The sequence below is a fragment of the Dipteris shenzhenensis genome, chromosome 8 (genome assembly GCF_047967505.1).
Source record: "Dipteris shenzhenensis isolate YYH24624 ecotype China chromosome 8, Dip_SZ_1.0, whole genome shotgun sequence".
Lineage (NCBI taxonomy): Eukaryota > Viridiplantae > Streptophyta > Polypodiopsida > Gleicheniales > Dipteridaceae > Dipteris > Dipteris shenzhenensis.
The window spans coordinates 4,652,397-4,724,485 of NC_141603.1; the positions used below are offsets into that span (position 1 = coordinate 4,652,397).

Below are 72,089 nucleotides of genomic sequence, written 5' to 3' on the forward strand. Positions count from 1 at the left end.
TCCCTATTATAAAGACTTTTTCTAACTATGCAAAGCTTCTAAAAGACATTGCACTCGGTGTGCCACACCTCTACTTGCTATTAGTTGAACCATCCGCAACCTCCTACACCTTGAACTATGAATGGTGCTTGGTTCAGAATGTTCTACTACTTCCATTGCTTCCAAGTGAGACTGCACTCGATAATCACACTCATGTCAGTCTTAACCTTGTGCTCATGTTGGCCTTATGAGGGCCACCTGGACTATTTATTTAGTTGATAGATAGTATCTTAAAAACTACAAAACCACACCTTTTTTTGAGAGAGTCAATGAACTCGACTCTTAGAGTGGTCCAATCTAGCTCCTGTGCCTTGTGAACACAAGGACCAAGTGTTGTGGTAAAGGCCAATGGCCCAGTCTATACCCCTTTATACCATACATACATAATAAGAGCTTACCTTGATTTGGGTGAGTTAGCACCCACAATTTTGGTATTCTTCCTTTCTTTGTTGCTCTCTGCTAAGACCTCCTCTCCATCAACTGGTACCAGAGCTTGGTTGAGCGAAGCTAACAAAGAGACTGTAGTAGTGCGGTGTTGTTGTGCCAAGAGCCCGAACTTGTTGCGTGGAGTCTCCTACTGCTCGTGGGCTGCCCCTGGGAGCTGTATTTTGACATATACTAACTCGTTTTTATTGTTTCAGCCTTATATATCAGGTTGCCTCGACTGTTCCAGCAATCTATTGCCTTATTTGAGCAGGGGAGAAGGAATATGATCCATCTACGGTCAAAAACGACTTGTTGCTCTGCAATTTCAGCCACTAGAAAAAAAAATTTTAGGGCCCAAAAGCAAAAACGTCTTTTGCTTGTGGCGGACTCTAGTTTATCAAAGGCGGCTGGTACACTCAGATTTCAGTTGGGTTTATGCCTTCAAGTTGATGCATATCAAGACAAAGGTTGGCTGAAAGTGATTCCTTACAATTGATGCATTTTGAGCCGTTTTTTAGCTGAGAAAGTGAGCATAAGTGAGCAATGTTTTTCTGAAGCTGTCTTGTATCCCAAGAAGGGGTTATTTTTGTGAGTGCAATACTCTTCTCACTAATGGAATTTTTCGGACAACAATTTCTAGAATTGTTGGGCTATTTCATTGGAGTTTATGCCTCAAATACTTCAAGAAAAGTTGGTGATTCGCAGTTTGCAGTCTTGTGACAGGTAGAAAAAGTGAGCAGGTGGCTGTTTTCAAAAGTGAATATCAGAGAATCCATGAGGAATTGTCTTCTAAGTTGAACTAAGAAGTTTTAGTTTTCTGGACAATCTACAATCTTGTTTTTGAAAGCATTTCAATTCCAGATTTAGAGAAAAAGTTATGAAGCTCGGTATGGCCATGATTTACAGTTTTGACAGTTTATGACTGCAGCTAGAAAAAGTGAGCATGGGGCTACCTTCAGCAGTAAATATCAAAAAATCCATAATGAATTTGGACCTACAATAAACTACAAGTTTGTAGCTTATTGGTTTTCTACAACTTTGATGTTTACAGCAAAGGCAACCGAGTTACGGTTGGGAAGATATTGATAGTTCAAAATAGGCCAAAACTATTGTAGACTGTTATTACAGCAGTGAAAGTTTGTAGGTGGTGGTTTCCAACAGCAGATATAAGGAAATCTGTAAGAATTTTGGACTTGCTATAAACTAAGAAGCTATAGATTTTTCTACAAGCTACATTTCTTCTGTTTATAACTTTTGCATCGGAGCTACTGTGCAAAAGCTATTGGCTAGTTTTGGGATGCCATGAGGTCACTTACAGCAGAACATGTATTTGTGACAGTGACAGTGTGGCTGTTGTCATTGCAGTTGATATTTTTGGGCTTGAGTTTGGTACATTGGTGTAGTGTATCTTGGTTGTTCTGTCATCCATTGTGATGGCTTCGGCATCAGAGAATGCATTGTTTAACATTGAGAAGTTGGATGGCACAAACTTCTTCTATTGGAAGGAGCAAATCTACAATGTTCTGGTGCAGGAGAAGCAAGTAAAGCCTATAAAACGCAAAGACATAAAGCCAGAGGATTGGGAAGATGATGAAGAGTGGAAGGAATTGGATAAACTTGCACGCTCCACAATCATGCTTACACTTTCAAAATCGGTGTATTTCAATGTGAAAGATACTGCAAGTGGTGCCTATGGTGCGTGGACAAAGTTGCATGATCTTTATGAGAAGCAGAGTGCCGCTTGTCAAGTGTATCGACTGAAGAAACTCATAGATCTTTGCATGGAAGAAGGGACTTCAATGTCTAGCCATTTAAATGAGTTTAACACAATTTTCAGTCAACTTTCAGCTCAGAAAATTGCCTTTGATGACTCAGTTAAGGCAATGTTCTTATTGGTCACCCTTCTTGAAAGTTGGGACACTTTTAGGACTGCTAAAAGCAATTCAGCCCATGCAGAAGGCCTGACAAGCAGTGATGTTAAGAGTAGCCTTCTCACTGAGGAGGTAAATAGAAAGAACAATGCTGGAACTAAAAGTTCAAGTGCTCTCAATGTGAGAGGAAGGTCATATTCTAGGGGGAAATACCACGACAGAAATACAAGCAAGTCTAGAAGCAAATCTAGAGGAAAATCCCATGCCAAAAAGGATTTGAAATGCTTCTATTGTGGGAAAAAAGGCCATTTCAAAAAGGATTGCTACAAATGGAAGAACGATAAAGGCAAAGGCAAAGCTAATGTGCAGCCCAAGAAGGAAGAGAAATCCACAGTCAATATAGAGGAAGTGAATGCCATAAGTAACAATAGTGATGAGGGTAACATTCTTTATGCCTCTATGTTTGAGCATGCTTTTCTTGTGACTAGTAATGATGCATTATCACAGAATTGGATACTAGACTCAGGAGCATCTTTCCATGTCACTCCACATAGGGAGTGGTTTACCATTTATGATGCAAGAAGGAAAGGAACCGTGAGACTTGGAAATGATTATCCATGTGATATTGTTGGAGTGGGAGATATCCACTTGTCTCTTCCTAATGGTTCTACATTTGTACTCAAGAATGTTAGGCATGTTGCAAATCTGAAAAAGAGCTTGATAAGTACGGGACAGCTTGATGATGATGGCTATCATGTGTTTTTTGGCAACAATACATGAAAAATTAGCAAAGGGTCACTTGTGATTGCTAGAGATTCCAAGCATGGAACGTAACGGTACTCAATGCATGTATCAGGCATAAGAGATAATGTAATCAATGTGACCGAGCAGCCATCCGTCTCTTTATGGCATCGTCGGTTGTGACACATGAGCATGATAGAAATGAAGATACTTTCTGGTTTGTAGTATGTTCTCGTGTTTAATTTTTCATATTTTAGCATGTGTGAGCATTGCATGTATGGGAAGCAAACACGATCTTCACATAAAAAATCTTTGGGCAAGAAGAGGCTTGAACAATTGGAGTTGGTTCACAATGATGTGTGTTGCAACACCTATGCTTACTGTCTCATTGGGTGGTGCTTCTTACTTTGCTACTTTCATTGATGCTGCTATACAGAAAGTACAATGTACGAGAAATGCCCTTGTTCTTTCAATGGAGTGGTCTTGCACTTTTTACATGGCAATATTATATTCAAGCTATTTCAATATAATGATGTTGTTTAGCAAGGCAATTTTTCTATTATATTGTAATGTTATTATAATTAATACAATGTCCTTGGAATGCACATAGCATGACAAGCTATCATCTTCTAATGCTATGTAGTAGCACTACTAGCAGCACCAACCACTAGCAATAGCACTAACTATTAGTAGCATCCCTAACCACTAGTAGTAGCACTGAGCAGCAACACCAACCATTAGCAGTAGCACTAACAACAACACTAAAAGCAACCACTAGTAGTAGCACTAACAAAAGCACCAACCACTAGCAGTAGCACTAACAACAGCACTAAAATCAGCACCAACCACTAGCAGCTGCACTAAAAACAACACTAGAAGTAGCACCAACCACTAGCAGCTGCATTCGCAGTAGCACTATAGCAGTTGCACCAACCACTAGCAGCACTATAGTAGCACTAACCACTAGCAACTGCACTAGCAGCAATAGCACTATAGCAGTCACACCAACCACTACCAATAGCACTATCTACTAGTAGCAACAACACTAACCACATGTTGAGCTGGAACTACATGATTTTTTCCAAAGACTTAGCTCTAAGGACAAAAAGTAGGATGGACCCGTGGATTTTATAAGACCAAAAAGGTTTTATAAAAGATAGACATTTGGTGGAAGTTATTGTCAACATTTGAGAGGGATGTGAAAATGCAAAAGGCACAAGACAAGATATTTTCTTTCTCAAATTTGACTTTGATTAAGTTGGATGGGGTTTTTTTAATACAATCTCTCTAGCACATGGGTCTAGGACATACATATATTTCTTATGTCAAGCTCTTACTGACGAATGCCTCAAGGTGTGTGTTGATAGTGAGATGACAGCGATTAGAGTCTCTAATCAAGAGAAAACTCTAGTTATGGGAAGGATTGAACTCTAGTTTAGGAACAATTAGTTCTAAGGGGTATTCTCCCTTATACATAGAAAAGGGTTTAGTTGGGTAGGGGCTGCCCACTTCTTTCCTATCCCCACTCTTTCGAACTGACATAAGGAGGTCATCAAAGTGTTGAACACTAGATGGAAAATGGCAGATAATAAATGCTATTAGATGACCAGATTTGCCAACATAATAAACCTCACTAGAAGAGTAGATTTGCCAAGATAATAAACCTCACTAAAAGAGTAGAATTGCCAAGATATGGGTTGTATTAATTCCATAGAAAATGAAGGAAATCTCACTAGAAATAGCAATACACACCATGCCCATTAGAAATCAAAGATATATGGACTCTAAAGAACAAGTCCAAAGCCTGGTACCATGGTATATAAAGAACTAGAGAAACTTATGGATGTCAATTCCATCTACGAAATTGAGAACACAAACTGGGAATTTCCCAATATTCATTGTGCCCAAGAAAAATAAGAAATAAAAATTATGTGTAAACCTTTAAAATGTGAATTTTGTGTAGTCAAGGAATTTTGTATAGTCAAGGATCCCTATCCATTCCTACTAACTAAAAATATTTAAGAGGGTTGCTATATTAAAAATCCATAATTTCTTAGATGGATTCAGTGGACATAACCAAATACAAATTACACTAGAGGAGTAATCAAGGCTAGCATTGCAACCAAAATGGGAACTTTTTCATACAAAGTATTACTATTTGGATCATACTATGCTCCAGAGTAATGTACATAGAATGCAAGTCATTGCTCAACAAAGTTTATAAGTGCTCTTTGGATGACTTGTCTATAAAAGAGAGTACTTGAAATTCCTTTATGGAATCTTGAAAAACACAAAGAAATGGCAATTTCCTAAATCTAATGAATCTTGGTTCGTGATCACATGTGAGGTTTCCCTGTGAGTCTCTCGACATGGAACTATAACTGGCATGGATAAGACAAATATAATCATAGCATTAGTATCACCCCTTAATGCCAAATATGTGCACTAAATATAGTTTTGATATCAACACTCTAGGAAAGGATAGAAACAACTAGCAAAGGATAGAACACTCTAGCAAAGGAAGAAATATTATAGACTCTAAAATTGCATTACAAACTAAAATCAATTATCATTTTTGCTAAAAAGCACTTAGACATAGATGCAATGAGTTGAGGATAAGTTTCACAAATTAAAAGCCACAATGTCATCATTCTTTGACTGTTATAAGTCATCCAATCATCAATCATGCCCATCACAAATTGTAGTGCTAAAATCCAGACCCTAGCAAACTATAAGAACTGCTAAAATAAGATTAGAAAGACTCAAATTAGAATAATTTTTCTAGAATATATTTTTTTCCAATACAATTTGTTACAAATAATTAAACATTTTTTTAAAAAGCTACTATAATCCATCCAATATCAATCATGTTCAACATTATCCATAAGCAAAAAAATGTAGTTTTTGGACCATAGTCGAAAAGATAGTATATAGTTTTGAGATAAATATATATAAACTATCATGCCAATGTATAACCAAATACTGGGAACTTATTTAGCCTTTTCACCACCACAATACATTTGTTTGTACAAACTTCAACATTCTTTGGTTACTCAAATGACATCATAATATGATCTACCTACTTGTAAGACAAGGCATTGATATTAAAAATCTATATGCTCACAAAAACTATTAAAGAAAATCCTAGCCAATTGATAGAAGGAAAAGAATTTGTTTAATGTTGCATTGAATATGTGCCAAGGCTTTGGGAGACGTCAATAGCCTAGCTTACCAATAGACACACTTACAAGGAATGGGAACCATTGATAATTCAAATAGTTACATGTGTGGATAATAAGGGCAAGTGTAACTTGAACAAAACCCTTAGTTTATGAAGTGAAGACTAGACCCTTCGATTTGGGAAAACCAAACCTTATGCACCTAGTTCAACTAGATTGGAAATGTGTTCTCCTAGTTCAGTTGGATGGAAACTAAGTCCATCTAGTTTGGTCACAATGAAACTAATTTCATCTAGTTTGGTTGGATGAGAATTAATTCCATCTAGTTTGGTCGAGTGGGAACTAATTTTGCCTAGTTTGGTTTGATGGAACTAAATCTATCTAGTTTGCTTACATCAAAACCAAATCTATCAAGTTTGCTTACATCAAAACTAAGTCCACCTATATTTGGTTACATGGAAAACCTTGGATTGCTAAATCTAAAGCACCTAGAACTTGGCTTTTACAGAAACCATGAACCCAAACCATGGCTCATCAAACCATGAGTTTCTCTTATCAAAACCATGGGAGATAGTGGTTTTGACCACCAAATTGTGGGCTACAACTTGTATGCTGACTAGATAAGATGAACCAGACAGTTAACCATATTTGCATACTCATCCAACTAAATAAGGCTAACTACTAGTTGGGATGTAATTATATAAGGCTAACTACCAATTACAATGTAATCAAGTCATTTTGGTTATCCCAAATCCATGGCTTTACAAAATCATGTTTCCAAATCCATGGTACCAAATCCATTTTGGTTAACACAAATCCACGGTTTTACAAAATCATGTTTCCCAACCATGGGCACCAAAACCATGTGCCACCAACTTGTGGTCTGCCAATTGGTGGACTAACTAAGGAACGAACTCAGTTTCTAGCTAAATTTCACCTATAAAAGAAGGCAACCCCCATGCCACTCACCCAGAGGTTGTTGGAATGCAAAAAAGGAACCTCTAATTTTGCTCAATTGTCTTTGAGGGCATTGCACCCAAATGTTCCTAGGAAGGAAACATCTAATTTTTTCCCTTGTATATGCTTGTAGGCACCCCTTCCTATCACGTTTTTGTGGGTTGCCACAAGGACATGTCTCCGTCACAAGCTCTTCTTCATGGACCACTTCTTTGACCATGTTCCAGCTCTTTTGGAGCTTGGTGGCTCTAGAAATGGAGCAAAGCTCCTTCCTCAAACTTTCCCATCTTCCTGGTGTATCTCTTTACCTTTTCCATGCCTCGAGCATGAGAAATTCGTGAGCATTACTCTTGGATGGCGTCTTCTTCAAGATACAAGGGTTTGCTGCAAAGCTTTTCTTGCATTTTTACTCTAACTTGAGAGAGTTGCAAGTTATGTTGTGATGAAGGTTTGATGAAGCAATGACTTCCTTGAAATTTCTTTAGGTTGGGATCTTTTTTTTTCTCTTTTTAGAGGTAGGAAGACTAAGACAAACTCTCATGTTATTTGCATGTCGACACATTCCCTTCTATGTTGCAATTCCATTCCATTTATGAAGCCTTTTCCTTATGAACATTGATTAATACACATATGCAACAAAATAATTACGCATTGCTCATAATATGGGAACCACATGGGCGACCCCACGCCGAGGGGATTTTATTCGCTTGCGAAGGAGACATCCAATTAGAGCTGTTGATCAACCATCAAGCCACCCTGAATCCTTATGATTTCTAGCAAGACACCCAACCATGAAATATTCATGCTTCTTACAACCCAAGGAAGAAGCACACCAAGGCAAAGATAAATATGTTTTGACTACTATGAACATGGGGGCATTGGCGTATGCATACGTACATCATGAAATCCTATCCGTTCATAAATGTGTGATTACAACCATGAACGCTTAGTTAGACAATGGGCTTATGAATAAATCAATTTGGCATATTCATGATAATGCATATACACTGCATGGTGCAAGTTAAATGACTATTGATGAGGGTTGAATTCATGTGCACATCTAACCCTAGTTGGTAAAACAACTATTTACATAGTTTTGATTAACTCAAGTGAACTCAAGGTCAATCAACCTAAAGTTCTATGCCATATCATTCTAAGTCCATTCACATTTAGACCCTAGTGAGGTCAAAATTTGGACCAAATCTCAATGATCATAAAATTTGATCTACAAGTCAAGATACAAAAACCTACCGAATATGTGACAATGATTCATTGTCTGCTACGGAGGTTATGGCAATATGAGAAACAGTAACTGGAAGGTAAAGACAGCAAGATTAAAAGTTGCACTGGTGTTCCATCATATTGGACCTCTCATGGTGAGACTTCTCTGTAGTGGCCAGTAAAAGCCCCATCTCTAGCATGTAACAAACATATCAGTCACCCCATCTTGAAATTCTCGAGGCCAGGCACCATTTTAATACTACGATCAAGTCTGGGCAAGTACTGCCTAGTGTTGTCAAAGATCAAATAGTGTGCTCGTGAAAGCAAGAGCAGAAATCAAAGGATGCACAAACTTGCTTGATCGAGTGACTATTGAATTCCAATAATCAGCAAATATCATATATTTTTGCGTCTCCTGGCAAGATGTCAAATTTACTAATATCATGCAATAGAAAAGAGAGTATATATCTAAGCGGACAAGCTCTAAGAAGCTTTGGAGACATCACCAGATGAGATATGACAAAGTAGCTGTACTAAAGATCGCCAAATTTTGTACATGTGACATTCATAATCAGCCTCCTATCAGGGAGGAAGATTTACACAACATTTTGCAATAGGGATAAATATTGGTAAGCTGACAGCCATCTGAAGCTCAGCCTTCAACAGCACAGAGGCTCAATGGGCATGTAGGCCTTTGACTTTCAGATTCAAATAAATCCATACTTGACGTTGTCCCACACAAATGGAGGACGCACAAAAGCAACATTAGGAGGACCCTTCATCAGTACACCTACACACACACACACTGCGGCAACAGCAAGCATTGACAAGACAAACGGACGGTATTTAGATCCTTTCTTGGCCCGAATTAAGAGAGGATGGTTTTGTGATAATAAAAGATCTCTACCCTTGCAAGTGCAATGGCCAATCATCTGGCTCAATTTCAGTCTGCCAGATGAGTATGGATCTGGCATTTTTCCTTTTCTCTCCTCACGCACTGACGATATGTCCAGGGCCAAGTGTTGGTGGGATGGAATGCCTCTATTGACATTTGTGTCATCTACTGACCTCTCTCTCAAAGCTTCCATTTTGCCAATCTTTTGCAGCTTGATCTGTACTGTTTTGACATAGGAATGATTGCCAGCAGCCAAAGCATACATCAAAGGAGTCTGGCCAACAGAATCCTTTGCACTTATCCATGTTGCCACCCATAACTGCACAAACAACAGACATGTAAGTGTTTCTTTAAAGCAAGCAAAGTTTCATTTCATACCCTTAAAATTAAAAGTATGTTCACCTGCTCTGGAACATTTGTCAAGGCATCAATGAGCTCGTCAGCAGCATGCATACTCGCAGCTACGTGGAGAGGGGTAAGCCCTGCAAGCCCTGGCATATCTGGCCTGAAGACATGACACTTCCCCGATCCATCAATAGTACTAGAGGGAGAATATGCTAGCAATGCCTCCACCATGGGCCTTGAATTAGTCCTCACAGCAATTAGCAGTAAATTGACTTCGGATAAAGTCTCCAAAGCCCTTAAATATTCTAACTCAGTAGGCTCGTCAACAAAGCTGAACAGCAGGTCCAAAACCTTTTTAGTCACAGCACACCAGCCATGTTCCACTGCAAAACGCAAGATCCATCTGAATCTGGCAGATGAAAAATCTTGGATCTCTACATCAGAGTGCCTCATCCTCCATTGTGTTCTTTGGAAAAGCCAGCCCAATTCATATAAGAAGTGAGTAGTTTCTGCTTCAACTTTGTTTAGCCTGTTTTGATCCAACAAGCCCTCATTCATAAGGCTGATCTCTAGCTCCTCCTCTAGTGAGCAAATTTCTTCACAGATAGACTTCTCTGCTACAATAATGGGGAAAGTATTGCCTTTGAACATTTGTCCCTCTACCTGTTTGTTTAAAAAGCAGTGGACCTTTGTAAGAATAGGTCGTTCCCTTGTACAATACTAACATTTCACTTGAAGCCGCCAAAAAAAGAAATCACTCGAGCAAAGAACATTGAAATGAAACTCGTTCCAAAACAATTCTGAACACAGAAAAAGAGGAAACTCGTAGAGAACCTAAACAAGGAACACTTGTAAGCAAAGAAAATGTTAATATCCCATCAGTCGCAATGCACAATCATCTCTCTGTGTAGGAGACATGTGGAAAAAGTAATGTCCAATGTTGCACAATTCAGTGTCTGGACTCGGAACCAACATTCAACACAGATACTGGCCACTGCAAAGGATTAGTGTTTCACAATCCTAGTGTTTGCACACTGTTCTTCTATTTGTAAACCTAAAACAATTTTTTGATGTGCACAAAAATTTGTTGCTGAAAATTTGTTTTGGGATTACAAATAGAAGAATGGCATGCAAACACTAGCATTGTGACACATTAATCCTTTGCAGTGGCCTTCCTCACTTTTTGTTTTCATGGCAAAGTTGCTTGCCTCAATGAAACCACGCCCGACAACATTGAAAGGTCCAACATGAAACGTCAGAGTTTGCTCTGGCTGAATACTGGGCAAAGTAGCAGCCACTTCTTGATTCTGTGTGTCACCATGTCTCTCCCTTTTTCTCTCTTGTGGACCCAACAAAATCCCCTCCTTGTCTACATACTTTCCTCCATATGCACAGATGACCCTACAAAACACACAAACAAAAAAATCATGAAAAATCTAGCACGACCACCTTTCAAAAGAAAGAACCCGCACACAAGAAGAATACGTTCTGCAGATGCTCAAAACAGCATAGAAAAGCTCCCTTACTTGGTGCCAGGGACCTTGAGGTTGTGACCTCTTACTAACAGTTCCACATTTTCGCCCATAACTACAGCAAAAGGCCGGACCAAGAGCAAATGTGGAGTACAATGTGGTTGCGGGTTCATGTTAGAATAAACCTTACCTGCATCGAATTAAAACGTTAGTTTAATACTTCCCGCAACAACAGCTTGCATTCAAAAAACTATAATAGAAACTGACCTTCAATAATGGAGGCACATGCCTTCCCTAATTGCACAAGAACTCGTCCCCTGCGCCAAAATTCACCATTTGTGCTTCGAACCAGTTTGGAAAGGCTCCCCTCAATATCTTTGCATAACTGCAAGATTGGTGTCAAATGGACATTGAATTGGTTTGGATATATAAGATAAATGAATCGGTAACTCTTTGTCTTGCAGAATTTTTGTGATGTTAAAACAGGATACTATCTATGTTGAAAGAACATTTATGCACTGCTGAAACAGGGGCGACTCACTTTCTCCCAAGCATGCACAGGTATGCATAGGAAGATTGTGAGTATGACACAACCAGGTCTAACGTAACTTTCCATATCAGTAGGCAGGTGGTCCAACCACTCAGAAATCTGCACCAAACAACCCGAGCTTATTGCTTCTAAGCTTTCCATTAGTAAACATCACATAAAAGAGTTGCCATAAGCAGATTATAATGTTTATCTGCACAGTATGTATCTCGAATTTAGAATGCTATTCGAACGACAGAAATTAAAGAGAATACAGCTTCGTTCATCATGCCTGTCTTCGCAGTGATGAAGGCAGTTCTCCAGGACCTCTGTCAAGGAGCTTGAACCATATTCGATACGTCCGTTCCTGTACTTGAACATAATCAAGACCCAGTTATCTATCATAAGCAAACAGTCTCCAATCGCAAATCAAACTCAGGTGATGTACAAATTCATGCTACAGATATGGCCAGATCATTATTACTACCTGGATCTCAAGACCGGTATCAGAAGATTGATCTGATCCCGAGGCTGGAATGTAAACACTTTCTTCTGGAGGGGAGTTTAGCAAATCAACACTTATATATTCAGGCTGTCTACCCAGAATCGCTCCAGTGTTTTGGAATGTTACAGAAGCTGGTACCAAATGTGTCTCAGCTGAAACCCTTCCAACAAAACCTTCTTTTTCCTTATGCACACCCATGTTATCCCTCGATTGCCTTTCATCCGAATGAGTAAGGCGATGATTCACCTCCACTGTTTGAGCATTATCAACAGGTGTCCTATCATCCAACAAATCTGCCGTGACCTGATTTGCTTTGTCAATAGACCTGGACAGCACAGTGGGCTCTCTAGCTCGCAAAGGATCGGGCAAGCTTAACAATGACAGAGAAACTGGTTCCTCGAAAGTAGGCTGTCTTGTGTAACCATCATGCTGGTCAGTAGTTTTTGCATCATTTCTATTGCTTACATTATTAGAAGACTCTAAATTTTTTGGAACCTCATGTTGTTCGGAATTTGCTACATGGGGTAACTGACCACTATTCTGCAGTAAGTGTGGCAGAGACATTAACAGTGCACTGGACAAAGCTGCAAGAGGTGATTCTACAGACGCTCCAAGCGATGAATTAGAAAGCAGCAAATTACTCAGAATTTGTGTTTTTGCAACTGCATCAATAAGACCATTAGAAGTGCCTGCCATTTCTGCAGACTGATTTTCCACATTCTCAGCTGTTGATTTTGATCTTAAAAGGGTCTGTAGAAGTGTATCTCCCCCATTTATTACCCTGAGCAACCTTTCAAGTTCATCTTTTCCTGCAAAGAATAGAAAAGACTTCAGCAATGATAAAAGAATTGTAGCAGACAGACTACAGCATTTATTATTATGCCAAACAGCAAACAGTGGTGAGAAAGTATATCAGCACCACCTAACAGGTCACAGCATGGCCTTAGCTACAAGTCAGTATGAAGTTTTATTAGTAAGTCACATACATGCCAGCCCAAGTTAAGAAGCCAGAACAAGATTGTCCCATGACTGTTGAAAGAATTATCAAGGGTCTCTATGCAAATGATGAAGATAAATGGATTATCAATTACAAAAATAATTAGTTCAGCCACTCAATGTGCTTAAAGGATAGCTGTCAATGGCAAGAGAAAAACCAGGCAGGACTTTTTTTTTTTTAAGTGTAGGTGTCAGCTGGTGACTCTTTCCCAAAGGAGAGACCCTTTGTTGGAATGTCCGCAATCATGAGTAATATGGCTCAACCCCCGAGAAAAAACGTGACGGGGACCAATAATTCACATCATTTAAAGCAGTTCTGTATAAGTAATTCTGAAATAGATCTTGCAAGGAACGATAAAATTACAATCAATAATAAGCGTTTAACTCCTGTAACCCTCCATCAGCCAGATTGAACTTGGATCTGAACAGAGACTGGAAGCTGCAACAAAACACGTATTTCTTTTCATAAAACCTTTGGAAATGTTCCAAAATTTCGGAAATTTCCAAACATCAAACTTTTTTTTCCAGAAAATGAAAAGGAAAAAATACAGAAACACAAAAAAAACTATGCCTGGCAGCAGCAATTGAAGAGAGGGATCACCAATGTATGAAGTTCAAGCTTGTTGGGAAAGGCAATATAAATTTCGAGAAATCCCTCAATGAAGGCCATAGTATAGATGGTGATGCTTAGGGGTTTAAAATCGACCCAAGAAGTCATACAAGAAAGAGAGATGCCATTACTAAGTTATACTAGGCCCGAGAACGAATGCAGGAAGAAAAACAGTTTAATAGAACTTCTGCAAAGCATCCCAATCAAACAACATTAGATAAAGCAAACATGTCAGAACACTTGTTTACAGCTGACTATTTAGCACGTTATGCATTTGAATGAGTGATCAGATTATGAGCAGCTAACTCATGTTGCACATACTCCATACGATGTCCACAAGCACTGCTGCATGTATTTGGTGATGAGGCAGCCGTGCATTTATTTTGGACATTTATCCCGTGATTTATTTGACAGCCATTGCATGCCTTACAGATGGTAACGAGCAGCCCACAACCAGTGATGAATCATGACGCCTTCAATGTCATTGATAAACATTAGCATGCCTTGCATAACCAGCTGGGATGTGTAGCTGTATATAGCAGATGAGAGTTGCCCACTCTCTAAGAGCACATACAATGATGCTCAATTGATAGATTTAGGTGCTAACAAGTATGAAATAGTGAAAAATTCGTTTCCAATCAAAAGTGAAGAATCAGCCTCATAAAGAAGGCCAAACTGCTGAACGTGCCTTTGAATTACCTGAAAACACGATTCACGGCATGCCGATGGGGTGTAGAGGGGCTGTGCATACCTGCTCAACTGTGAGACAGCATATTGAAGATCAGGTCTCGTATGGCATAAGTAAATCATGGGCATATGCCAAGCATCCAAAAGTCCTCAGGTCAGAAATCATGGGCTTATGACCAATCCAAGCCTTATATGGTGTGATGGTCTGCAAAGCCTTTGTGGGACATACCTTCCAATTGTAATTAGCACACATAACAACATCCAACCACAACTTGTTAGGCAAGTGCTTGCCTTTCAACATACACCAAGCCATCTCCATCACTGATCTATTCTTCCACTCAACCACGGGATTCTGTTGAGGAGTGTAAGGCACCGTGCACTAATGATGAATGCCACGTGATGCCAAAAAAACAGCAAACTCCTTTGGCATATACTCACCCCCCCTGTCTGTATTAAGGTGAGCAATTTTCAGCCCACTCTCATTCTCAGCCAAGGCAACAAAATGCCTGAAGCATGCAAAAACTTCAGATTTGGATTTCAATGCAAAAATCCAAGTATACCTAGTGAAGTCATCAATGAATGTGACAAAATAGTAGAATCCCCCAAAAGCTGCAACCCGCATGGGTCCACAAACATCACTATGAACCAAATAAAGCTTGAGTGCGGCACCAACTCTCCCATCCTTGGGAAATGCAGAACGGTGCATCTTACCAAGCAAACAAGGTTCACAAACGTGCTTTGAAGGCATATGCATTTTGGGAACATCAACAACCACCCTTATAAAACTTCACCAAAGCCCCAAAGTTGAGGTGTCCAAACCTCTCATGCCACAAATGGGTATCTGCCATGGTAGAGGAATCAACAACAAAGGCATCTACATCTACAAGTCCAGCATCATCCAAGCATCTGTCGTAGGCATTAAGTCTATACAAACCTCTAGTCAATGTCCCAGTCAAGACCATAGTAAAGGCATATGTGGCATCCTACACTGCACACCGAACACCATCGAAAAGACCCTGATAGCGACAAGTAGCTAGGGTTAAAATAGAGATGAGGTTCTTGCGAATGCCTAAAACATAAAGCGCATTCTCTAGAGTGACAAGACTACTAGAAACAGAGTAAGAGCAACTTGCCCAACACCTTTCATTGTAGATGATGCATTAATGACACATGTGACTATCCCCCCCCTTAGATGCATGCTCAAGTGAGCTGAATAACTTCATGCAGAAAGTAATGTGCTTGCTAGCACCACTATCAAAGAACCACGCATCAAAAACTGTCATGCAGGCATCATCAACATCATGATTCATGAACATCAAGATTATATTGACATATAACCAAGAAAGCCCAATGCTAGTCTTGTGCAAAATTAGCTGACTGATGTCGATCTTCTTGACTCGGAGAACCAGCTACTGCAAGACCATACTCTTTCTTCTTCTTTTCAGATGCAATTCTCTTCCTGCATTCAGCAATATCATGCCCAGGTTTCCTGCAATAGTTGCATCTCTTCTTCTTCTTGTTATCTCCTAAAGAAGAGGCACCATGGGAGTGACCAGCATGTGAATGACGGGGCTTACCAGCTGAAACTTTGCCTTTGCCTTTATTTTATATTGGGCAGCAAAGGCTTGATAACCAACCATAGAAGCATTGCGATTTGTACGGCTTTGTTCCTCTTGAAATAGAAGAGCGAGTAGTAGCAAAGCCCTGATAAGAGTTAGGCAACCCATCAAGGGTATTAGAAACAAGCTGAGAATCAGGCACCACCTCATCAATATTAGCCAATTGCTCTTTCAAATCCTTCACAGGTAAGATAGGCATCCATGTTACCACCCTCTAGCTTCAAGTCCTTCAACTGCTTGCAGAGATAGGCAACCCTCGCCTCATTCCGCAGCTGATATAAGGATGCAAGCTGATCCCACGCTTGCTTTGCTGTCTTGCAAGACCGGATATCTTTTAACTGAAAGAGCAATTAAGGCATGTGCTTTGGCATCTGCTCCTGTGAAGAAGGCAAAGTACCTGCAGTAGAAGAGGCCACTACTCCAGAAGTAGCATTAGACCCATCACTTGATGAGCCTAAAGCAGTACCTGTAGCACCAAAGGCGGTAGGTGTAGCACCAAAAGCTGCATTACGTGTAGGCCTGGCCTCAGAACCTGAAACAATGTGCCACAAATTCTTGGCAACCAATACCTACCCCATCATGTATCCTCACATGGGGTAATTTGTGCCATCAAGCTTGTCCTCCAAACCAAGTGTCCAAAAAGGTCATCATTGCTGCCAGCCATTGATGCAAAAAGAAAGCAAATACCACAACCGATAAAGCCAATACTAGTGACTGCACAAGCCACCGATAAAGCCAATACTAGTGACTGCACAAGCCTCAATGCTTTCAACTGCAAAAATATCTTGCTGTCCCAAAGATAGATGCTGAGTGGACAGCAAGTAATCAGCTCAAGGAAGGTGAAGACCTTGATGAGAAATGTCCAGAAGTAGTACAGCAGCCTTTTATCAGTTGGAGGAGGCTGTAAATAGGCTGTAACAGCTGGAACCGCCTTCGAGAAGGGTGGAGGAACAATTGCCCCTGCAATATGAAGTGACAATGGCACAACAAAAGAGGAAAAATGCCAAGATAAATCTGGAATGTGATGGTACAGCAGCGAGGTATGCTTTAGAATAGCAAAGAGCTTAATTGGAGGCTTCCACGATGTAGGAGAAGCACCCAAGAGAGGGACTATCACTGAGAAATGCCTCGAAATGGCTGTTGGAGGCTCACAAAGTCAAAGTCAGTCGCTGTAGCTGCTCTAGAACGCAGTACCAAGGCCCAAATGCTGCCATAGTCAACTGCAACAGGAGCTCCGGAAGTAAAACCGACCTCACCAGCAGCTCCAAAATGCTGGCACACTTCACGAGGCAAGTCCGTACGGCAAGGCTGAAGTAATGAATGCACCGTACAACAGCAAATATGTCCCGTACAGCCGAATCAGTCCGTAAGTGTATTAAATGAACCTGTCAGCAGTCCGTACAGCAGCAGCAGACCCGTACGGCTCACACATGTGAAGAAATATGCCCGTACAAGCAATATATGCTGCCACCTGCAGTCCGTACAGACTCTACGATGTCCATACACCACACGAGTGAAGCGGCTGAGTCTGTACAGTCTTCAATGGCTGCAGCAGGGCAGAAAATGGGTCGAAAATGCTCCTCCTATGCAGCAGCAGCTCCAAAATGCAACTTTCCCGGAACGGAAATGCTTGGAGAAGCCTCGGTTTCTCACACGTGTGAAGATGCCTAGGGAAATGAGCCGACCAGCAGAAGAACGGGCTGCCAAACAGCTCCCAATGGCTCCAAGAGGACTCCGGGTGGCTGGAAATGGCTAGAGGGTGAAACCCTAACCTGCTCTGATACCATTGTAGGCTAGGACAAGCAATGGAAGCTCAAGAAATGATGGAGAGAAGACAAAAACGAGCTGTTGTAATGAAAATGCTGCTACAATGAATGGGGGCTCAAGAGGGAGCCATCATAACAAAACCCTAGGGCTAAAAGCCCTAAGTGGACTAAGTATCCTAACTGTCCTAAGTGGTACATGTACTAACTGACCTCACTGACTGTAACTAGGCCTACAAGGCACATACCAAGGAACGAGTGGCACCTATGGATAGCCCATAGAATGGCCTTTCCCTCTCTCTCGTTGCCGAGCCAGAGACTAAGAGACCACACACAACACAAAGAGTGACTAGAGCACGCACAATTGAGGTCTAGTCTATCTCAGCTCTCCTCTGAGGAGACCACCAGAGACGAGGCATCAGTCTTGACATAGCCCATCGCATACAAAGGTCGAGGAGACCATGTCCTCCACCACAACAAGAGACAGCTCGACAGACGCAAATCCGAGATATCTTTGCAGCCCACCGGAGAGCCACCACGGCACCGGGTTTCAGATTTTATCAATTTTCAGTTTGAGCTCTTGAGCATAGCACTCACCAAGTTTTGAATTTTGACCGAGTTTTGAGTGTGAGCTCTATAGCTTAGCATACCGCTTAACAAAGGCCCTAGCACGCCCTTTGCTTCAGCCCACAGAGGCTTGTATGATTTACATACTTTGACCCATAGGCCCGTGAGGACTTCCGAGAATGCTAATCTCTCTCTCTCTCTCTCTCTCACACACACACACACACACACTCTCTCTCTCTCTGTTATGCTCTAGCCGAGATAGCATGACCTCGGATAGATCGGTGGGCATTTTCTCTTAAGATGACCAACTTTTGTAATAGTTAATGTGCGTAATTGAAATGGTCGAGAGAAGCAACTGCCAAGGTCCTAGGTGAGGGTGGAATGGCATTGACTAGGTAGTTCTGAGTGCTAAGGCCTAGGTGCACCTAAATGTGCAATAGTGCCAAGGGGCAAGTGGTTTTTAATGTGCCCCAAGAGAGGGGTAAAAATGGTGCACCAAGTGGAGAGGCTAAATTGATGACATTTGGCAAGAAGAACTATCTAGGGAATTGAGGGTCTCATGGATAAGTATGAATGAAATAACGTATGTATCTGACGATCTACTATCCATGGGAATTTGGCTGGGTGGAACAATCGTATGCCATCGCCCGTGAGTTGTATCCACGCATGGAATAGAGCTTCGTAAATTAGAGATAGAGTATATAATAGTTGGTATCAGAGCTCAAGGCAAGGAAGAGATCATGGGAAGAGCGACGAGCTAGGTGAGGCGTTGACGAAGAGATCGACGGAAAGCTGACATAATGAATGGGAAAATGGCCACCGTGGCCTACGAAGGCTGTGCGTGAGAAAGAAGCGTGGCTGTAGTTGTGGGCAGAGAAGAATCGATTTCAAGATCGATGAAGCAGTGAGAGGTGACGCGGGTCAATACAAGCAGGTCGATGGAAGCCCGTGAGGCGTTGCGCGATGGCCTGGGAGAAGAGATCGACGTGACGTGGATATTCGTCAGTGAAGGCGTTGGATCGTAATCAATGGGTTGCGGGACCTTCCTTAATCAGAGCATATTTTGCCTTGTGCGATGTTGACGAACAACAGCGTGCAGATTTAGGAGGTGGACGAGGATGAGCGCAGGGGACGTAGCGTAGCTGGCAATATACGATTTTGGAGCGAGATGATAGTCTACGTAACGTGAAGGCGTTACGTCAATTAATAGCCGCATATCTGATCTGCAAAAGCACCGCCTGCAAGGCATTCTAAGGCCTCTGCACAGCCTATTTGGAAGGGACTTCGAAGGGGAGCTGTATGTCTGAGAAGAGCAGCCGGGATCGTTGCGAAACAACCAGGGAGCCCTTTTTTTCCATGCAGTTTTTTTCCCATGCAGTTATTTCTGTACCGTAGAAAAAAAAAAAAAAACCCAGGAAAGCAGAACAGAGTGAAGGGTGTATATATTGGTTATTTAGGTTTTAGAAAAGACTGAAAAAAAAAAAAAAAAAACCCTCATCTTCCATTGTGGAACTATGGAGGCAGAAGGGCAGAATTCAAGGGTGAATCCTAGTGAGTCTAGAGTGCAGTCTACACAACAGATGTCACATCATGCAGCACCTACATTGATTGGTAGGATTTCGATATTAGAGGATGCTTTACAGTAGATTATGAACCAGCAGCTTCAAGTGAATGCTGGTCAAAATGAGATCAGGGAGATGGTGCAAGCCTTGTCGGCTAGACCGTCTAGAATTGATAAGGACAAAGCTCCAGTAGAGCCAGAGCCCAGTATACATTCCTTAGAGCGCGCAAGGGTCAAAGTGCCTAATATCGCTAATTATAGACCGGAGAAGTACGCTGGTCGGATGACCGAGCGTAGCTCTGATGTGATCGATACACAAGTGGGAAGAAGCCTTCGCCATTTGTGAAATTAGATCCGATCTAAAGAAAATCCGCGAGGCCACACACCTGTTTATTGAGGCAGCGGACAAATGGTGGATAAAGCAACAGAAGGATCAAGTTGCTCCAACCACCTGGGAAGGGTTTAAAGCTGAATTCAAGAAACACTTTCTCCCACCTGATGAAGAATCCCAAGCTTCGGATGCTTATAGAAATCTTCGTCAGAGGAGTCTGTCAGTGGCAGAGTACACTGACAAATTCAGGGAATGTGTCATGAAAATAACAGACCCTCTCCCTATGTCGGTTCAGTTAAAAGACTATATCTATGGACTGAACGACAAGATCAAAATGGAAGTTCGGGCTAAATATGTGACTACATTAGATGAATCTATCGCAGTAGCCCTGAACTATGAGGATGCCAGAGGCAGCTCTGGTGGATTTGTGCAAGCAGGGACTCAGTATGAGTACCCGAAAAAAGGGGGATTTCCAAGGAAAGAAGGATTGTGCTTCGGCTGCCTTCAGCGACATCAGTGAAAGGATTGTCCACTGAATAAAGACCGTCGCACGGCTAATATGATAATATCTGAATGCGACGTAGAAATGCAGGAGAGTCCTAATGTGGAACATATGCAGATGCAACTAGCGGGACCTTCTCAGAGGTTAGTACCTTGTTTGTTATGTGTATCTGTTGCTAAGTTAGTGACGAGTGCACCTGATAACATCCTATCTAAGCCCGCAGCAACGGGGTATACAGCCTTCAATGATACAGAGTTAATTAAAATGAAAGGGCAAGTGGCCAATCATGATTTCATTGTGTTGTTTGACTCGGCGTCAACTCACAATGTGATTAACTCCAAGCTCGTAAAGAGGCTGAAATTAAAAATAAGTCCATCTGACTATGCGTATACAGTCAGGATGGCAGATGGAAGTTCAACTGAAGTATGGGACCAAAGGGTTACCCAGTTGGAGCTTCGGATTCAGGACTATGCTGAGAAGCTTGATTTTGAAATGACCAAGCTTGCTCATGCAGATATAGCCCTGGGTATGGCGTGGCATTCTAGAAAGAATCCAGCCATTGATTGGAAAAAGCACGTATATCAATTCAAGATGAATGATGTGCTTTATGTCTTACGAGGTGAAAAAGATATACCTCAGGGACCGTTGGTTTCCGTGATGGAAATCAGAAAGGCTCAAGTAGAGTTTTTATTCCTTTGCACAGCATCGGTAGAGCCGGTGGATGATTTTTCGGCTAGCACTCATGTTACGCAAAGTGGTGAGATGGCCAAGCTGGCTAATCTTATAACAAAGGAGTTCTCTGAATGTTTTAGGGATGAACTACCTTATGGTTTACCTCCAGAGCGGAAAGTTCAACATAAGATTGAACTGATCCCGGGGCAGAACCTGTAAATAGACCTCCCTATAGAATGAGTTTTGCTGAAGAGGCGGAGGTGCGTAGACAACTAGAAGAATACCTCAAGTTGGGGCAAATTCAACCAAGTTTCTCACCTTTTGCTTCGCCAGTGATATTAAAGAAGAAAAAGGATGAAACGTTTCGTCTCTGTATAGATTACAGAGCATTGAATAATATCACTGTTAAGCACAGGTATCCGATGGCTCGGATTGATGATTTGCTAGATGCGTTACATGGAGCCGTGATTTTCAGTAAGATAGATCTTAAGTGTGGCTACCATCAGATTCGGATTAGAGCCGAGGATGTGCATAAAACCGCTTTTAGAAGCACGTTTGGTCATTATGAGTTTTTGGTAATGCCCTTCGGACTTACCAGTGCTCCAGCGAGCTTCGTCATGCTTATGAACGATTTACTACGTCCGTACATCGGAAAGTTCGTAGTACATTTTATTGACGACATCCTGATATTCAGTAAAAGTGTTATTGAGCATCGTGAACACTTAAGGATAGTGTTCAGTACTTTGAGGAAAGCCAATCTTTATGTGAATAAAAAGAAAACTATACTGTGTATGGTTAGGCTTGAGTACTTAGGATTCATAATTACTCCACAGGGGGTAGAAATGGATCCAAGAAAGTGGCTGCGATACTAACTTGGCCAATCCCTCAGAGTCTGACCGCGTTGCCATCATTCTTGGGATTTGTCCAGTTTTATAGAAGGCACATCAAGGGATATTCTAGAATAGTATCGGCATTGACTGATCTGACCTCGAATAAAGTACCTTTTATTTGGAGACAGAATCAACAAGAAAGTTTTAACACCATAAAACAAGCTGTGGTCTCAGGACCGGTGTTAAAAATAGTTGATCCCCAGAAACCGTTGTTCCTAGAAACCGATGCAAGTGGCATTGCGGTAGGAGCAGTTCTCCTTCAAGAGGGAAGGCCAGTAGCCTTTGAAAGCAAGAAGCTTTCTCCCTCTCAAAGGAATTGGCCAACTCATGAATTGGAGTTGTATGCTGTTATCCATGCTCTGAAAACATGGAGGCATTATTTGTATGCTTCAGAGTTTTATGTGGATGTGGATCATGATACTCTGAAACATTTTTGTAAACAGCCTGACTTGAGGGGCCGCCAAGCTAGGTGGGCAGAGCTCATGCAGGAGTTTAATCTAACGATTCGGTACCGAAGAGGAAAAGACAATAAGGTGGCTGATGCGTTGTCTCGCATTATGCACAACCTGAGTTTCACGGTATTAGAGAGTGCTCTAATGACCGAGATCAGAGAAACTCAAAAGGTGGACGAGTTTGTCCAGAGCTTATGGCCTAAGGCTCATGTGTTAAAACCCGGGGAAAGTGAAAAGGATGACCTGGCATCCAGAAAAGGCCAAACTTATGCAAGATATACCATAAGGGATGGTATGCTAGTTAGAAATGGCAAGGTTATAGTACCTGGTCAGAATGATCTCAGGCAGAGAGTCATTCGACAATGCCATGATAGCCCGTGTGCGGGACATCCAGGTGTCGAGAAGACATATGATCTCGTGAAGCGAGATTTCTTTTGGCCAAAGATGAAAAAGCATATTCATGAATATGTGACACGGTGTTTCTCGTGTCAGGTAAGTAAGGCCAAGCGGGTGAAGCCACCCGGACTTTTACAGCCCTTGGAAATACCACTAAGTAAGTGGGAGAGCATTTCCATGGACTTTATTGTAGGGCTACCTGCAACACAAGGAGGGTATAATTCTATCCTTGTGGTGGTTGATCGTCTAACCAAGATGGCTCACTTCATTCCGACTAGAGAGTCTGTTAGTGCCCCGCAAGTGGCAGATTTGTTCATTAGACATATATTTCGTCTACATGGATTGCCTAGATCCATAGTGTCAGACAGAGATGTTAGATTTATCGGTCATTTTTGGACAGCGGTATTTGAGACAAGGACTGAGTTGGGAATGAGTAGTGGGGATCATCCTGAGACGGATGGTCAGACGGAGAGAGTCAACCAGACTTTAGAGGATATGCTGAGGGCATATGTGTCATTGAGGCAACATACATGGGACAAGTGGTTGCCATTGTTGGAGTTTGCCTACAATGATAGGAAACATTCCTCTACCGGGTTCAGTCCGTTTGAGCTGAACTATGGTTATAGGCCAGCCAATCCAACTATAGTTGGAGTACCTCAGAAAGTGCCTAGTGCCGCGAACTTTGTAGTTCAGATGCAGGAGATGCTGGCACTTGCGAGAGCTAATATCCGCCAGGCTATGGATAGAGCCAAGGTATATGCGGATGAAAATCGGTCTATAAGAGTATTTGAAGAAGGAGAAAATGTTTTTCTCAGAGTTCCTTCGCACTCGAAGTTGTTGACTTCAGGAAAGTGTGCTAAGTTATCACCTCGATACTGTGGGCCATGGTTAATTCTAAAGAGAATAGGCAGTGTAGCCTATAAATTGGAATTGCCACAGGGGTGTAAGGTGCACCCGGTTTTTCATGTTTCGCGCTTAAAGAAATTTTTGCATACAGGGGACTCACTAATCGAAGGTGTGGTTTTGTTTTAGGAGATAGAGGATATTGCAAGGCGCAAACCAACAAGAATCCTGGACCGAGGAACAATGCAAATACGAAATCGGAAGATACCCACAGTGTTGGTTGCATGGCATGGTCAACCTCTATCGGAAGCTACCTGGGAATCCGTATACCAGTTACGGAGAGCGTTCCCAGATTTCATCATCGAGGACGCTGATGCTTGAAGAGAAAAGAAATGTTATGCTCTAGCCGAGATAGCATGACCTCGGATAGATCGGTGGGCATTTTCTCTTAAGATGACCAACTTTTGTAATAGTTAATGTGCATAATTGAAATGGTCGAGAGAAGCAACTGCCAAGGTCCTAGGTGAGGGTGGAATGGCATTGACTAGGTAGTTCTGAGTGCTAAGGCCTAGGTGCACCTAAATGTGCAATAGTGCCAAGGGGCAAGTGGTTTTTAATGTGCCCCAAGAGAGGGGTAAAAATGGTGCACGAAGTGGAGAGGCTAAATTGATGACATTTGGCAAGGAGAACTATCTAGGGCATTGAGGGTCTCATGGATAAGTATGAATGAAATAACGTATGTATCTGACGATCTACTATCCATGGGAATTTGGCTGGGTGGAACAATCGTATGCCATCGCCCGTGAGTTGTATCCACGCATGGAATAGAGCTTCGTAAATTAGAGATAGAGTATATAATACTCTCACTCTCTCTCTCTCTCTCTCTCTCTCTCTCTCTCTCTCTCTCTCTATTCTTTCACTTCTCCTACTATTTTCACCCCCTTCCCTTTTGCCTAACAAACATCAATAGCGAAAAAATGTTACTATTGCTGCAACTACTCTAGTTGTGGAATATGTAGATGTATCCCACAAGAATATATCCACATAGGAAGAAATACTAAAATCAGATCCACACATTGCTGCCCACACTGGTTTTCAAATGGTGAGCACAACAATGAAAGACCGCTTAAACTCAGAAAGCTCCTCCCTAGGACTCAAGAGGGACAAGGGGACTATGTCCCCTATTTATATATACCTAGATGAATCCAGGAACATTCCCAAACTCATCCACTAAAAACACAACATAGTGCAGTGTGAATCTCACGATAGTCACTCATAAGATTGAAAACCATAAACTCCATCACACATAGCAAGGACTGGCTACTATAACATCCCCACTAACGTCATCAACGCCCAACAGTTGGTGTAGACCATAGTATAAAAATATGCTCTCTCACATACAAATCCACACACCCACACATACTTGAGCATCCATTTATACAAAGTCTTCGTACTGAGTTTCTGTCCCCTATTTATAGGCAATTTGCTGCACAAGCAGCCCCTTCAGACAACTGTTGTGGCTGCCAAAAAGTCAACCATCTAGGCCAATCTACCGACAATTGTTGCTGCACAGGCAGCCCCTTCAGACAACTATTTTGGCTGCCCCTTCAGGCAACTATTGTTGCTGCCAAAAAGTCGGACAATCTACCGACCTGAACTCGGTCCACTTGACAAGCCAACTAGCAATCCATACACGTCATCCTTTTTTGGTAACTGCTTGACCAGGCCTAAGCAAGCCTTACATAGACTGCCTAAATGCAGCTGCTAGGGTGCTTCCATGTGGACCCCTTGCCCCTTTTGCATGATACCCTCATGAAGGTATAGGAACACCAAAATCAACGTCAAGCCAAGGTAATTAATATGATCTAGGTTTCAAAAATCATATACCTAGATGAGTTTAGGAACATGCCCAAACTCACATGTGGACCCCTTGCCCCTTTACATGATACCCTCATGAAGGTAAAGGAACACCAAAATCAACGTCAAGCCAAGGTAATTAACCTGATCTAGGTTTCAAAACTCATATACCTAGATGAGTCCAGGGACACGCCCAAACTCACCCTCTATAAACATAACATAGTGCAGTTTCAATCTCATGATAATCACTCATAAGGTTAAAAACCATAAACTCCATCATGCATAGCAAGGTCTAGCTACTATGACATCCCCACTAACATCATCAACGCCCAACAATGGGTGTAGACAATAGTATAAACGTATGCTCTCACACAAAAAAATCCACACACACTGCACATACTTGAGCATCCATTTATACAAAGTCTTCGCACTGAGTTTTTGTTAGCACTTCGGAGGTGAAGGCCGGACTCACCCATGATGAAGGCTAGCACTAAAGGAGAAGGCTAATCAAAAGGTAGTCCAAAATCTCTCCATTCAAGCTACAACTGCTTGTGAAGACTAAACGATTTCATTTTAGTCTCTCCCAAACAAGCATCTAAATCTAGCTGATAGGGCAACGCACCACTTAAGATATAAAATCTTAGTATTGAGTTTCTGTTAGCACTTCGGAGGTGAAGGGCAGACTCACCCATGACGACAGCTAGCACTAAAGGAGAAGGCTAATCAAAAGGTAGTCCAAAATCTCTTCATTCAAGCTACAACTGCTTGTGAAGACTAAACGATTTCATTTTAGTCTCTCCCAGACAAGCATTTAAATCTAGCTGATAGGGCAACGCACCACTTAAGATACAAAAAAATATCGCGAAACCAATAGGCCACAACATGGATGAAAACTTCACAAGGTGAAATTTGCAAGGTTCAGAACTCTTTTGAATCAGCCTCCTCTTTTTTTTAGGGTTTGGTCCTAGGCCTCTTGAGATAGTTGGGACTGTCCTTACTTGTAATGAAGGAGAAAAAGGGGCCAAACTAGAGACCCTTTATGTGGAAAATGTGGAGGGACTATATCAGTTGGGCTGTCTGCTATGCCATCAGCTCCTCCACGGCCTCCTGCCAAGAGGCCGCGTGGTCCAACAGCTATCACTCTACTCCTATACAGGCTGCTTGGGCACCACGCCTGAAGCAAGAGGATGCAATTGCAAAGGAGCAGTTTTTCTACGCTTGCAATATTCCCTTCAATGTTGCAAGGACTCCTGCCTACAAGAAGTTTTATCATGCACTTGTATCTCATGGTAGAGCAAGAGCATCATCCCTTACACCTGCTAGTTCTGAGACTCTCCGCACCACACGTTTGAAGAAGCAGGTGGGATTAATTAAGAAAGACATGGAGGGACTCAAGGAAGCTTGGAGTCGGTATGGATGCACCATACATGATTAATATCTTGGTCACTAGTTGTGCGGGAAGCATATTCTTGAGGGTGATTGATGCCTCACATGCCAGCCTTCACATCACCGGAGAGTGGATATGGGATCATATTGAGGCAGCCATCAAGGAGGTTGGTGAGGACAATGTGGTGCAAGTCATCACCGATAATGGCTCCAACTGCAAGAGAATGGAAAGTCTTCTTGAGGAGAAGTATCCCAAGATAGTATGGACACCTTGGGTGCAGCAAAAGGCAAAGAAGAAGGTCTAATAAACCCTGCGCGCAGTAATTGAGATAATTGCTACTCTAACACACACCCCATATACTTGGAAAGTCAATACGAGAACTTACTTGGAGGTATCGAGTCCCGAAGTAGATCAATGCGATGGTCTTTCGGTCGGTTGGGAGGAAGCTGGGGTGGCAGATCATCCCGGAGCATGATGTCTTGGAACTCTTGAAGTAGATCAACCATTGCTTGCCCCATCGGAGGAGCGGCTTGAACTACCATGATTTGGCACTGGACGTATGCAAGTGCACACATGGCGTCCTTGCGGGCGACGCGACCTGCTTGAATATGCAGGACTAACGGAATCCCTAGTAAGCTCCGATCGCTACGTATCATGGCAGACTCAAGTAAACCTTCCACAATAGTGAAGGTGTCATGCCGCCAATCAGACGTCGATACATGCTCACAGAACCAATGAATCCCAAGGATCATGTCACACCCCATTAAAGGAGTCAAAATAAAATCCTGCGTAAACATGTCCTCCTGAATTGAAAGAGTGAAATGGATGGCCTTATGCGTGATGTGTGTACGCAAGCCGGAGGTGAACCCATCCACTGCAAGCTTGTGAGGCACCAAGGTGCACCCCACTGTCTTAGCAAGCTGAGGGAACATGGCATCTTCTGAACTCCCCATATTGAACAAGACAATAAATTGATGCTTATTAGCTGTGCCGTACGCTCGAATGAGCGCCTTCTTTTGACCTGAGAAATCGCCCTACTTCTTATCTTGAAAGACCATCGTGGCAATGGTGTTCAAAGCAAGGAAGACGGCATTCGTAACTGAGGATGGAGGCGGGACTAAAAGAGCCAATATATTGGCGATAGACGAAGTAGGTGCTTTCACAGCCTTTTCGCCAAGCCACTTCGGACAATCCTTCTTGCCATGCCCAACGATGTGGTGGCAATGAAAGCAGCGATGTTCTTGGTGGTACCACTTCTACTTATCAGGCTGTAGATAGCCTTCCGTAATACCTGCTTTAGCCTTCTCATCTAGAGTCATCTTTGGCTTATTCTTTTGAAACTGGTGGTCCTTCTAATCCTTATCTGCTGTGTTGTTTGACTGTCTTTTGAAACTGGTGGTCCTTCTAATCCTTATCTGCTGTGTTGTTTGACTGCTGCGGGACTTTGGAATCTTTCTGGACATGCTTAAGCTTTCCCTCGTTCAGCATCATCTCCTGATTCTGTGCGAGTCAACGCCCGCTTGTAATCCAACGGGTCGAAGTTTCAAATGGTAAAACGCATGTTCGTGTCCAATCCTCGAATAAATTACTTCATCTTGGCGCTCTCCGTCACACCCAACTGTTGCGTCAACGTGATGACCTTGTTATTGTATGTCAACACAGGCAAATCATTCTAGGAGAGACGAGAGAACTCATCCTCCAGGTTACGCATATATTAGGTTGGGAGAAAACAGACTTTGAGGTCAGCCACAAGCGTTGCCTAAACGAAATTCGTCTTAAATGTCGTTGGGTCAATATGCTTACTAGCCCAATGTTGCCACCAGGTCACCGCCTCACCCGTAAGATGAGATATAATTTTTACCCCAAAAAAATAGCTTGGTGAAAAACGTAAATAGCCAATACCAAAGGCATTGACGGGCCAAAAGTTGGAGTGGACCGAGTGAGTGGTGTTACCTTTGCCGATGACGAAGCTTTGGCGGTGACGGCTGCTGCGCTCAAACTTGCCTGCATAGCGGCTAACATCTGTTTGTGTTGAAGAAGCATCACCTCTCGGTCTAGCTTTTGTTGCCTCTCTCTGCCTGGGCGAGCTCTGCACGTCGCAGTGCCTCATTTTTCCGTTCCTCACGCAACAAGAGCAATTTTTCAAAATCTGTGGTTTCTCGTTCTAGCGGCTTTTCTATTTCTTTTTCCTCTAGACATTTCAGTGTCAACCTGTTGAGAGGGGACTGAGGACAAGCTGTAGGAGGCTGAAGTGCTGGGAGAACTGAATGAGAAAAGAGCGCCTGGAGGCTCCCTATTTATAGGGCTTTTAGGACTGGTTGGCTGGCCCCATAAATGGCAGCCCTAGGCTCCATAAATGCCAACCCTAGGCCCCATAAAGGCAGCCCTAGTCCCCATAAATGCCAATCCTAGGGAGGGATGCAAGGTAGCCTATAACGAGGAGGCGGATGTCGTTTGATGAGGAAGGCAACGCCGTTTGGACAAGTTGCGTGGTGCACTCTTGCACATCGGACTAAACAGGGGGTAGAGGTGTCACATGCATCCTTGCACTTGGGTGCAAAGTGACGCATTGGCTACATCGACAAATGCGTAATAGTTCCCTAATAGGAGAGTTTGTCGTACGTTGTGACCCCTTTGTGAGCCCTTGTCCAGGGACGGTTAGGCACAAGCTACGTAAGTCAGTCTCTCACCTTAGGTCAAGTTAGAAGACCAGTCCTTGTTCACTAGTACCCATTGGAGAACCATAGGATAGTGTTTCCGTCTTAGGTTTAGGGATAGGTTTAGGTCCAGCCTAGGATAGGAGCCCTTTTGGGCTCCCTCAGGGCTGGAACAAGCCAACGTTGCATGCTCCCTCATCCAAATGCAATTGACGCAACTGCTGCACGGCCGTCACCTGCTCCTACTGCATGATCACGAGAGCATGCCCGTCACCGACGTGTGATGGTGATCAAAAGCTCCGCCGTCCTCGCCGCTTTTTCCCTCCGCCCTCGCCGCGCGGCTTAGCCTATCACCTCCTGCACACACACACACACACACACACACACACACAAAACTTAGCCTACAAGGTTCTAAACCCTAGGTTAGACTTAATCTAGGGTTAGTTTAGTTAGGGGTTAGGTTTACATCATATATACCTTTGTAAGACTAGAATAAGTCCAATCATGCAAATTTAGATTTTTTGTTGTTCTAAAGATCAAAAATCTACATAGAAAATAAAAGAGAAAATGAAAGAGAAGAAAAAAGAGGTAAACAAAAACTTTTAAGAAAAACAAAAGGAAGACATACTTGGCAAGCAAAGCAACACTTATGTCGTCGTCAGTGCCCAAGCATAAGCAACTATACTGGGTTTCTAAAGACCCGCGGAGTCTCTTGGGCAAACCCAATGCTTACTAAAATACATCAAATTAAAAAAAGAGAGAAAACAAGAAATAAAGAAGAAAGGAAGCAAGTGACTAAGCAAAAATAAACAAGCAAGTCAAGAAACAAAAACTTCTAGAAAACTGGAAAATCGCTCTCTCTCTCTCTCACTCTCACTCTTATTTAAAACCAAAAAACTAAATGGCCCTTTACACTTATGTATTGTTTCCTACAAAGAGGCAAAAATACATTTCTAACTTAGAAAGCACAAGCATACTCAAACAAACTCTCTTTTGAAACTAAAAGAAAAACAGACTATTCAGCTCCCCACTTTTTGTTTTCAACTTATGTTCAATCATTCTCAACATACCTAAGGCCAATACACCATAGATAAAAGACTTCATATCCAAGATTGTGCGTACTTTTTTCATTATTTTCCTTGGATTATACCTCTTGTGTGATAGTAAAGTGATCGAATTACTACATTGAGTGATAAAAGACTCGTTAGTTATACAAAGGCAGGAAAATCTATGGAATTGGGAAGAAATGACTCCATATTTTGCCAAATCAGAAATGTTTGAGTCAATGTGAGGCATTTTTATAATGTGTAAACCACTATATTCAGGTTGTTCATGTTTATCGTATATATCAACCTCTAATCCTATATGGTATATTGAGAAAGTCTAAGATCTAAGAAAACACAAGAATCCCCTCTTGAAGTGCAGTTCAGTTTACAAGAGTCACAAGGATAGATTCCTTCTCCAAAAGCACTAGCGTCTTTGTACATAAAGTCTTGAAAGTTAGGAACATCTGGTACAAATAAATCATCTATAAAACGCCTAACTTGGCTAAGCTTATGTAAAATGATAGGGCAAGTATTGATAGAAATAAGATGTTGCATAAACTCAAATTCATAAGTGAAAAGATAAAAGTTTGATAAAAAGACAACACAATTAGTGCCCATGGGGATTCTTATAATTTATTGAAACAAAGAATCACCTATTGTGATGTAAAGATTATCTAAAAGAAAATCTATCCAAGAGCAAACATCTTCCACACTTACTACCTTTGTGTATCTTTTCTTTTTAGAACCTATGTCATGATCTTTATTTTTTAGCCACAAAAAGTCAAAGCATAAGGCTGTTTTCTCAACTTTTAGCACTTTGCATCTATCTTTGCCAAATCTCAGCTTGAAAACTTCAGCCACTAACTTTTTTATTCTAAACTTCAGGTCTTCCAGCTCGATCTTTGTGTAAAGCGTGGTAAAATCATAGGTTAGGAGACTCTTTTTCTTGAATGCTTCGAGAGGAATTAAAAAATTTTACAACAGGAATCACTCCTGCAGAGTCATTTAAAATCCAGCTTGAGTGCGAGGGGACATCTGCCTCTTTTAATAAGTCCCTCCAAATTTCATGGACACTAGGCAACATGGCTTTGATGCAGTAGCTTAGCCATTTAGAGACATCCGTCAAAGTAGTCTCACAAGCAGCTGCAATAAATCTTGGCTTTTTTCGAGTTTTGTGAAACTTCCAAGCAACATAAAGAAAGGGTATACTTGGATTGAAAACAAACCCAGAAGACTTGCAAAAACTCTAATGTTTTGAGATCAAATCCTTTTGAGAAACTAAGGCAAGGGCGTAAGTTTTGGCAGACGAGTTCACTTCTCTCAAAAGACATTCTAAGTAAAACTTTTTGCAAATAAAAACAAAGTTATTGGAACATTTGTCCATATAAGAAATAAGAAATGACAAAATTCCTATGGAATTTTCGAAGAAGAGTTTCATCTTCTTTAGAAAGATGGTTACTTTGCTTTGAGCAATTAACCGAAAGGACTTCTTCTAGTTTCAAAGCAACTTTCTTCAAAATCTTCCCTTTCCATTCTGATAAGATATTTTAAACTCCTAAACATTCTTCTAATTGCAAAACAAACTTTGAGATTCCTTTATTGATAGCTTTTAAAAAACAAGACTCTTTAAAAGAGTACAATCGAAATTTCATGCCTTTCATGAAAAGGTCTCTTAAGTTACTAGAAAGCAAAATTGAGGTATCAATTGTGACTACATGTCCTAAATCAGCATTAAATAAGCTTTGGAATCTCTTACTTTTACAACAACAAGGTTCTCTAAGGATAGAAGATCTTGAATGCTCAGAAAGCCTTTTACCTCTCTCTCCATAGTTGAAAGCCTTTTGTCCTAAAGTTTTTACATACTTCCAAGCTACTCCTGGATGCTTCCAAATTCTTCTCACAAAATGAGGGAGAGAATCCATTACTTTAGGAGACTTCAAAATTGAGTTTAAGCCTATCTTGTCAAGTGAGGGAGAAGTAAAAATACAAATCAAGAGTTCCTTATTTAGATAGACTTCTTTACTTTGAAAGGAAGCTTTTACTTTTAAGAAGCAATCCAACAAAGTTTTAAGTTGTATATAATGGAGCTTATTTAGACTCAAATCCTCAAAAGAGAATTTTTCCAAGGTGTATTGAAGTTTAAAAAGAACTTTGACATTATATTTTTCAAAAACTTTTATTGAAAAAAGACGCATAGATATTAATCTATCTAGGTAGAGTAGTCTTCTTTTATAATCTTTTATAGGTAGAGTAGTCTTCTTTTATAACATGATCTATCTACATTTAGATCATGTTTAGTTATTGGGGGCTAGGTTAGGTTAGTGCTAACTAAGGTTGAACAATTGGACTAGGTTGCCCTAAGTCAGTGTCCTAACAGTCCTAGTAATCTCAGGTTAGTACTGTCCCAACAATCCTAGGTGACATAGGGAACCCCCTCTCCAAAAAAAAAAAAGGGGGTAAAAAGTACACTTTTCAGTCTTTTTTAGGGGCCCTTTCACAGCCCGTTTGGAGCCATTTTGGCTCTGTTTCAAAGCTTCTTCGACGACCTTTCTTCTGAGCCTCTCCATCAACATTTCCGTGTTTCCACGCACTCTCACGTGCTCATTACCAAGGTTTTGCTATCCATTTTCTCCTTGCCTACATTCGAGCTCCTCTCTCCAGGGCCAATCGCCATGCCACCAAAGCGTGCCCCTCATGATATATTACATAACAGTGATGAGGCTACTCAATATGAGCAAGTGCTTGCCACAATGGTTCCATCCACTGGCGGTATAGAGGTTCCTTCCACTCAGCCTCTCTCTCCTGCATCCCGGGAAGTGCAAGCAGCACACAGACAGTTTCTGGATGCCCTGCCCTCTATGCTCCAAGGTGCTTTCCGCCAGATAGGATAGGAGTTCAGCCAGCAGCTTACCACAGCCATGGCTATACAGGATACGGCTCTTGTCCAGATGGGACAGTATATTGGTCAACAGATCACATATGCCATTGCTATGCAGGATAAGGGTAAGGGGGACCATTCACACAGTTAGGATGTTTTGTCTGCTCCACACAGGGGTTTTATGGCAGATGCCCGTCGTGCCTATGAGCATCAGTCTTCTAGACCATTGCACGTACCCCAACCTGGGGATTATCTGAACTTAGATAATGCATTTTATGTGCCACAGAGCACCTTCTTGCAAGATGTCAAGCCATCTTTTGGCTCTCAGCTTTCTACATCTATGCAGGCTGAGCCGTCTCTTTTGGACCACGACCCGTTGGTGTGCATCTGGTTAGTGCTCCTTTCACCGCACCAGAGTATGCTTGGAGCTGGCTTGGGTTTAGATGGCAGCCCACACCCCTGGTAGAGAGGTCAATCCTCTTCTTAGCGCTCTGGTGTGCCATCATTTCGGAGAGATGCATTTGGCAGAGAGACCCAACCCGGGGTTCATATCACTCCACTAGCGAGCACATATAGCTAGATGCAACCAGTGCATCAAATGGCAACAGCTTCTATGTAGCAGGGGGTTGGTGATGGGCAACAAGCCACTTTTGATGACATGTTGGCAGACTCTTTGCATTCATATAAGACCCTACCTGAGGCCATCAAACTTGAGATGCCCTTCTTTGATTATGTGAACCTCAAGCGTGATGATGCCTACACTTCTGGAGGTTACACACACAAGAATTATGCAGCCAAGGATATCAAGGACAAACTCACTGTGCATAAGTTTAAAGGCAACACTTGCACTCCCAATGAGTTGGAGGAGGGGCTCACGAAGCTGGAAGACTATTTCCGCTTCTACCCCAAGTCTGAGGAGGAGCGCATCATTTTTACAAGTATGCATATGCAGGACTATGCCCACACATGGTGGCGATACATGAGGGATCCGCCTCAGGGACCAACCACTTGGAGGGGTTTCAAAGAATTGATGGTCACTACATTTGCATCTCCACTTGTCTTGGATCAATACTTCGCTGAATTTTATGCCTTGTCACTGACCGTTGCCTAATGCACCGACCACCTTCCAAGCATTGATGAACAAGATATTACAGCCACTTCTTTTCAGATACGTGTTGGTTTTCTTTGATTGATATCCTTATTTACAACAAGGATAGGCAAGAGCACATTACGCATGTGAAGCAAGTGCTGGAAATTTTGAGGATGCATCAACTTTATGCAAAAGCCAGCAAATGCACTTTTATGGCAAAGGAGGTTGAGTACCTAGGGCATATTGTGAGTAGTCGTGGCATTCGGGTGGATCCTGCAAAGGTGAAACGCATCAAAGATTGGCCACAGCCACAAAATCCCACTGCTTCCTTCTACACGCACTTTATTCGCAAATTTGCCAAGAGGGCAGCTCCTCTTACTGACCTCTTGAAGAAGGATGCTTTTGGGTGGTCAAGGGAAGCACACCGCAGCTTTGAAGACTTGAAATTTGCTCTCCCTCATGCACCTGTCTTGGTATGCCTTGATTTTTTGCATCCTGAAAGCAGGAAGTTTGATGCCACAGAACTCAATTTCCATATTTATGATCCAGAGATGCTGGCTATCTTGCATGCTTTCAAGAAATGGCACCACTATCTGTACGGAAGTAAAATTAAGGTGAAAACAGATCATAGGACACTCAAATCTTCCTCACTCAGCCAAATTTGTCATATAAGCAGAAGAGGTGGTTAGCTGCAGTCCAATGCTATGGTTTTGACATTGAGTACAGAAAAGGGAAGGAAAATGTGGTTGTAGATGCCTTGTGCAAGATGTGGGCTTGCAATTTGTCTGCTATCTCTACCATATATCAGGAGTGGGTTCATGGCATTCAGGAAGAGTATATGCAGAATTCTAAAGCAGCTCTCATATTTTCAGATTTGCAGAAGCCTTCTAGTCATGGTCATTTGCATTTCAAATTGCATGATGGGCTGATGTGGTGCCAAGACAGGATTTATTTAGTGCCATACTCAAAATACCGCCAGCTGGTTTTGCAAGAAATGCACTCCTCTCCCATGGCTGGACATTCAGGTATCACTAAAACATATGAAAGAATCAAGCAGAGCTTTACTTGGGAAGGCATATGGAGAGATGTGGTTAAATAACGTGGCTGAATGCTTGCCTTGCCAACAAAGTAAAGTGGACAGCAAGTTACCTGCAGGCCTCTTGCAGCCATTACCCATTCCAGAGGGCAAATGGACGCACACAGCAATGGATTTCATCACAGGATTGCCTTCTACAGAGAGGGACAGCATCTTTGTTTTGGTGGATAGAATGACAAAACAGGCCCATTTCATACCCACTAAGACCCGGTATTCAACATTGCCGGTTGCTTGGCAATTCATTGAACATGTCTTTAAGCATCATGGTTATTGTCAGTGACAATTATGCAAAGTTTATGGGTCACTTTTGGCAGGAGATATTTACAGCAATGGGTGCTTTACTCACACCTAGAACTGCTTACCATCCTGAGACTGATGGACAGTCGGAAAGGGTGAACAAATGGGTGGAGGAATATTTGAAGCATTTTTGTCATGATACTCAGAAGTCTTGGGGTAAATGGTTGTCACTTGCTGAATTTTGCTACAACAGTACCAAGCATCTCTCCATTGGCATGAGCCCAGCAATGTACGGATGCAAGGTCGGGATGCCTTCTTCAATTGGTGACATGGCTGTCAAAAATCAGCAAGCACGGAATGACTTGGAGAGGATGGATGCCCTTCTACAATTGGCAAAAAGGAATATGTAGGATGCCCAAGCCAAGCAAAAGAAATATGCGGATGAACGCAAGAGATTTGTCTTTCAAAGAGGGAGATTATGTGCATTTGCATCTCCATAAGAACCGTTATGCCTCGCTGAAATGTAATACCAACACAAAGCTTGCTCATAGGTATTACGGTCCTTACAGGATCATCCGCAAGGTTGGAGAGGTAGCATATCAGATGGAGCTACCCAGTACCTCCAAGATCCATGCTGTTTTCCATGTGTCTTTGCTGAAACCACACGTTGGACAGCATGTCCAGGTTCTTCCAGAGTTGCCACCTATGGATGAAGAGGGCCACATTCTCTATGTCCCAGAGCGCATTGTGGGTTTCAGAGACCATGTACTCCAAAACAAGGCCTACGTAGAGTATCTTATCAAGTGGCGGGGACTCCCTAAGGATAAAAATTCATGGCAGCCAGAAAGCATTGTCCAGGACCACCCCTATCTCCTACCGGATTGATTAGTAGCTGCTGTTGCTGCACTTTTGGACAGCCAAGCTGTGAAATTTTGATGGCAAAATTCTATGGGAAGGGATGGCTGTAATGAAGGGGAAAAAGGGGCCAAGTTAGAGGCCCTTAAGGTGGAAAATGTGGAGGGACTACATAAGTCTCCATCCACCCCCTACTATGTACCTTTTGATGTGACATCTAATCCTATCTACTACCTTCTCCCTCCTACGTGCTGCCTACTCTCTCTCCCGATCTCTCTCTATCTCTCTCTCTCTTCCTCTCCCTCTACCCCTTTCCTCTCCCTCTTCCCCTCTCTCTCTCTCTCCCTTCTGATCCTCTATCCCTCTTTCCAAATCTGTCCCTACCCCTTTTCTACATTACTGCTGTAGATAAGACAATTAGGACTGTCTTAATTTTTTTTTTGGCAAAAGCCTCAAACTGGGTGGACTGCCAAACAGCAATATGCTTTGCTGTCTCATCTAAGCTTTGCACTCTTCGCGAAACGATGGAAACAAATTATCACATAATTTACTGACGTAAATCATGTTTTATGCACAACTTGAAATGCCTAACATTTATATATAACTAGATGAGTCCAGGAACATTCCCAAACTCATCCTCTACAAACACAACATAGTGCAGTTTCAATCTCATGATAGTCACTCATGGTTGAAAACCATAAACTCCATCACGCATAGCAGGGACTAGCTACTATGACATCCCCACTGACGTCATCAACCGCCAACAGTGGGTGTAGACCATAGTATAAACATATGCTCTCACACATACAAATCCACACACCCACACATACTTGAGCATCAATTTATACAAAGTCTTCGTACTAAGTTTCTATCGCACTCCGAAGGTGAAGGGTAGACTCAGCCATGATGAAAGCTAGCACTAAAGGAGAAGGTAAATCAAAAGATAGTCCAAAATCTCTTCATTCAAGCTACAACTGCTTATGAAGACTAAACGATTTCACCTTAGTCTCTCCAAGACGAGCATCTAAATCTAGCTGATAGGGCAATGCACCACTTAATATAGAAAGAATTATCACAAAACCAGCAGGATAGGGCAATGCACCACTTAATATAGAAAGAATTATCACAAAACCAGCAGGCCGCAACATGGACAAAAACTTCACAAGGTGAAATTAGCATGTCCGCTAATACGACAGAAGCATATGTATTAAATGAGTCCAGGAACATTCCCAAACTCATCCTCTAAAAACACAACATAGTGCAGTTTCAATCTTATGATAGTCACTCATAAAGGTTGAAAACCATAAACTCCATCACGCATAGCAGGGACTAGCTACTATGACATTGCACTGACGTCATCAACGCCTAACATTGCTTGAAGATTCCTTGAAGTGATTCTGCCCATAGTATGTCAAGGAAGTAACATTAACATAAGAATTCTTCATACATTTGGTGGCAAACAAGGGATACTATGCTAGGAGGAGCTTAGCCCAAGAATTCATGGAGCTGACATTAGCTTTTAGTAGCCTGAAAAAATAATCTACCTAGTTTCATACCAAACAAAGATATAAAATAAGAAAGAGAGAGGGACACACATACCTAGACGAATCCAGGAACATTCCCATACTCATCCTCTAAAAACACAACATAGTGCAATTTCAATCTCACGACAGTCACTCATAAGATTGAAAACCATCAACTCCATCACGCATAGCAGGGACTAGCTACTATGACATCCCCACTGACGTCATCAGCGCCCAACAGTGGGTGTAGACCATAGTAGAAAAGTATGCTCTCACACATACAAACACATCACACACACACACACACACACACACACAACAAACACATCCAGACGCACATTATCAGACAATAACCAATACACCAAGAGGCTACTCAACATGCCTTGATAAACCAACCTGGAAGTTGTCCCACTGAAGTCTGCAAAAGATATGCTAAGGCTGCAGCAGCATCTGGCTGAGCCTTCCTTCTGCGCCTGTTATGTCCCGCCAACCGTCTTCGACAACTCCTCCTGTCTTCATCAAATTCTTGCAACACGTGGAATCTGCAATTCGTCGGAAGCATACAAATTTATATCTGACAGAGTAGAACCTTTAGGCACCTTACAGCCTTTCACAAAATAACAATCTGAGTATTTGTGACAACAAAACATTAGAGACCCTTGCACAGAAACCCTAGAAGTACGATGTATAGCAGAGGAAAACTGTTCGTCCCATCCTAAAAAAACATGTGTTCACAAACAACCACAGGGAAAGGAGTAAATAAAATTGCAACCCACTTTTCTGTGACAAACTTTCCATCCCTACAAAATGCTTCAGTCTCCCAAGACACACCCCCTCCAAAGAAAGTACACTCAAATAAAACAAGTTATCAAAATCAGAACCTGCTACACTGCTGACAGAAACGTTGCATAATCCGTGCCACAGGAGCTTTCAATGCTTTAGCATGCACTGCACAAACTTTATGCCGTCTGTGATAATCTTTTGCATCGTGCAAATCTGCGGAACAATTGTCCACCTGGCACCGTGGCTGCAGGGTTTCAGGTGGAGAATGCCGACTTCTCTTGAGGCTCGGGGGATCACCCTCAGCTCCCAATTCATAGCCATTGCCGCCAAGCTTTAAAGCCAAGAAACCCTCGTCTTCAGTCGAGGTGTTCCTTAGCCCAAGTTCTAACAAGGTTGCCTCATTGCATGATCCATTTGCTTTAGACTCCTCCCATGGAGATGGAAATGGAGATTCGAAACCAGGTTCTAGAACAGTCTCAGGATCCACGTTCCTGTGTGGATTGTCAAGATACACTGCAGTTGAAGTGGGCCGTGCCGCAAACAAAAAACTGTCCCACTCCCAAGAACCTTTCCACTGGCTTGATCCAGGATCCAATATATTTCCAGCCTCTAGCCTGGAGAGCTGCTCCCACATCCATGGGGACTGAGACATGGCTTGGCCACCCAAGGAAGCATTTAGCCTGAGTGTATCAGTCCGAGGAATATCCTTGCAGCTTTGACCGTGGGAAAAATCTGGTTGAATGAAAGGCCAGCTCTGCAATGCTACAGCATTCTCTGTCATATTTTCTAGTCGCTTTGAATTCTCCATTGGACTTCAGCATCTGCTTATGACCTTCAGCACTTTGAAGTTTAAATACGCACCGAAACAATGAACGACTCACGACATACAAAAACTACTTCAACCCTTCCTGCCTGCTGGTTCGTTGTGCCCAGCCAAACGGGCTGTCGATTCCTTAATTCTGCGTTGGAATATCCTCCCCAGCAAAGGCTTATAGTATGCCTTAGCAAGGCCTAATCGAGCTTTGGCTGACCTTGAAAGGCCAACAGAAATGAATATTATCAAGCATTCACTTGCAGTCTTCAGACACCACAAGAGGCATACTCCCATTGAGCTTTGCTTTTCATGTCTTGTGTTGCCGCAGAGCCCAAAGTAAGAGGAAATCAATCTGGGTAGCTTATGCCCTTGGCTCATTTGGTATCGAATACTTGCAAAGGAAGGAGTGCCTAAACGGATGCTCAGCCAGTAAAATTGTCAAACAGTCGTTCCTTCGGCAAGAACATTATCTGAAATCCTGATTCAGAGTTCCCCAACTGCCAAGGCCGAGAAGCCAGCTCCTAAGTTGCGACACAGTCAGCAGAAACGATAATGATTTCACAGCTGTGACCACTACAAAATACGGCACCTAGCAGCAAATTCCACAACATGCCCAGCAACTAACTGTCGTCATGACTGTATCAAGAAAGTCAAAAGATGTTAGCAGAGCCAAATGTTAAAAACACTCTGAACATGAGGCGAAATCCTATACCCAAGAGACGATCCGAGATAATACAATGCCACCGTGCTTACAGCGACGCAACAAATGATGATTGAAACTCTTGAGACGAAGAAGAAGTTATTTGCTGATGAATCTGGTGATGAATCTGGAAACGGTCCAAAGCTTCGCGGACGGCTCTAATTGAGGAACTGTTGAAAGAGAGGACAGGGCAAAAGCAAATTGGGCATGCTGACGATCGTTCAAGCTACAAGAGAGTTTTAAAAAGTGACGACCCTACGGGACGAAAAGGCGAAAGACGGGGAGGCCGCAACTGATATCCGAGGTAGTTTCTTAACAATATACAAACAAAAAGACGTGGAGACGACATAAGGGCACTGACGAGCGGTACACAAGAGGGAAAGGCGGCCTCGTGACAGGGAGATCGGAGGGACGCAACAACTGAAATGCGGATTGAGGATGGAAATGTTATAAGCAATGCTGCTAGGCGCGTCGCTGATCCTTTCCGAGGAGGAGAGAGCTGAGGGAGAAGGTAGATCGGGGAAGTCCGCTGATAGAGAAGGGGCCAATGCAGAGGCGCAGAAAGGGGAAGCAAGAGAGGCGGAGGCGAAGAGGGGAATGAGAAGGATTGTTGTGGGCGAGGAGGGTTGGAGGGTGAGGATGAGGGACGGGGGCAGCTTTGCAGGCGCAACGTAAAAGATGGAGAGGACGCAGGACTGGTGGTAAATAGGCGAGGGCGATGGAAGACAGCCAAGCTATCTAGTACTAGGGAGGCACTCCTTGGTTAGGTGGGGCGTATCCATCTGTACGTGCGCGTGTGCGTCTGCGCGTGTGTACACTCTGTGAGACCAAAACCTCCTCTCTTGGCGCCGAGACACACAGGGAAACATGGCATGAAACCATTCGCTTCGTCTCTGTGCTTTCACGTAAAGCTTTAACAAGCACACTATACACTGTACACACTCTTGTGTTAAATACAGCACACCGCCTAATTGCAGGAGCTGCATTCTGCCTTGAACGAGTCGAATCCAAGGGCACGGCTTGAGTAACAACAGAGATACCACAGCCGTGCACACGGTGTGAGACCACAGAGAGAGAGAGAGAGAGAGAGAGAGAGAAACACACACAGACGTAGAGAGAGAATTGGAGATTGACGTGGATACAAGAAGGGGACCGTGCAGAGATCACAATCCAGTAAAGAGGCACCTGCCCAGCACCAGCAGGCTTCACTCCATGGCGTCCGGCCCTGCCTTTACACGGAAATTTGATTCTTCCTCCTCCTTTTGCATGTCGCTCCTCCCCCTACGGGTAACACACTTTCCCGCTGCCGATGCCCCTGCCGATCGATTTTCTCTAGATCTGCACACAGCCTACACTCACCTGGATCCTGCTCCTACACTTTTTGCTCTCGATGCCTGTCAATAATCTTCCCGGGTCTCCCCCTAAATCTGTTACTGCCCTCCAGCTCGTCCTTACGTCCACCCGCATGCCACACGCAACGTCATGCCCGTTGCTGTCCCTGCTTTTGAACAAAACAGGGAATCGGATGCTAAAGTAGCTCCATGCTAGCCTACCATTGATTTCAGAAGCCGGAGCTCAGCCATCGACTGACCGAGTGTGAAAATCCATGAAGTCAACCCTGGTCTAGCAATTTTGCCATGTCACAATAACTCCTTAGTTTTCATCTCACCCCCTTTTCGCACTACCCTCTGGGCATTGGCCTAATTTTCTCTAAGAAGCTAAATTTCTATTTATGGCCGATTCATTTTTTCCCCCTTTCTCTCTCTCTTTTGCTTCTGCTTCTTCTATTCTCTCTCTCGCACGCTAACATCTCGAAATAGGGAAGATTCCTTAATTTGTGTTCAATCTCAATTTGCTCCAATAGTCTCGTCAAAATTCTCGTAAAGTACACAAAACATATCATTCTCACACAGGTACCAACTTTGAAGGCTGAAGAATCTTACATGATTGAGTTCATCATCACGGTAATGTCCTTTTAACACACGCTAACCTTTAAGCTCGAACAAAAATGCCTCTTTGCCCATAGTCCCACGATTTCGAAACCCAGGTTGCCTAACTACAGACTTCGTTGTTTTCTACTAGAGCGTCCTAGGACATCACACTAACACCAAGCTTTGCAAACAAGAGGGAACGTTCGCCCATAATCCCCAACCCCCACTTAGTTTTGTTGTGCAAGAATCAAGCAGGAGCATCCTCTCAATAGGATGAAAACCAAAAAACTACATCGCACAACTCAAAAGGCCAAGCAATTACAAGCCTACAATCCTCTCCCTTATTCACCCAAGTGTGGTGTCTTATTAAAGAGGCCACTATAAGCATCCTTACACGTGACTCCCAAACTTGATGGTTTTCTTAATGATAATGGAATCAAAGTCTCTCATCACAACAAAGTAGAAGAGGGTTCCTCGATAAATCATTCCCTTGGGCTTACAAAAGGTTGCCTAGGCCTTATAGCAAAAACTTTAACTGATAAGGCTGAAGGCTACCTAGGCAATCACGAGCATTTAATTCTTCATGTAGGAGGCTATCAACCCTATGGGCACCCTTTTCTTGTGTGTGTGTGTGTGTGTGTGTGTTTATATATATATATATATATATATATATATATATATATAGTGTGTGTGTGTGTGTGTGTGTGTGTGTGGAAAGAGAGAGTTACGTTAAAATCTTGGACTAGTCAAACTGAGGTAAGAGAAAGAAAGCAGAGAAGCATATGTTAAGCACACCTATATGGACTAGTCAAACTAAGGTAATAGAAAGAAAGCAAATAAGAGGAGCATATGTTAAGTACACCCATATGGACAAGAGTACTTGAGAATTAGAGAAATCCTAACAGAAGCAAATGGAAACTTTTATAGGTGCAAAGAAAGCATGACAACACTTAGTTCATACCACAAAAAGGCGTTTACAACTACGAAATTGTTATGGTTAAGCCATATACACTTAAATGAAAGATTAAAAAGCAAAATCAAATAAGTTAGATATAATTGTTTTGAATAAGAGAGAGGACTTGAGACTCGTAGCTCAACGTAGCAAAGAGATGATGCATGATTCGTACGTATAAAGTGCATGGTAGTGTATGTGTTTGTATCTCTATGTAACTTTTATCATTAAAAGAACTTGGTACATATAAGGGCATGGGTGTGTATGTGTCTATATCCATGTGGAACTTTTGTCTTCAAAAGAACAAGATAAGACTAAAAGGTCAACTAACTTTGTGATAATAAAATGTTTTAATGGCAAATGGCAAGAAAATGTATGACTTTGCAAAGATGTGGGCCAAATCCTCTAATTTTCACGCTTACTTAGAAGGGTTTTACTCTCCTAACAGCTACCATGAAATAAGTACAACCTTTATTATTTCATTTTATGGTCAACAAGATATAGGGCCCATGCATGGAATATAGTCATCTCAAATATTTTATATGAATTTGACTACATCTAGGGAAACTAGTAAGTGATGTCTTTGTGTATAGACGAAACTCAATTAATGAGTGAGCATATCCATGTGCGACTCTAAGGCTCGGGCAAAATGAAATCTATGAAATATAAAGGAGGCAACAAAGGCTTGAGACATGATGGGCCTACTCTTGAAGAGAGTGATAAAGATGTGCATTTAAGGAGACTCCTCATGTCTATGTGCTCGTGTGAGTGAGCTTATTTCTTATCAAATATTCCACCATATCATTGCAAATAGAAGTCTTCATCCCTACATTTTGCTTCTTCAAAGTGCCCCCACCAAAGTTTAAATCCCTTTGGCATCCTAAGACATGGGGGTGTTGTGGAGTCCCTCACCTAGAAAACTCTTCAAGATAGGGAGTTTAGTAAGTGATTTTTGGCCTGCCCTTATAGGGTAGCCTTAGCAATGGTTCGACTTTGGCAAAGCTAAAATAGGGGAGTTTTTGAATTTCATAAATTCCAGATTTTTCTCATTGGCCTTTGTTAAAGCTGTCAGCCCAATAAATGGGGCAATTATGCACATCTCTCTCTCTCTCTCTCTCTCTCTCTCTCTCTCTCTCTCTCTCTCTCTCTCTCTCTCTCTCTCTCAACTTCCCTCACTCCACTCGCCTAGCCCACCCACCCTTCGCGTCCCCATTCTCTCTCTTAGCTTCGAAGCCTCACTCCACCACCAATCTTTCTCTTTCTCTCTCTGTTAACTTCCCTCACTCCACCACTCGTCCCTAGCCCCCCCCCTTCACCTCCCCATTTATTTTGGGCATGCCTATTGAATGACATTCATCTTTTTTCACTTGTTTTGTTAAGGTTTTCTCATTTGTTAGCACTGCCTCAATAGAGGAGTGCTTTAGCAAACTCTCAAAAGTCACTTAGACTTAGATGCAATTATCTACTTGTTTTGTCCTTGTTATTTTTCCCCCTTCTAGAAAGTACTTTAGCATAGACTTGGAAGTCGCTAAGCGTTGTTTTACCTTTTCTTTCCTTACTTCAAAAATGTTTGTTGATATGTGATTAAGCGTTAGTACCAAATGAAGTCTTTTCAATTCCAAGCATGATTACATAGTTCCAGCATGAGTACTAACCAAAGTGTTTCCTTTTAAGTAGGATTGCATAAATCACCTTTGATTTAGAGACAACCTAACGGCTTAAGGCTACTCCATTAAGAAAGGCAAGGAGATTTAAATTTTGGCTCATACAACATTAGCTCTCCTACATAAACGCTTAATTTGAGGCTATTATTATGTAATAATTCATGGAAATGCAAAGGAGATTGTTACATCGGGGGGGGGGGGGGGGGGGGGGAAATGCTTGATTAATAGCTTGCTATGATGCATGTATGATGATATCAAGACTGAGGAGTTGTGAAGTTTTGTCATAGATGCAAAGTAGAGCAAAGATGAGGATTGCATTGCCTTTCTCTATGTGTGTTTAGGCTTTATACCTATATAGGGTGCCTTTTAGTCCAACTTTTTAATCTAGCTCTATTACACATGTACACAATCATTTATATGTTCATTCAATTAGTATGCTAGGAACAATAACATGTTTATTCAATTATTGTGCTCTAAACAATAACATATTTAGGTAGGTTAAAACATTATTATAGGCCATTACATTTAACTAGTTTTTGAGTTTAGTTATGTTGCCTCAAATATTAGTACTATTTGTGAGCTTGGTTAGCTAGGAGTATGCCTAAAGCATCAAAAAGGGTCTTGCTTCACCAAGTTTAGAACACTCTTTCATCATAGGACACATTTTTATTAACTCATCTTAAGCCTTTGCATAGGCCGATTCATCTCAACCATCGTCCTAGAGTGTTACTAAGTTTCTTTGGGTTCTTAAGACCTCAAAGTCTTATGATGACAAGCATGATCCACTTAAGACCATGCTTTGCATAATGACTATCAAAATCTATAGCCTTGGAGGAAGGAAACTTGTCTTTGCAAAGTAATCATAGATTAACTCCATTATGGCCATCTTAAAAATATCTAACCTTTAAGATTATTGTGGCTTAGTGGAAATCCATCATCATTTGTAGAGCTAGTGTAGTTTGTTACTTTGCCTAGCTAGGAAGTACAACCATATCATCACATCTCAACATTTATTTGGATGTTTAGATAAAGAAGTTTTGTTATTAGTAGGCGACCACCTCTCGGAGTGACCCAAGTCATGTGGAGCTATGTATGAGGTCCCTATGCCTCACCACCTAGCCATTCAAAGAGCCCAACACCTACTAAAGCATTTACAATAGTAGAGGCTCTACCCCTCCTTGAAACCTTAGAGGCATGCATGGATATATTTCTTGCCGCATATTCTTCTTTAAATGGGATCCTCCTACTTGCATTATGGCTTATGTTGTGCACAAGGAATGTAATTTGCAATACAAGGCATTAACAAAATGAATGCAAGTAGGAGAGCGAGACAAGGTAAACACGATGAATGTGCTTACATCATCTAACCCCTTATTGTTGAGGTGTATAGACTGCATGGACAACATTACCATACTACAAGGAAACACTTTTGTCAAAATTGTCAAAATTGGAGGAATCCATTTGGGTCCTTTTGCCTCCCATGTCATAGTATGGGGTGAGATCCAAAATGCATTGCTCCTTGCTATTATTTTCTATGACTATTACCAATGAAGTGAATGTGGCCTCCAGTTCTCTCAATTTTTGCAAGTAGACCTTGGTAACAATGGTCTTGTTGTTGTCTCTAGAGAACGAGAAGGAGATTCCAATTTGACGCACAACAACACAGGCATGGCCATGGTGTAAACAATGGTTAAGAAGTGTTATGGAGAGAGAGGTGGGAGAAAGAAGATCGTGTGCTAAGGTGGGGGGTCAAAAAAGCTAGATGGTCAGAAAGTGGAGAGAGAGAGAGAGAGAGAAGATTGATTATTGAGACGGGGGGTGAGGAAAGCTATGTGGTAAAAGGAGAGCAAAAGAGGTGCGAAAAAGAAGAGGGATCATGTGGAAAAAGAGAGCCACAGAAAGTATCAATAGAGGGGAGGAGCAAGAAAGGAGAGGGCATGAAGTTCAAGCAGGAAGGAGGATCCAAGGAGGGTATGTACAAGTGAGAGGGAAGGAACGAGGAAGAGGAATGACCAACCTCTATGGTAGTGGTATAGACTTCATTAGTGGGAAGATTAGGGTTATGGCTAGGGTATGTATTAGAGCTCGGCTCAAGGAACTTGATCAATTTTGCATAGGGGTGAAGCGAAGAACCAACTTTTAACATGCTATCAAAGATAATTGGTTTTCCCTACATTTTGGATCATTGTTATCCCATTAGACATCACAAATTCAGCCAAAACTCCTCATGTCCATGCAAGCATTGATTCATGTCCTTTGATCATATATAGGGCTAAAACATTAATCACTTTTGCACCCCTAAATTCTTTTCCCATCAAAAGTTGTGGCCCTTTTCCTATGACAATGGATTGTCGCGCCCTCCCTCCTAAGGAAAAGTTATGACAATGGATTGTCCTCCTCCTCCCCCAAAAGTAATAGCCCTTTTCTTCTCTATGACAATGGATTGTCTCCCCCCTCTTCTCCCCCTCCCCCAAAAAAAAGGCTCACCTCACCCAAACCCACCTCCCTTGACCAAAAAAAAAGAGGAAAATGTCAATGGCATGAGACATTATGGGGTTGAGTGGATAGGAAGTTGATATTGGAGCTTAGGGGAGAAGTATAGCACCTTTAAGTAGAAATATTCATCTTATCACCAAAAATCATCACTTGCATGCATGGATGGGGAATTTACAAGGATGCAAGTGCATGATACACTGATGAATTGTGAAAGGTGATTCCACATTACATTGAGTCTTACATAGCATAACTTGTGGTGCAATGGATTTTGTGGATGCCTTGTTCTACATGAAATTGAAATGTCACATGGTGAGGTTTGAGTAAAGTGAGGAGGAGGTCTTGATGGCCCTTAGGACAATTAATGTGTGTCTCACTCCCATGATTTGAGATTTCAAGATAAGCATGTGCTAATTTTATGTTGGATATGTATAGATTGGACCTGAGTAACAATGCCACATACCATAGGCAGGGAAAAACACAAAACCTAGATCTCATCTTGTTTCACTTTGTTGTAAAATAACTTTTAAATGAGGATAGGGACTGTTTCGATCAAGAGAAGAAGAGGGAGATGAGAGCACTAGATATGACATGGTACAATGCCTCCATCATAGTGCTTATATATCTATTATGGCTAGTAATTCCAGTCTCTATATCTCTCCCATTTTCATTTCCTTATTGCTTTTTTATTAGATAGGATGACTTCAAGGGCATGCATTACAACCTTGAGGGAGTCAACGTTTAGGCCATCATAGAGGATTGCAAAATGGAAGCTAGGTAGGTGATTTGCAAGAAAGCCAAGAAGAGCCTAAGGTTGAGATTCTAAAAGATCATGAATAGCGCTATCCAATGGGAAGGAATGTTTTAATTCTCTCTTTTGGATCAATAGGATGACAAAGGGTCTTCCACTTACCATGGGAAAATTGGGTGTCATAGTGCCCATTAGTCAAGGTTGTGAGGTATATTTTGACTTATCCTCAAAACTCTATCTACTATCCACTATTGTAACCATCCTTGCACAACAAAGGTTGAGGCAAGGGAATCATGGGTATGCCAACAACAACAAGCCATTTAGATTATGGGTGATAAATGAGGTGTAATGAGACCAACTACTTGAAGCTACACATAGCATAGTAGTGGAATTGCAAAGAGAGACTCAAAATCTTTTCCTAATACACTAGATGGGTGCATCCAATGAAGAATATGATGTTAGAGGTCCCTACATAAGCCTTTGGGGAAGGATAAAGAGTTGATAACACTAGAGAAGCAACAAGGTCTCATTTAGAATGGAAGGCACGTCATGTTCTATAGGTCCTATGTCTTCATTCATATCTTTGTGAAAAATGGCTAATTTTGGCTCAAGGGCATGGAAGTTGGCATCCAAATGGTGCATCAATCTTATCAAGGAGGAAATTGCATAGGTGTTGCTAGCTACGATGAGTTCTTGGATTGCCTTAAGAGGCATGGGCTTAAACAAGGAGAATAGGCCCATATTAGGAGTGGGAGAGATGCCTCAGTGGTTGGTGTACATGGAGTAGTAGCATGAAGAGAATGAAGTGGGGCTATGGTAAGGAAGTTTGTGTATTGTGTCTTGATTTGCTATATTGACTTTGTGCTATGTTCGGGGATAATAATAAAGTTACATGATGGTAATAATTACCAGTCACTTACGGCAGACATAGGTCAACAATAAAGAAGGGGTAGGATCTTGCTACTAGATCAAGCTAACCACCTTTGTAAAGTGGATAGCACACCATGACCCCCAAGTGAGAGCTAAAATAGAGGGCTCAATCGTAGATTCCTCTAATCTAGGCTCTCTCTAATCTCATTTTGCCACCTCATGTTCCTTCTAAGGCCTCTCGTTAGCTCTCATGCATTTTTTGATTGGGCCACTATCTTTAATGAAAGAAAGAGATGAGGATCAGAGTTGATGATCAACATGATCACATCTATTAAGAACACATCCAATTGTAGCATGCAATGAGTCTAAATGTAACTCAAGCCTAGCCATTACATTGAGAGATACCTCTCATAACCTTTCACCAGCCTTTCTATTGTAGACTCAACTGTAACATCATTTCCCTCCATTTCAAACTAAAGGGAACTCCGCTCCATAGCGGTGAGCACATTGAGATTTGAAAGCTTTATTTTATTGTCCAAGTGGATTTCATGACATTGCACTTGTTTCAAATTCCATTAAAGAACCTTATCAGCATTCACAATTTTCTTCCAAGAATCTTAAAATCAATCATGGATACTTTGGGGAGTATCAAAAGTCTATGGGAGAAACATGATGTGGCTCAATTTTCCCATGAGCCTTGGGGTGGTAGTTTGGAGGCCAACCACCCAAATGGAACATATGGACTCCATTGTGCACACAATTGTAGGAATGGCATATCAGTTCATGGTGGCTTATGATGGTTGGTTTGAAGCCACATGTCATCCTCATTATCTTGGACATGTAGGAAGGCATATTTTATTGGTGAAGGCTTCTTTTATTAGATAATTATGTGCATGATGATGTTTGACATGTCGATCCCTTGGAATGGTTAGTGTACCAAACTCTCAAACATTAGAAACTATTTATATGTGCCCAAGTGGAGATGCTTGTAGTGGGATTCTTTTATTCATGGGGATATCCCACCCAGAAAAGGATGATAGCACTTTTCTTTATTTTGGATGGTCAACATTGTTGACCATCCACCAGCAATTTGTGGGAGCTAGTCTGTGTCCACCTATTGGAGAGACACCTAAATATAAGTTATATTAAGGGGACCACAAAGTGGTGATAATAATTATATAAGCAAGGTGATTAAAGAAACCCTACATATGATATGCGTTTTAGGGGCATTTTTTTTAAAAAAATGCATGGAGAAAAAGGTACCTTTTTTAATACAAACAAGTTTTTTTCAAAATTCAATTGAAAAACCCCATATGTAAATACGTTTTTGTAAATTTACCTTAAAATTTTGAAGTAAAATCCTCCTTTGAACCCACGTGGTATACTTACATATTCTTACGTGAACCCTAAAGGGTCTCAGGGTCTCATGTGCATGCAAAAGTTGCCCACCAAGATTAAAGCTACATGAAATTGCATATCTCTTTATTTTAGCAGATAAAATCACCATTTTTTTAAATTTTGATGTTGCAAAATATTGAGGATATAGATAGGAGCTAACTTGTATCTTGGGCCACACATAGTTGTAGAAAAGTGGTGTAGCAAGCCATTAGAGGACCAACCTCAAGTCCATGGCAACTCCAAAAAAAGTTATTTTGTTTAGCTCAGTGTCGTGAAGGTTAAAAAAGAAGAGGGTTCCTTGCAAAATATTGAGGATATAGATAGGAGCTAGCTTGTGATCTTGGGCCACACATGGCTCTAGAAAAGTTGTGTAGTGAGCCATTAGAGGACCAACCTCAAGTCCATGGCAACTCAAAATAAAATCTTTATGTCTAGCTCAGTGTCGTGAAGGTTGAAAAAGAAGATGAGGCCTTGTTCATAAAAAATCCACTTCTTCCACCTCCTCCCCAACCAATTTTGATGACACAAATGAGTGGAAGTACCTAAGGAGGATATTGATATGTTGGGGATTTTCCTAGAGCCTACAAAGAGAACATAACTACCAACCCTTGAGTCTACACTTTCAAATGATCTTACTCAAATAGAGAAGATATAATTCCATATCATGATTGGACAATTCCTTACCACTATTGTCATACCCCTTTTATAAGGTTAGGACTCCTCATCGTATCCCAATTGGATTTGCCTCATGATGTATGCACAAAATGGAGGCCCAAACATGTTGAACATTGTAATGTGCTGGGCTAATTTTTTTTGTAAGGCATACCATGATAAAAGAAGAGTTTGTAAAGGTCAAGTCATTGAATACATATGAGATGAAATCATGGATAGCCATGCATAGTTTTAGGTGCTTTATGTAAAAAAAATTCGAAGGCATGGACTTTTAATGGTGGTATCCTACAAAAAATGTAGTTAATCCCTAATGATGCTATTGTCAATGAAAACAATAGTTATTATGACAAGCCAAAAGTTGTGCAAATGCATAGTCCAACATCTCGATAATCCTTTCATCATGTTTCATATTAGATGCCTATAAGGAGCCTATAAGTAGTGAATAACCTATGGTGACTCATTAGTCACTAGCTCATGCTCCAACCAATCAAGCTCTAGCAAACATAGTGAATCCAAGTAAAGGTAAAGCTATCATATGTACACTATCAAATTTGACACAAACTTTATAGAGAGTCTTCTTACACATCTTAAACGATTAGCTCATGAAAGAAAAGTACTAAATAGGTGGACTTATACAACCAATTATGATTTTATGGTAAAAGTGATGAAGATCAATGAACCAATAATATTATAAGAATGTATACAGTGTCCAAAATAGCAAGGATGGGACCATAGATAGCTTGAAGTATGACAACAAGTAAGAGCTTCATCTCTTAGCATTCATAGATGTAGATTGGGCTAATAGCATAAATAATAAAAGATCTACTAGTGTATAGCTTTTTAGCCTTCTCATGGTGGCAAAGTATAAAACATCTTATAGTGACCTTGACCTCTATAGAAGCTAAGGACCGTATGCTATAATGAGCACAACTTGTGATGCTGTGTGGTTCCAGAGGCACATAGAATTAGACTTATGTAATCAGAATCCAACTCATATATTTTGATATTATGAGTAGCATATAATTGGTTAAGAACCCTATTCTATGCTTGCACGAAGCACATAGAGGTGCATCATCACTTAATCTAAGAGAAGTTACTCTTTGAAGAAGTTGATTTAGTTTATTGCAGCAAGTGGCAAACATTTTCACAAAGCCCTTGAGCTTTGAAAAGCTCTCATACTTCTAACATTGACTTGGAGTCTGCCAAAACCTCTTGCAACTTAAGAGAGACTTTGCTTCGGTGCTACAACATATTTGGATCTTGCAAATTGATGCATTTGTATACTGATAGATTTCTTTGTTATCAAGAATATTTAATGTCACTTTTGGCTAGAAGAATGTTTGTAGTTGACATATGTGTTAGTTCGTCATTTTTTAGGCAGATGTTTGGTTGTTGGCTTAATATTGCTTACCTCTTTTATTAGCAGTAAGCTGCTTCAAGTTAAGTGCATTGTTTTTTAGACCTTATCAAGATTTGTTTATAGAGACTAATTGTGTTTTTCATTTTGATCAATGTATTTAAGCTACATTTTGATGCTAAAGGTTATTGATAATTGTCCTATTTTGATGTCTTCTTCATATGCATGCAAGTGTGACACCATTTGGGTTGTTGTGAAGTTCTTAATGTTTGATGATTCATACCTTTTGTGGCATAAATGTGGATCTATGTGTGATTTTGATTATGTTATGTTCATTTCTATGTTATCTTTTTTATTGCTTTGATAACTTCTTATTAGATAGTTTTGTTTATTCTCCATTCACCTTATTTATAAATACTTTTTGATTAAGGCAATAAGGGAAAAATTAAAATAAATAGGGGGCTTTAGAGGCAAGTTGCTCTTGTGAGTTTGCTTGTCTCTATGAATAAGTTTTTTAAAAGAGTAGGTATTTTTTGATTTCTCGGGCATTGCAAGTAGGCTTTAACCTAGTTGTTCCATGTTTTTATTTCAAATGACAAATACAATTTTCATTATCTCTAACTTAGATTCAAATTGCTTTTATAGGAAGTCAAAATCTAGACAACATTCTAACATCTTGAGTTTTAGTTCTGGTGCTGATTGCTTTTGAAAAATTTCAATGTGTCTTATAGTTTCCCTTTTGGTGTGTTTGGATTGTACCATTGATAGTTGCATTTTAATTTATTATTTTAGAAACTCATTAATTTAATTCTCAAGTCCTTAGGTGAATGATTGCTCTATGATATGATTTTTTGTTTATTACATTGGCCACCTAGACATAAATGCTACTGCGAATTATGTGCACAAATCATTGATCATGGGAGTGGTATTCTTATAGAGAGTGAAAGTAAAAAGAGGAGACAAAGAAACCATCAATCATGTGGAACATTGGCTATAAAGAATGGTTGAATGATTTACCTAAAGTATGAAATTTCTGCATTGGTCAATATTTTGCAAAATTAGTGAATAAAATCTCATGTGCTACTAAAGTCTTATTGGGCTATTTTCTAGAAGATCACATTCAGCTCAAAAGCATCTCACTAAAAAATAAAACCCCCAAATATACTCTCCAATAGATTAGCATGAATAGAGAATAGGAAAGGGCCAACCATAGAGAGGAGGTCAGCAATTAGAGGAGATTACCAAAATGCATTGAGGAAACAAAATAAGAGATAGAGAAGAGTGAGGAAGTGGTAGACATAATGAGAGAGAGAAAAGAGTGAGGTGGTAGTAAGAATCACTTTGCGAGACTTACATTAGAACCTAAAATAATCATAAATATTAACACGTGATTCTTAACCTTCAATAACTAACACACCATTTAACACTAACACACATTCTAAATGGGTCAACTGAACAAACACAAAGAAAATCGAGGCATTGACCAAGATTATGGAAAAAGGTTAATTTTGTTCAACGGGCCTACGTGTGAATGGTTTTTGAAGTGGGGGTTTTATTATGCCAATCCCATTGTTGTAAAAAATAGTGAGTGGTCGGACTAATAGACAAAGTCTGTTCTGTTTTTTGCTTGAGAGTTTGTTGTATTGGTCTAGATATGGTCGATTATGGATCTACAGATTGTTGTCTGTGTGGTGAAGAGTTGTCACATGTTGTGGTGGAACATGAAGTCTTGTAGTTGTGCCATGGATGGGGAATTACTATTTTAGTCTATGCTGAAATCCCCTACTATGTATGTTGGAGTTGTACATGGAATGAGTTGGAGTATATTTTCTAGCATTTGAAGTTATGTTGATGTTTTGGTGCTCGTTATTTGTACAAGTTAATGATCCCAATCTGTCCTTGCCTTTTTTCTTAGAATATGGTCAATAGACATTGACAACCTCCATTGTAAGTATGCTGTTGGTAGAGGAGCTTGATGTTGCATTTGTAGTATGTGGCAATCTCGAGGCTGTCATGCATGGAAATGTCCTGGAATCCTAGTAGGCAAGTGATCCTTGATGGATTTGTGCACTTTTCTTAGAGGTAGAATACTGTAGCACCAAGGATACTCTCACAACATAGGATATCATTTGCATGGGAAAGCAGGGACCTTCTGTTGAGGGTTTGTAAGGTTTTAGTGTTGGGTTTTTCATACGCAAGGTTGGTTTGGTTGAATGTCCACTTGCAAGTTAATCCTAATCATGAAATTTCTTATTGCACCATTGGGTCCATCTTGATATGCTTTTGTTTTAACTTTGATAAGAGGAAAAGGTTTGATGGTTCACGTACACGTGAGAAAGTTATATAAACTAGTCAATGCACTCTCATGTTAGGAGGATCAAATGCAAGTGAGTCCATTGCTAGGCCTTGGGAGTGATGCACTATCCTTGCAGTTGTAGGCTGAACTAGGAATTGTTTGTGTAAGATGGCGTTCAATTGGTTCTTTCCAATTTGGAACTCGCATATGACCTAAAGTATGGGTGTCTAGTTTTTTGGTGTGCCTATTTTGTAGAGATGGCTGTTTTTTGAACATGCTTATATGCCTGCTTTTTGGTCACTGAACTTGATCCACAGCACAAATGGCTTCGTTTCCATGTTGCTTCTCATAAAAATGCCATCTGCACCATTCAATATTCCATTGCTTATGTTTAAGTTCCTAGAGCATATTTCTATGATCATTCCTAGTTTCAGGCATAGTTCATGGTGTAGCCCAGTAGTCTTTTTGGAGTCCATTGGAGTTTTTATAGTTTTGCTACATGTTTTGTGCCTAATGTCTTTTGCTTTGAGTATGCGTGGATGGGATTGTAGCATGTTGAAGACATATTCATTGTGCTTGTCTTTTGAAGCATTTGTGTAGAATAGGTGGGAGGACCATACATTTATGTGGTGGTTCTTTGAGGTGTTGTTTGTTTAGGTATTTGAGGTCGGCATCAGATTGTGAGGCAGCTTTGATTTTGTTGAGCAAGCCAAGTAAAGTTGGATTATTTTGATGCTTTGGTTTATCAAGGTCATAGTAAAGCAATTGGAATATCCAATATGATTCGAGCATAGAAGTTGTATATTTTTTAAGGAATATCCAAGAATCCTTTATGGGGCTTAGCTGGCATAGATCCCCACAAAGCAATACATCAACTCCACCAAATGGCTAGTCGTGATTGTATTTTATTTCCCATAGGAGTGAGTCCACTATTAATGAAGGTGTTTAGCCCAATAAGGGAGATCTTGTCTATGACCAACAACTGCAATTACTTGTACATTTTAGATACGCTTTGTAGCTTTTTTGCACATAGGGCTATGTACAAGAATGAAAGCAATGGTAGGTGTAGGGCCAAGTGTAATTATGTACTGCCTGTTAACATGTGCAACTCTAGAAGTGTAAGCCAGAAGCATCACTTTGAGCAAGTCAAGATCCAAAGTTTTGTTTTGTGAGTAGAATCATAGCAATGCTTGAACCAATAGTATGAATGTAAAGGATTTCCCTATCCCCACATCTCTGAAAAGGAATAGGTATGATGTCTTCCAAAAATAGACCTTGTTGGAAGTTCATCTTTTGAACCAAGTTGTAGTATGTGCTGTTGGGCATGATATTTTGCTTGGATTGTTGGTGTTCTCACGTAGGTTTGATCTTGTTATGCAAGGTAATTTTTGTGCCCAAATCAAACTTTTTGTTCATTATAGCAAATACTCCATTGCTATAGCTTTGGTTTGCAGTAGATATAGAGTTGGTAGACAATGAAGAAATCTTATTGAACATTGCATGGTTGTTTCAATAGTGTGCATGCAGTAATGGTAATGTCATGCCATATTGGGAAATCATCACACCATGCGTGCTCTTGGTTTTTGAATGGCAAGGACAACAAGCACACTTCCCTATAGTGGTTCTCAAGATCCTTTGCCTTATTATAATTGTTGAATCTTATAATTCTACCTCGTTTTCTTGCACGATGTTGTTTGGTGGATACTGTGTTTTTGATAGCAAAAGTTGCTAGGTATACATGTTTGTAGGTCACGTCCAAATGCATGTATTTTGTTACAATGTCATCAGAGAATATGTTTGTCATCAAAGAATATGTTGGTGGTGCTGCTTGGCTCCATCTTCTCAAGATTTTCTTTTCAGGGGCAGCATGTGTTCATCTACGAGGCTTGTGTTCATGTAATAGAAATCTTTACTTGCACTTGTTAAGGGGAATGATAAGCATAGGTAAGCAGCCACACTTGCTATAAGAGCATTTTGAATTGCCTCATTAGTATCTCTATCGATTTTTTTCATGTAAGATGTACAGTATAATGTTGCTCCATGGGGGTTTAAGATGAATTAATGTCCATGTTAGATTCCTAGAGTTTTGATATAGTTGGGATAATGTTGTTGGTGTATAAGTCCTTTGGTTCCCTCCTCAAGAATATTGTCGATTGAGAGATGCCACTTCCCAATAGTAGGATGTATTTGCCATTTGATATTTGCATCTGTTGGAAGAATACATCAAAACTGATTGTTAATCTAGAGTGTTGTGCCAAGGAGTTGGATATGTCCAACTTTCTTTTGTGCACCCTCAAGTCTGTGCCATTTGGTTATGGAAATAGAATTTCGGATTTTATCATAGGGAGCATGGGAATCTGAACCTATAGGTTGTGTCCCATTTTTTATAGGATTTCCTATGTTTATGGGTTTGTATGTCCTTCTCTTAAACCTCAAGGAGTGAAGGTTTGTCATGATGTTCTTCTCAACGTAGGCCAACATTTTGTTAGTGGAATCAAAAGTTGGTGCTCCCTCGTGCCATAACAATGCATGGTCATGCTAGCTCCCTCTATTTTGGAACTCTACCATGAAGAATAAGTCAATGATGGGCTCTAGTATAATACCATCTTGTTTTAGTAAAGATTTTAGAGCTTGGAATTTGTGGACATAGTAATGAGCTATTGTTATTAGGTCTGAACACATCATTGTCTTGTGTGAGTGATTGGAAGCTATGATCTTGTTCTTCCTTGGCAAGGCAGCCAAGCATTGAATTAGGGGTTGCCATATTGTCTCTGTTGGTGGAGAATGTGATGAAAAATATCGGTGGAGCAATTTGTCTTACCATTGCAAATAGGTTCTTGTTCAGGAAGTGCTTGTAAGTCCACAAATGTACGCAAGCATGTGAAGTCATGATAGCCAATCTTAGATGTAACACTTTCTCGATGCTTGTGTTGGCTAGTTCATCTTTTCCTATGACTTGGCCCTTGCACATTTGTACCCACGTTGATGATAAAACTTGCCAAACTGTAAGTGTCATTGTCTTGAAGAATAAATTCTCTATGCAAGTTGAGAACCATCTGTCCTTGTTTGTCAATTCCCATTTCATAATCTCTTGGTAGCTTGTCTACTCATGAATGTTGTACATGCACGTTGGTCCCCATAGAACAATGTTGGGAATGCCATTTCCTCACGGTAGTTATCTTTAAATATGCTTCGTGGTGGAAAGCCTTTAGATGGAGCGATGACAATTGGTCTATCTTAGAAGTCAAAAGCTTGTTGGCTTGTAAATATGCCATGTACCAGAGTGTCTATTTGAATCCTTTTGTCCAAATCTGAATAGTTTTATAATTGAGGTGTCCTTGTCAATTGTTGTGTTCAACTATAGGTTTGATATGTGCTCCACCCCAAGGGGATTAATGTGTACATTTTTTTTATTATAAAGTGGTGTCTAAAGTACCTCATGCAGCACACACATTGTTGTAATTGCACAAACCAAGCCACTCATGTATGTGTATATTGCAACCTTTGTTAAAGTGGTGTCTAAAGTAGCTCATTGTTTTGATTATAAAGTGGTGTCTGAAGTAGGTCATGCATCATACACATTGTTGTAATTGGAAAAACAAGCCACTTATGTAGTTATGCATATATTGCAGCCTTTGCTTGATTGCTACCAACACTATTGTGTTTTTAGATAAGAATCATGGCAAGACATGTTGTGATTTATTGATGTCTATGAATACAAATATTGATGACACTTCCATGTAAACCATATTGGCTTTCGTATGTTAGTTCTTGAGTTTATCTGAAGGGTATTGTCATTGCCACTAGTCTCTCTTCCACTCTATTTAGTGTGGATGTGTACCTAGTTTTTCCCCAGTAGGACCATGTTTGTGGAATAGAATTTTATCGACTTCTATCTACTCACTTACTTTAAGCAGTTCTAGAAAATGCATTGCGCATTCAATGTTGTGTCCATAAGTTGATGTCCTCCTGTTCCAAAAACAATAGTGAGCAAAGGTAGCCTATTCAATTTGGACTAGAATGTCGAAGTGCCACAACATGCACATGGGAATCTTGGGGTGTCATCCACTTTTTTTTTAAAAGGAGTTTTCAGGAGAGTTTGCAACCCCTTTCTATTTTTTGTATCTCGTAGGTCGCTGGTTGTGGTGAAATGACTGGGTCTCTATCTAGGTGATCTGGATTGCCAAAAGTTCCAGGTGGGCTACTCTCATTTAATGGAGTTGACTCATGGTGGCAGTTGCCTTCATCCTATAAATCTTGTTGTGAATGCTTTGGATGGACTATCATCCATCGCTATGTTTCTCATTGTCAAGCAAATCTAGCTTGTTGGCATATAAATTGGGTTGCGCACGTAGTAGTTTAGTCAGTTGCACATGATGCTCTCAATCCAGCTGGTGTAAGTCCTCTTCCTTGGAAGTGGACATAATGGAGTGACTATGGTCCACGAAGACCAATCATTTAGTAGTTTGCATGGTTGCCACCCTCACCACATATGATAAGTTTGATTGTTTTCATTAGGCTAACATTGTTGTAAAATAGGAAAGTGAATGTTGCACCAAATGTCTCAAAAAAGTGCGCCAAGTAGTTCTAGACCAAACCCCTTGAGCTTGAGGAGTTTAGAAGGAGATGCAAGATGTCATGTTTTGTCTAGCTCTCAGATTATGCAATTAAGTACATCTATGATTATTGGATTGTTCTCCATGAATTCATCATCCCACCTGAGGTTATGCACAGCAAGGTCAACTTGTGTGTCCATTTGTGAATGTGCAGTTGCAAACGTGGTGAATGTACAATTATTGTGCACCTTCGTCAAAGTGCAATCATGTGAGTACCTCCTCTATCTAGTATGGGACACGTACGGCTAGTGGTCACTTGAATAGAAATGGAGCACCTAGCTGGTTTATAAATGCTAGTCTAGGCTCCATTCAACACTGCTGGGACAACTTATTGCCTTGACACCCCTGCGAGCATCAGTGGTCAAGTCGTGCTTTCACATAAATGAGGGAGGTCATTTTGTATTGTAAAACATCTTATTAAACTTAAAGATTGGGTACACTCTGAGGCAACTTAGTGGTGAATGCTAGCTTTTTTATTGCAATCCAAGAGTATGTACAATCTTGCATAACTTTAGCCAAACAACTATAGTAGTAGCAAAGTCATAGGTATACACTATATCTCAAGTTGGGGTAGGTAATGTAACAAAGCATTTGCATCAAATGTCGTGATGAAACTAGAGCTGTTTATGTTGAAATTCCTAGAGTGCTGACGATCCATTAGTAGGTTGCATGTAGCCACAATGTTGTGGGTGTAATAGTCCATGAAGGAGTAGTGTAATTTCAATACCTCATTTGCATAAGATCCACTTCTACATGCAAACCATCATGAAGTACCACATGACCTTTCAATAAAAGGATGTTTGGTGGGAAGGTGCACTTGTAATAGAAGGGTTGGACAGGATCACAATTGACACTAGACCGTGCCCACACATATGCCACATTGAAACTTAACCAAAGGACTATTTAGGTTGATGAATTTTGGAACTTCATTTATCTCAGCTCAAGAAAGACAATAAGTTGCTATGCCTATGTGTTTGTACAGGGTCCTATTTAAAAACCTATTTAGGTCAATGAATTTCGGAACTTCATTTATCTCAGCACAAGAAAGACAATAAGTTATGTCTGCAAGCTATGCCTATGTGTTTGTGGTCCTATTTAAAAACCAAGTCCCAAAATAGTGGCACATTTTGTTGAGGAACCATCTCAACATCATGTGTTATCATATGCGCACTAACACATAGAGTGCTAAAAAGGCAGAAGGGTTGGAAACCCTAACCCTAACCCTAGAGGGGTTTGTATATATTCATTATTTTTGAACTAATTTAGTGTACAATTAGTCATTTGTGGTGTGCTCTCTTTAGTCCCAAAAAAAGGCACAAGGGTTGGAAACCCTAACCCTAACCTTAGAGGGGTTTGTATATATTCATTATTTTCAAACTAATTTAAGGTACAATTAGTCATTTGTGTGTGCTCTCTTTAGTCCCAAAATAGTAGCACCTTTTGTTGAGGAACCATCTCAACATCATGTGTTATCATATGTGCATAGCACTAACACATCGAGTGCTAAAAAGGCACAAGGGTTGGAAACACTAGCCCTAACCCTAGAGGGGTTTGTATTTTCAAACTAATTTAGTGTACAATAGTCATTTGTGGTGTGCTCTCTAGTTGTGCCCTCTCTCCTCATCTCCACTCTTCTCCTCTCCTCTTTCCATATTTGCTCATGGTATTAGAGCTCTATTGCCTTTCGCTGAGCCATTGCGTGCCTTGGTTGTAGTGCTTGTGTGGAATGCAAGTTTGGAATGCTTGCCTTCAAATACGCAATGCTTTTTATGTATGACCAAAGGGCACCAACAAGTACCCTAAAAGATTGAGAGGTTCTCTTGAGTGTTTTTCAAGTCAATTTTCTTCCTTTGAGGGAAGATTCTTGTTCATTGTATTGTGAGAAATTTCCATCCATTTTCCTAAAAATATTTTTGTTCATTCTTCCATGAGGGTGAATGGTTCTTCTATTCTTCATGAAAGGAATTTTCGTCCATAGATTTTTGCTCATTCCTTTGAGAGACTTCTGTTTGTGTGTGTGTGTGAGAGAGAGAGAGAGAGAGAGAGAGAGAGAGAGAGAGAGAGAGGAGTCTAATTTGATTCCTTCTTGAGAGATTTGAAAGTGAAATAAATCCAAGAGATTTCTCTCTTCTTCTTGTTCTTCTAGAAGAGAGATATTTGAAGAGGTTTTCAATCTAAATTATTCTAAGGCTACCATGACTATGCTGTAGAAAAAATCCTAAGATGATAAATGTCATGTTTTGAAGTATGGCAATCAGCCTTGTTTTGAAGTATGGCAATCAGCCTTTTTTTCATGAGATAAATGGATGTGTTAGTGGTAAATTGTTCATGAGATAAATGGATGTTTTAGTGGTAAATGTGTTACAAGCTGCTACCCAATAGTAATAAGTTTTTCTCATCCATCCTACATCTAGCAACTTTATTTTTGCATTCTTTTTGCCTTTTACAACACCATTCAATCAAGTAGTGTGTCTACATGAAGATTCTCTTCTAATCCATTGACATGTGTAGAAAGCATTGAGAGATTTATACTCACCACCATTAGCACATCTCAAATCTTGATGTATTTATTAGGGTTTTTTCCCATTCAATCTTGAAATATCAAAGGCATCTGGTTTTTCTTCAAAAAATAGATCTAGGCTGATAACAAAATTGATAAAGTACCATTTCCACCAAGTGATTAATTTTGTGCCTTTCCCCAACTAACAAAATGCACTAATTGAATGACATTTGTGGTCCATGATTTAAATTGAGAAAATGATTCCAATGTTTCTTTTACATGCAACATATTTTATATATTCGATTTGGGATTCTACATTGGTGGTAATTCTTCGACTACATTAATCTACTTCATCAAAATGAGACTTTTATAGTTTAAGTGTCCATATCTTTCGTGCCAACAAAGAAAACTTACTTCATTTGCATTGTTTTCTCCTAGATTATTTGTTTGAGGTGATTACAATCTTGTAGTTAAGACAAGTAATCATCCAAGCTTGATAGCATTAGAAACCAATATATGTTCAACATTGTCTTCACTAATGAAGGCTCCTCTTCTGTTAAATAGCATAAAAGCATTGTATTCACTAATGAAGGGTCCTTTCTTGTTAAATAGCACATCATAGTCTTCATCTGACACATTCATAGAAAAATATGATTCAAGTCTAGCACATGTAGAACATCTTTAACGACCTCTTTTGACCTAAATTACTTTGAATCAATACTAAATCTATTGCTTGTACTTTCCATGGATCAGCATTGGCTATGAGCTCACGTCCCTTAAAATTTGGATTCTTTTCTAGAGTGAAAAATAATTCCTCATGGGTGTGTCCCATGTGTAGTAGTGTTTAAAATCTATTGACCATTCTGGATTTGATCATAATAGTTAGATTCAAGGTTTCCTTGAATAAAAAGTCCATGTGGACTGGAATGATTTTGATCATCATGTTGGGTATAAGTTTGTGATCATCTCCTTAATTTTTGTGGCATTTTGATTCTAACTATCCTCAATAATGATGTTTAAATCACTAAAATTGCTATTAAACTAATTCTTTTTGGTATTACCTATGCCTTTAGTTTTCCATGTATTCTTGGTCATGCTTTGTTTGCTTTTCTCAACAAAAGGTTTTGAAAGGAGTTTTCTATTGTCAATTGATCCTCTTTTAGACGTTCATGTGGTTGATTATAGCCTATAGCATATGTCCACTACCTCTATGGGCATTAAGTTTTCCTTTTCTTTCTAAAAACCATAACTTGTAGTGCAAAATCTCATTCAGGGCTTTTGCTATCATTTTGGTTCCACTACTTTAGATCTACTATTGCATAGCATGCAAGTCATTATTTCAAATGTTTGAGGCTTCTCCCTAGTAACCACAGTAGTTACCAATTATACTTATTCTTAGCCTAACCATTTAAGGGCCTTGTAAAAGTCTCACATTGTCAAACTTGATTAACTACTTCTAATAGGTCCTCTAGATCCTTTTATATTAGTAGATATGGTGTTCAATTTTCTATTTTTATAATGTTTACTTTGCTCTTAAGCAAAAGAACACGACATAATTTTTAGCAGCAAATATTTTGGCAAGCATATTCCAAGTTTCAACTAGACTTGTCTTATCCCATATGATGGATATAATGTCAAAATTTTATATTTACTTTGATCTCATAAAAGGCCTCACTAGCTCTTTCATCCCACTCATCTTGATCATCAACATCAATTCAAGACATCCCCAAAGTCTCTTAGCACCAAGGTTATTTTTCATTTTGAACCTCATGTGTTGACATTCTTGTCATCCAAATTACCATTGTGATCTAAAAAAACTATGTCATCTTGTTTTAACGTCCTATTAAATGGATTGTGGTCTAGTGGGTAATGAATTACACTTCATGGAAAACTACTTAATGGGGTCTACTAACCTATCCACTTGATGGGGATTTTCTATTTGATTTGATTAAAAAGCTTTAAATTAATAAGACCACAAAAAGTTTGGCTCATTTGAACATTGCCAATTTTAAATACTTTAAAGATCTCATTGGGCCTTGTCTTTTTGAAGTTTAGAAAATAAGAAACACAAAAAAATGTCCTAGAAATTAACTTGACATTACCACAGGTCACTTGATTATACATATGTTGCTATTAACCTTGGTTTGGATAGATTTCTAGTTGAGCTAGAGCTTAACTAGCCCACTCTAGTTCACTATGGAGCTATGGTTATGATCCTTTGGTTTGGAGAATTCTATGTGTACAAGTAACTCTTTCTTAGGTTTTGACAACTCTAGAGTTGCCTCTATGGCTTTGGTTAAGAACCTTAGGCTACTAAGTGGCATCATATCAGGTATCATAATCTTACATGGCAAGTAATGTGGCAATGCTTGCATGGGAATGACATGGCAAATCGCACAAGCATGGAAAGGGCTTATTACAGCTTGTATTTCACAAAAATACAAACAAGTCATATGAAGAGTCAAACTCACCCCTACCACTATAGATAAGAGACATAACCATGCTACCAATGATCTTAGACAAAAAATGTAAAATAATCAATATGTCATTACCATTCACTCCTAACACATATCAATGTTTGGTTCATCTCCTCATTCGGCTTTGCGGCCATCTTGTGAAGCTCTTCTAAGCTACTCTAGGCTTCTACTTTGGGCTTCTCAACTCATTGCTTCTTCAATACTAGGGATTTTTCCTTTGCTTCTTATTATTTTTCAAGTCTCCTTTGAGATTTTGAAGTCCTTGAATGACATCAATCTAAAGCAATGCTAGACTATAGTTTATTCAAAAGAGACCACATATGACAAGGAGAAGCATTTGTCTTTGGAATAGTAAAAAATGAGGGGAGAGGCCTTGAGAACCCACAAAATCAACAATTTTGTGCTACTATTGAATTGGATAGCATGGAATAAAAGAAGCAAATAACTGAGAGCTAAAGTGATATGCTAGAGTGAGATGTATATGATCTTAGAAAACAACTTATTGCCAATGAGAATACACTACATATCTTTCTTTTTGTGCCTATTTAAAACTCATAATAGAATTTTTTTCTTACTAATGAAGATATCTATGACCTTGATGATGTCTCTTATTGTGGAGAAAATATTTTCTTTCTAGAGGTTGTAAAACCTTTAAATAAAGACTCCTCAATTTTCTAAATATAGAAGAAGGACTTTTTTTCCTATCAACATGAGAAACTTCACATGAAACAAAAAAAAATGTGAGGAAGACTAGAGTCTAACAAGGCAAGGATGAGCAGAGTGAGCTGGGCTTCTACTAGACTGAGCTAGCTCACATAGAAGTCCTAGAAAAACTAACACAAATTCACCCTCTCATAGCTTGATCTCCAAATCTCTGTTTAAGGAGTTGTTGTGACATTTTTATATAAAAAAAGGATCTATAAAAACAATTATGGATGGACACAAATAGGAGGTGCTATGAGCTAAAAACTCCCATGAGTACACCATTGCTCTGATACCATATTGAGAGAAGTGAATGAGAGTGTGGAAGAGGAAAGGAGAGTAGCCACAACAAGTCTAGGATGCTATAAAACTGTTCGCTTCTCTATTTCAAAAATATATGTCTTACAAGATTATATACTTAACCCTACTTAGGAGCCCTAAGATTTGTATATTCTTAGCCTTGCTTAGGAACCCTATCATACTTTACATGTGGGATAGGCCCATTTTTGACTCTCTTATACAAATCACCTCTAATGTATAAAGTGCAACTTACAACATCAAAATTCCTACGAAAGAGATTACCTACCAATAATACTAGTGATCCTAGAGACCAGTGCTCAAGACATCCAAAGTGTTGCATGAATGGGGTACTAAGTGAAAATATCCAGTAATCCACAAAGACTCCATCGGATGCTAGAAATCTAAAGGAATAATGGGATCAACTAACTCAAGCAACATTCATTTATGTTGCTAATGAAAGTTTCTAGTTGTCTCCCATTGTTATAGTGCCAAATAAGGTTAAAGAGCTATGGACTTCCAAATTCTCAATACACAAATTAAGCCAATTTATTCCCTTACCCTCTACTCATAGCATGCTAATTAAAAATGGTAGACCATGAGTTTTACTTATTTATGGTTGGATATAGTGGATAAAATCAAATCTCCATCATTAAAGGAAATTAAAAAAAAATTGCTTTCAGTACCCAAGAACATGCTTATGCATGTTGTATCATGCAATTTAGGTTAAGGAATGTACCTTCCACCTTTTAAAAGTTTATGGTGGAACATTTCAGGATTGCTTGATAAATAGTATGGCTATTTTACTCAATGATTTTGTGTCTACACCTCCAAGATATATATGTGTGTGTGTGTGTGTGTGTGTGTATGTGTGTGTGTGTGTGTGTATGTATATGTATATATATGTATGTATATATAGATATATATGTATATGTATATATATGTATGTATGTATGTATATATATATATATATATATATATATATATATATATGTATATGTATATGTATATGTATATGTATATGTATATGTATAGGTATATGTATATGCATATGTATATGAGTATGTGTATGTATATGAGTGTGTATGTGCATGTGCATGTGTATGTATGTGTATGTGTATGTGTGTGTGTGTGTGTGTGTGTGTGTGTGTGTGTGTGTGTGTGTGTGTGTGTGTGTGTGTGTGTGTGTAATGCCATTGACTCAGAAAGTCAAAAATATAAATTGATTGGCATATCCTTGAACCTAGTCAAATGTCCTTTTTGTGAGCATTTAAGGATATTATTAGGCAGGCAGCATTATGGGATGAAATAAAAATCTGACCTCTCCTTGAGCCACGTGTCATGTTCCACTAGACACCGCCCCTTCCTGTAAGAAAACAATACAACATCTGTGCTCAACAGATAACAGGATCTCGTACGCAAGAGAGAAAAGCAAATAGTATGAAGAATAAAAAATTTGATTACTATAGAATTGATACAATAGATGGCGCTACCTCCTAGCTATGCGCTCCTATGAAAGAAGCTTCGATGATGGCGAGCTGGAAACAATAGAGGAGGGAGGCTGGATGCTAAGGAATCAGGGTTGCTGTAGCCAGTGATGAAATGGGCTTCACAGGCTTGCTCTTAAATAGCCACCAATCGTAGTCGGTTAGACCCAATTGGGTGACCGACCCAGTCCGGCCAAAATGGTTGATTCGGTCTCGAAATAGGCCACCAACCACACGATAGAACCGGTGCACAAAATAGAGCAACTAACCTATGGTCTCCGTTCTGCCTAAAGCCATCCAGGATAATCTAGGGCTCCAAACGGGCCCCGCAACTCGAGAGTGGGCTACCCCAAGAAATGCTCCGTCTACCCTCACTGCGGTCAGTCATGGGATGCCTTCCTGCACTTGCATGTAGCCTAGCTGGTAGTGTGCCAACTCTATCTGAAGCCGTCCAGCCATCAGGCCACACATGGTCCCCATCTAGTGTCAAACCAGGACCTACTGGATAATCGAGCTACTTAAATGCCTTCTCCTCATATGGGGGGCTTACAAGTAGAGTTAGTTGGTTCCCACATAGTTACACGAGAGTGGAGCATTGATATCTAACACCCCCCCTCAATGTCCACCCGCAAGTGAACTTACTTTTTCGGCCCAATGCTAAGTTGATGAAGATGCCTCTCCAGCAAGTCTCTTCCAAGAGCCTTCGTGAAGATGATCGCAGCATTCTCTGTAGTCGGACAGTACACCAAGTCGACCTCTCCATCCATGATGAGCTTGCGTATAAAGTGATATTGAATCTCAATGTGTTTTGTGCGAGCGTGGAACACAGGGTTCTTTGCAATCGCCATGCAACTCTGATTGTCACATGATAACTGCATAGAAGTGTTCTGCACTGCACCCATGTCCCCTAAAATCCTCCTCAACCACACTGCCTCGCAAGAAGCAAAGCATGCTGATTTGTACTTAGCCTTGGTAGAAGAAAGAGCAATTGTAGGTTGCTTCTCACTGACCCATGACACAGCTCCAGATCCAAGTGAGAAACAGTAACATGTCACTGATCTCCTGCTATCCATGTCTCTTGCCCAATCCGAGTCACAGAATCCAGTCAAGATGTTGCCCTTGGTATAGGTGATGCCATAATCAAGTGTGCCTTTGATGTATTTCAGCACCTGCATCCCTGCCCTCCAATGGTTCTCCTGAGGCTTATTGGAAAACCTGCTTAGTACACCAGTCCTAAAACTGATGTTCGGCCGCGTGTTGCACAAGTAAATCAAACTGCCCATAAGTCTTCTGCACTTTGCTTCATCCACCAATGGTGATGAATCCTCATTTGAGAGCTTCACGCCAACCTCCATAGGGGTGCCAACCTATCTTGCACTCAGCCATGCCAAATGCCTTTAGTATCTCTCCAGCATACTTCAGCTGTGAGATGAAGATCTGTTTTGGCTCTTGCCAAACTTCAATCCCCAAATAGAAATGCATCAGTCCGAGGTCTGTCATTTCAAACTCTCTTCCTAGCAAATGCTTTGTCTGCGAGATCTTCTCTTCATGGTTCCCTGTTATGACAAGGTTGTCCACATAAAGGACCACGATCATACACTTGCCTCCTTCTCTGAAGATATACAAATTTGCATCAGATGGGCTCCTCTTGAACCTATTTTGCAGAAAGTAGGCATCAATCCACTGGTACCATGCTCGTGGGGCCTGTTTCAGCCTATAAAGTGCCTTCTTTAGTTGACAGACTTTACCTTCTGAATCGGGGACCACAAAACCTGGTGGTTGTTCCACGTGTACCTCCTCCTTGAGATCTCCATTTAGAAAGGTGGATTTTACATCCATCTGAAACACGGGTCAACTTCCCTAGGCTGCTAAAGCCAAAACACTGTGAATTGTGGTTAGTTGAGTTGTGGGAGCAAAAGCATCTTGATAATCAAAACCATGTACCTGTGCAAATCCTTTTGCCATGAGCTGAGCCTTGTACCTATCCAACATGCCATCAGACTTGTACTTGGTCTTGTACACCCACTTGGTTCCGATTACCTTGCATTTTGGTGGTCGATCCACAAGGTCCCAAGAGTTGTTCTTCATTATGGAGCCATACTTTGACTGCATAGCCTCCATCCACCTATCATCACCCTGTACCTCTTTAGGACACTTGGGTTCATCAGCACGGATCACCTCTGTCATCAAAGCGTTGTTGACCAAGTGTTCCTGTGCCCTTCTTTGCTCCTCTAATCTCTTGCACCGGCGGTGTTCAGATGGTTCCTCCTCAATGGCTGGAGGTTCTCTACCATCCAAAAGCTGCTTTACCCACTTCGGGAATGGCCATTGCTATTGTGGTTCCACAGGCTCTTCTTCCTCTTCTTTATCTTGAATCCTCCCAAGCACCGTTAGGGGAGTTCAGTCTACTGTTGGTGGTTGTACTGGATGGATATCCTAGTCGGGTTGTCTGGGAAGGAAGCATCCTCCTCCAATTGATGCGGTTGTTTAGAGAAGACCACATCGCAACTTACTATTACCTTCTTGGTAACAGGGTTATAGAGACAGTAACCCTTCGCCTCTTCACTGTAGCCCAAGAAAATACACTTCCGGCTCTTCGGTTCCCATTTGGTCCTGTTAGCATCAAGGACATGCACAAAATAGTCACATCCAAAAACTTTGAAATGTGCAACTGAAGGTTTCTTACCAGAAAAGGCCTATAGTGGAGTCATCTCATTCACAGCCTTTGTGTAGCTACGATTCAGAATGTAAACTATCGTGTTACATGCTTCAGCCTAGAAAGTCTTTGGCAAATCTTTCCCTTTCATCATACTCTTGCCCATTTCGTAGATGATGCGCATCTTGCGTTCTATTACTCCATTTTGCTGTGATGTATGTGGTGGGGGTTTCTGCCTCTTGATCTCGTGACTTTTGCAGTAACTTTCGAATTCAATTGATGTGAACTCTCCACCTCTATTGATCTCAACTTCTTCACCTTCGTCCCCGATTCTTTCTCGACCATTACATGCCATTCCTTGAACTTACTAAAAGCCTCATCTTTAGTCTTTAGGAAGTATATCCATATCCTTCTACTGTAGTCGTGGATCAGCATCATGAAGTAGTAGGAACCACCCAAAGCTTCCATCTCCATCTTTCCACAGAGGTCTGTGTGAACGAGCTCTAGAGGAGCCTTTGCCCTACTGGCCTCTTTAGGAAAGGGCTGCTGATGCTACTTGCCCATCATGCAAGCTTCACATACATCAGGCAGATCTATAATTTTTGGTAGGTCTGCAATCATTCCACTTTTATGCATCTCCTTTAAAGAACTAAGGTTTAGATGACCAAACCTCTCATGCCATAGCTTAGTGTTCTTCACATCTGCTCGAGCACTGAAAGCCAAGAGTTCATAGATGTTGTTGCACCGTGTACCTTTACCAATGACCTTCCCTTGAAGATCCAAAATCTGTGCACCATTCTTATCGAAGTGAACTTTGAGGTCCTGATCCGTGATTGCAGAAACAGACAACAAGTTCCTCTTGATATCTGGCACATAAAGAACATCGGACAACTGTTTTACAACTCCATCTGACTTGAGAGCAATCATACCTTTTCCTTTTGTTGGACATTTTGCATCATTGCCGACTGCTACTAGGATGTCATTCCCTACCGGCTATAGAGAGGTATACCAATCCTTCCAACTGGTCATGTGGCACGATGCACCACTATCAATAATCCAAGGTTCATCCACAGGTACATGAATTGCATCCATGCAAATCTCGTCAATTGCTACGAACAGCTCTACTGGTACTACCTGCATGTTGTTGCTAGACTCTTTCTTTACTCCGTTCTTCTCATCTGCAATCTTCTTTTGGCACTCATTCTGCTCGTGCCCTGCCTTGTTGCAATAGAAGCACTTGATCTTCTTCTTTCTCTTTTTATCATTAGAAGAAGATGGGTTACCAGAGTCCTTACCCTTATCTTTGTTTGATCTAGCATAGAAAGCCAAATCTTCTCTAGTCCTCGTCTTTTGATGCATCTCCTCCTCTAGAAGCATTGTGTTGAAATTCTCAAAGTTGAGGGGCAGAATTCTATTCTACGCATTCAGTGTTGTAACAAGACCATCGTACTTTGGTGGGAGAATTTGTATGCACCTTCGTGCTAGATTCTCGCTAGTGATGGTGATGCCAATCACAGTTATCTGATCACGCAGATTCTTCACCCTCGTGATGAACTTCTTTGTCGCTTCAGACTCAAACAATTTCTCGTTCACGAGTTGAGTCTCCAGATTTTGAATCCCTGTCTGATTCGTGGTCTCGTACTGATTTTTCAAGACCGTCCATGCCTCCTCCGATGTGGTGACATGTTGAATTAACGCCATGATGGAATCACTTACATTGCAAACAATAGAACACAATGCATTCGCATTTCTTCTTGTCCACATGAGAATCTCATCCGCAATTGGTACTATCTGTTGTCCTGCATTGGCTGGATCCGGTCTCGCAGCCGGCTTCATGTCCACCCCAGTAGTAGTATCCCAAAGCTCTTATGCACTTAGGATGGTCTTCATCTTGAACTTCCAGAGTGGATAGTTAGTGCCATCCAACTTTTCACTTTCGCTGAACGGTGGGATTCGCAGTCGTGCGAGCTAGGCCATCTCT

At 40.8% G+C, this 72,089-nt stretch overlaps 1 protein-coding gene across 1 annotated transcript; it reads right to left on the bottom strand.

Moving 5' to 3' along the window:
- Positions 1-8,450: 8,450 nt before the first annotated feature.
- LOC147899001 (squamosa promoter-binding-like protein 1) lies at positions 8,451-40,775 on the bottom strand. The gene is made up of 10 exons (XM_087378533.1): positions 39,574-40,775; positions 39,089-39,234; positions 12,160-12,986; positions 11,965-12,039; positions 11,688-11,795; positions 11,414-11,531; positions 11,201-11,336; positions 10,883-11,075; positions 9,732-10,337; positions 8,451-9,648 (listed from the first exon to the last, which is right to left on the bottom strand). Exons 1-10 carry the CDS (start codon positions 40,281-40,283, stop codon positions 9,142-9,144), a joined length of 3,426 nt encoding a protein of 1,141 aa, XP_087234659.1. The 5' UTR covers positions 40,284-40,775; the 3' UTR covers positions 8,451-9,141.
- Between the last annotated feature and the right edge of the window lie 31,314 nt (positions 40,776-72,089).

Excerpts from the sequence above, each read along its gene's own strand:
- LOC147899001 (XM_087378533.1), bottom strand. The coding sequence starts at position 40,283 with ATGGAGAATTCAAAGCGACTAGAAAATATGACAGAGAATGCTGTAGCA. Across the intron at positions 11,076-11,200 it reads CTCAAGGTCCCTGGCACCAA|GGTCATCTGTGCATATGGAG; the intron begins GTAAGGGAGCTT and ends TGTGTTTTGTAG. Across the intron at positions 9,649-9,731 it reads TGACAAATGTTCCAGAGCAG|TTATGGGTGGCAACATGGAT; the intron begins GTGAACATACTT and ends TTGTTTGTGCAG.